This window comes from Thalia democratica, chromosome 2, assembly GCF_965202585.1.
Source record: "Thalia democratica chromosome 2, ktThaDemo2.hap1.1, whole genome shotgun sequence".
NCBI classification, from domain to species: Eukaryota; Metazoa; Chordata; class Thaliacea; order Salpida; family Salpidae; genus Thalia; species Thalia democratica.
In genome coordinates, this window is record NC_139166.1 from 48,421,259 (window position 1) to 48,486,698 (window position 65,440).

Below are 65,440 nucleotides of genomic sequence, written 5' to 3' on the forward strand. Positions count from 1 at the left end.
GCAAACAAAGTTATTGTAAAAATAAAAATCAATCAAAAAGTGTTTTTAAAGCAAACTTTTATATTAATTGTCGGTGCATGACTGCTCAAATTCTGACAATTCAAATTTTAATAAATTTTTGTTACTTTTAGTTTCGTCCAATAATTAAATTCTTCTTTTTTTTACTATCATAGTTTTATTAACTAAACTTACATCAGCATACTTTTTCTTTTTAAAATGAATTTAATTTTTTTGAGATAAAGCTTAATAAAATATGGTCACTCTTATATTATGTTTTTCCTATTTTTTAGTTATTTTTTTTATTTTATTTTACCATTATATTCTTATAAATTAGACCTACACATTTTTTTTTCAAATTTAATATATTTTTAAAAAGGTGTCTCCTTAAATATTAATAATTATTTCTGTTCTTAGGATTTTAATTTTCGTATAAATTTTTTATGTAAGTACTCCATTAGTTGTACAACTTCTATATAATTTATACTAAAATACAGTAAAACCAGTTTATATAATATTAACAGATTATTTAAAAAAAAACTTAAGTCAAATTTTTGATTATAAAATATCAAAACTTAAACTATTATTATTCTTTAACATAAATTTAGATATTTGTAAAAGTTATTTATTTCAAGATTTAAAGTAAAAAGCAACCATTTGTATACTTTAAATATTTACACTCATTTAAAATACAATACTTTTCCAATACCTATACAGTTCAAAAAAAATACTAATAAATTTTCAGTATGGCTATTTGAATATTTTATGTCAGTCTTTATATCAAGTAAAAAATTGATTTATTTATACTTAAAACTAACTAAGTCGTAGAGTAGAATAGTAATAATAATATCAACGACGACGTATTTTGTTTATTTAAGGTAGTACGGTTAAAACTATCATTATCGATTTATATTCTATACTAAGAAAACGATTTCTCAATACCTTTTAAATCATTAAGAAAGCAATAAGCTAGAAGACTAATTTTTTTATCAATGCCTAGAATGAAATAGTTAAAAAAGTTATAGACAAAAAAGTTTTAAATAAGAGCTTAAAAACCTTACTAGATAAAAAATGTAAAAAATAATTTCATTAAATTTAAATTCAGCACGGCCATTTAAATTAGCAGAATATTAGCCTTAACTATACTTTTTTTTAATCTCTAAAACTTTTTAATTTGAGGACTGCCGTAAAGTATGAAAGCTTAACCAGCAATATTTTACGCATACTACACACCTTTTAGTTAACAATAGTATACAGAGGTATACAAAGCTATATTAAAAGTTTATTCAATTCACATTGCTTTGGATTTTAAGTTTTTTTATTTACAACAGTAACGTGTACTATAATTTTCACACATGAAGTAAACTTCGGAAACTCTAAAATCAAGTTTAGATGCTATCAGGTATAGCAAAAAAAATCATAATATAAAATAATTTTATTTTTCAAAACAGATAAAAACCCTTTTTAATCAAAAAGTAAAGAAGTTTTTGAAAGAAAAATTATACGAAAGGACCATACAAACGAAAGGAAATACTAAAAGATTTTAAAAACACCTTTTGACAACACTTTAATTAACCTAAAAACTATACATATTCACTTAAGACCAAACTAAAATATCATTTTAAAATCCTTTTAAGATATTTAACAAACACATATTGTAGTTGAGTTGTAGGCATATTATAAATTGTGTATCACATCTATGAGAGCAAGAGTTTATTAAATGTTTAAAAATAGTTGAAAATTCACAAATAAAAGTTAAGAAATTAAAATGTATTTGTGTAACTTTAATGATACAGATTTAAAACAAAATCGAAAATAAAAAAATGGTTACAACACTTTCTAATATCAAATAAATAAACAATTTGAATGATAAGTTTTCACATGAAGTTTAGGCTAACAAATGTAGTTGCAAGACAAAAAAAGCTATACATACTTATAGTTTCGAACATTGTAAACTTTTTTTAGTAACTTTAGTATAATACACCTAATAAATAAAGTCTTAAATTAATTGCTGATTCTAAAATTTTTTAAGGTGCGAAGTTATACGGCAAATGAAGTTAGCGAGTAATGAAGTTATACGGCAGGTAACTTAAAAAACAAAAGAAGTATGCTTGCTTAGTACAAGGGTCGGCATACTGTGGCCTGTGGGCCATGTGCGGCCCTTAAAACCAATATGTGCGGCTTACGAAGTATGTTTTAATTAAAAACATAGCGTTAAAATGTTAAAAAGAGTAGTTTTTCGGTAAAAACTTACAAATAGGTTCTTAACTTAATGACTTTTTCACTAAAGCTCTTTCATTGCAATTTTTGAGTTTTAGGGTGTATATTTTAATATGTGAAAACATTGAAGCTAGAGTGTCTCAAGGTCAAGTCCTAGAAACGTTACTATTTGTAATACATATTAATGATTAGCGAATTGTTACTGCTTTAAAAGTTATTAATTTTTAGGTTGACCTAATTTTGTTTACAATTTTAACATAATTCACATATTTATAAAACAGTATAAAGTTTAATTCAGATCTTAAAATATTTTTAAGCGAGCTTACTGTAAACAAACTTAAAAGAATAATAACAAAACTAAGTGAAAAAATTTGTTTCATTCAGTAAAAGTAAAACTGGAAAATTAAGTTTTATAAAAAGATAAGAGAAAAGTTATAGAAAAAGTATATAGTTTTTTTTTTCATTGTAACAATACGTAGTAATCTTAGTTAGACAGAACTTGAAAAATATTTAAACTAAATAATTGATAAACATTGGTGTTTAAATAACACAATTTACCTTTTAATTGAGAAGTCTTTGTATTTAGTCTTTTTTGTTTCGTATTTATTTAATCGAGAATTAGTCAAATTAGATATTGTTTTTTGTTGAAGTAGAACGAACAAATTTAGTATCGAAAAGTTTTATATATATTTTAAGTCTTGTATATATAACTTTTAGATGTAAACGTTATAAAATTAAGATGAACTTGTGACAGATCTAAAAATGACAACAAGAATATTAAGCTATTTTTTACTTAATATGAACAAGGCATCAGTGTTTATAAGTAAATCAAAAAATGATTATTATAGTTATTGACAAAACCAGTTTATAATTATTTTTTTTAAGAATATTGTTAAAGATTGATTAAAGATTATTATTATAAGGTATAAAAATCATTTACCATATCTTATAAGGAGAAACAATTTTTATCAAGATTAATATTGAAAAAAATCTCCAACTTAACAATGTAGTAGAACGTGAACTAAAAATCATAACAACTCAAAAGAATTGGACCACCTTTGGAGGTTTCAGGCTGACCTGATAGATGTTTAACTGAAAAAACAATGAGATAGTATATAAGTAGATTGCATGAAGATATCATTTTCATGTGTTTTTGAAGTATTCTGACAGCTATTTAACGGGTATGTCGATTGGGTTCTCGTGACATTGGTTGAGTCGAAATTGTACAAATTACTTTTATATTTTTATTATATTAGACAACAGTTTACGTTTCATTTAACATTTATTTTTTACAACTAAGGTTACTAAACTTTTAATATAATGCTTTCAAAAAAGTTTAGTAGTTAAAAAGTAGTGAATAGTTATACCATTAGTTGAAATTACCAAAAAAGTACAAAATTGATAGTAACTTAACTGACTTTTGTGTTTAATTTCTTATAAATAAAGTAATAAAGTGTACAAGTAACTTTTTTTTTGAGTTTGTTTACATGGCTTATCTCGCTATAGTTTAAATTAAAAATGTAAGTATATGTTTACACTTGTAAAAACCTGAAGCTCAAAATTATTGAAAAAAGTAGTATTGATCTACAAAAAAATATTATTAACTAAACAAAAAATTCTATCGTTTGAATATCATACGTTTTTCTGAGTTAGACGATAAGTTATGTTTTACCTTTGTATTTACTTTTTTTAAGTTCAAGGTTTTAATGGTAGTAATAGTTTTTATACAGAACAAAAATTTTAGTAACTAAACGGTGCTTTACTCGATGACCAAAAGGGTTTTCTATACATCAGATCTATAAAGTTTAAGTTCTTACTATCATAAAATAATTACTCATAAGCTGAAAATTTTATAAATAGATAAGTTAAATGTAGCTAGATGACCGAGAGATCTTTTTAAACATCTGGTATTTAGAACATATTTTGAGCATCACTTTCTTTTAAGTTTTCAATAAACTATAAAAATTTTGTTTACCTACAAATTATTTTTTCTAAAAGTAGAGTTTTATTTTAATTTAAACATTTTTTGGTTTTTTCATGAAAATATTTTTTCTTAAAATTAAGAAGTTTCTATACTGTAGTTAGATGACTAAGCTTAACTTGTTTATTTTGAAAATAGAAAAAACAAAGAAATATTTTAAATCTGTTAAAGTAATTTAAAAAAATAACAAACTATAATATTGATTTTAAGTCGTAAAAATGAATATATAAAATAAAATGTATTTTATTTAAGCTACAGGTTTTTCACACGATGTTACAACATTGGTTGATAATATATGTAAAATAAACTTATTTTGAGTGATTTAAACTGAAATACATAAAAAATTGTTTACACATTTAGTATGAAAACTAAATACAAAGATTTGTTTTATATACACGCAAAATTAAATAACACCTTATCGGCGTTTTCTAAATTGTGTGCCCAAAGTATAATTTACTGTGCACAGTCAATTTAATGAATAGTGAAGTATCATTTAAACAAGTAACTATTTAGCCTATATTATTAGCATTTAAAAGTAGCATTTTATGATAAATCTTAACAGGTTGTTCTATTTTAATTTGTAATAATTATAAAGTAGAAGTTTTAGAACTTTAGCTGGTATGTAATAATAGTCGTGGTAGTCGATGTTTAACTTAAGATTAAACATATTTTCTATGTGATTATTTTTCTTGTATTTAACTTGTTATATGTGAAAAGTATTCCTTTAACACAAAAGGTATCGACAAAAAATTATTTCGGAGACAATACTAATATTAATTTTATTTACACAAAGGCAACGTAATTTCACCCAAACGGGATCTTCAGGCCTGCAAAGTAAAAAATAAGACACTGGATAACTTAATAAATAAATAGTTCAAAAAAATTCATATAATCACTTAATATAAGTTATTTAATAATATATAACTTGTTACTTAAATGGAAGAAAATTAAGACTAACGCTTTGTTTTTACTTTATATAATTCATCTTTTACGAAAATAAAAAAGTACAGAATAAGGAACTACTCAATAATACAAAAAAACTAATAAAAAGTAAGTAAATTTACATGCAATACACATAAAGATAATAATCACTAAACATAAACAGTGATTGTTCGTATCTTAGTAGTATAAAATATATAAAAAAAAGTTTTAAATCTGAATTGTTTATATTAGAATACCAACCTAGTCTTATAAAATGTCAAAGAAACCTAGTCTCTGATAAACTTGATGTCTGTTTAACTTATTTATATATTAGAAAAACTACTTTTGTTTTAATAAAAATTGATCTCTTTTTAATTAATAATTTGTTTTCAGAACGTTTATTAAACATAAAAATTCAGTTTTTTAGATTCACTTTCTGAGTACTAAAAAAATGATGGATTTTTTTACAGTTTTAGTATAAAAGTTTTGTTTAAAAAAACAATTTATATGCAGACAGAAACATTATATTAATCCAAAAACTGTGTTTAAAATAACTTTTGCGAGCTCTATTTTTTCACACCTTAAAAACAATCGTCTTTAAAAAATTTAAAATGTAATCAACTTTATTTGAAATATTGGTAGCAAGATCGTAAATAAAACTTACATTAGAAGGCAAATTAAAATTAATTTTAAACTTTCATGTTGAAAATTCTAGTGAATTTATTCTTTCAAGAATTTATTTTACAAACTATAGTTCTACTTTTAGAACTCTTTAAAATATTTTGATACACGTATGTTTGATCAATTCAGTCAAGTATATAAAACACTTGTAATTTATCAAAAAAAAATTAAGTGTTATTTCACTTCTTATATATGCTTTTCTAGACTTATTGTACTTTTTTTATTAGTCTGCAATATCTGTTGTTTTGATTTAAAGTAACGTAATTTATTATCTTTTGGTAATAACGCACATTTTCTAAAGCTTAGAACATGTTTCTAAACGACAGTAGTTATACAATTATGTTTTAAAAATATACAATCTTTAAACAGTTAAGCAACAAGTTTTTAGTATAAATTGATTTTTTGAAAATTTAGTTCATTTAAAAAAAAAGAAACCTTGAAGTCTCTACTTGAAATGCAAAAGAAAAAAAACTGCTTTGTTTGAGGATAAAACTCCATTTATCCTTTTAATCTAAAGAATTTGTAGACTTGGCACTTTAAAAAATCCCAAATTATCAAGCTTCTTCAATATATTTTGTACATATAGCGCTTATATGTAGGTATGAAAAAAATCAATATTTTTAACTAAAAAACAATAATCAGCTTACTGTTATCTGTATCAGCTTATTAGTTTGTTACTAAAATCAAGGTACCTTTAAACGTTTGATCTAGGGTTTCCCTAAGTGGGCCAAGTGGTCGCCTTGGGACCCATTACAAAAATTTAGGGGACCATGAGCAGCAAAGGGGCCACAGGGGGGGCCAAGAGGTCATAGTTTGAAACATGCACTAGAAAATCTGGAGTTGATGATGAAGAGCAAAAAAAGGCGCTTTTAATGGCAGTTTTGAAACTTATATTATGGAAAAATTTAAGATATTTTTGAGGCCACAAGCCGTAAAAGTGGGAGCTACAAGGCCATAATTTGAAACTTTCACTAAATATTCTAGAGTTGGTGATGAAAATTTAAAAAAAAAGGTCTAGGCGTCTTTAATTATAGTTTTTTGAGAAATCTTGTTGGAGGGGGTCATAGCTTTTTTAGTTCCTTTAAAGGGGGGCCTTTTGAAAAAAGTTTGGGAAACCCTGGTTTAATCAGTATTGTATTTAAGAAGACTTGTACTGTACGTTAAAATAACTACTATACAAAGAAAAGTCTCAAATATTTTGAGAAACAAGAATGATCCTTAAATTACCTAATTTTAACAAACAAGTGTAGTTCTATAAAAACAATTAAAAAGTCGTATGTAACACTGTACATAGTAACAGTTATAAACAATACATTCAATTAAACGAAAAAAATGCCCACATGTGAAAGACTACTTCAATTTATCATAACTACATTCTAAATAAAAAAAATTTAAAAGTATATTTTAAATTTTACATTAAGTATTATCAATTGAACTTTATTTCCCAAATAAAAAGTTAGTATTTTGTAACGTTTTAAAATCTTGGAGCTCTAACTTTTCATTATTTCAACGGACAAGTCTTTTGTAAATTCAGTCAAATTAAATAAAAACTACAAAAAGTTGATTAAATTGTGATTATTACTGGTGAAATAATAAACTAATGTTCAATTAGGCTATTGTATTGTCAGAGTATTTGTATGAAATTTTTATTACAAAAACTCGTAAAGTACTTATTTACTGCGGTAACAATAGGTATGTGCATCAGGTATGAAGTTACTATTGAATCATTCTTTAACTTACTTTAATCTTTGCTACTTGAGTTAAAATAATCAAAAAACAATAATGAATTTCTAGATAACAGCTATCACTTTGAGGTCTAGTTCAACAAAGTTTGATTTACATTTTCATAGAAAAATTCTCTATCTTGTTAATTATGAAGTAACCATCAATTAATATTTAAGGTACTGGGGTTTTTAACTACTTTAAAATGTCAGTTGTTCAACTCTTTAAAATTATAAAATTGCAGTATTTTGGTAAAAAATATATTTAACAATTATGGGACTTCTTACAACCTTTGTATTAAAGTTCTAGTATAGTTTTCTATCAAGTAACGTTGAAGGGTTAGTGTACACATGTAAATGAATTTTAACAATACAAAATTATCTTATTTTTATATTAGCTTTATAAAAATGGTAAGTTACTTAAAAAACCAATGTCGTTTTTTCTTCAAGTTTTAACATTTAATTATCTAAATAGCAATAAAACAACTAGTTAAAATAGATTTAAAAAATAAATTTATCTTGCAGTTTGGTCCAAAAAATCACGATAAATTTAACAAACCTTCATTAAGAATCAAGAAAGTACAGTGATTACTAATAAGCTTTTAGTTTTCATAGAACATAAAATTATTTTTATCAAAAATATACTAATTATACTAGCTTATAAAATCTTTTAATTCTAGTTAATAAATAATTTCCTCAGATTGTAGAAAAATGTGTAACATGATATAGGTAATTTAAAAGCAATAACAATCAATAGTTCACTAGACGTTTTAACTAAAAAATCATCTGTACTTTAAAAAGTTCAAAAAAAAAATGGCTCGGAACAGTGGTTTCAAACGCGCGAGAATTCAACAACCTGCATAAAATCAATTGAAAAATCGTCAGAAAAAATGGCGTTTTTGGACGAAGTTGCAAGTAAAAATTGTTTTAAAAACTCGAGTGCCTGCAGATGCCGCACCCCAACGCGAACTCCTCACCGGTGGGAGGGTGGTCCATCTTGAGCGGGCACTCCCCGCCCTCCAACTTCGTTCCCCCGGGTCCCACCGGGCACGTGGGGTGCTTCTTCTTGGAGTTGAGGGTGCCGTGCATGTCGTGGCAGACGCGGCAGAAGTGGGTGGTGCCGAAGCAGAAGAACACCGCCACCGAGCAGCAATACCGGCACTGTGAAACATTTGTTATTTTATAGACCATAGAATGAGTAAAAATTGTGTGTTGGATTTAATTTGACTTCCAGTAAAAATTAAATGCTAAATAATTAAAAAAAATAATTAAAAGCTAAAAAAATTTTTAGCTTTAAGTAAGCTTTATTAAAGTTTAGAAGCAGTACCTGGACTCTTCCAGTGATGTAAAACATTTGTTTTATTTTAAAGACTTAGTAAAGAATAAGTAAAAAAAAATGTAATTATTAATTTATCCTGGAGTAAAATATTTTAGCTTGAATTAAGCTATACTAATGTTGGTTGAGATTTTAAAACTAAAACTTGCTTGTTAATATTAGTAAATAAAAGGTAGACATTTTTACATGAATCTTATAAACACAATATCAAACCTTGTATTCCAGAAAGTCGGTGCCGTGTTTGGGGCAAATTTTAGCGGAAGTGACATTGGAGCAAGCGCCACAGACCAGCTGCTCCCTGTCGTATTCCATTTGCAGGTCGGCTTCCAACTCACATTGTATTGCACCTCCGTAGTATGACTGCATAGAAAATTTCGTTACAGAGGAAAAATTACAATAACGAATAGAATATAAAGTAAAATATTTTATTACTATTTTTAACATTTTTTCAATTTAAAAAGTATTTAACAATTTTTTTAATATTTATATATCCTATTTTTAAGCTATCCTAACACTAGTTTCATATGAAAACACTTTAAACGAACCTTATTGCACTTGTGACACTGGTAATACGCGTACTTGGACAGAGCAAACTGAAGCGGCTGATCGAAGTAAACTGACGACGGATCGGTTATCTGCTTGCACTTGACCAGCCCGTCGTAGTTGAGCCTCTGCAGCGCCTTGCTCTCGACATCTCCTTTCAACTCCTTCAGCGGTTTTATCAGATCATCGAGCAACGGATGCTCCATCTCTTTCTGTTGTGATTTATAGTTTGGACAAAAGAAAAAAAAAGTATTGTATGTGCAGCGTGGCCACTGGTTTTTTGCAACTTTTTTCCAGATTTTTAGAGTGCATTTAAATTCATAATTTAAAAGCAAGTCCTTGTCAAGGTTGATTTCAAGCAGCAGCACTGAATACCTATAACAGTCTTAATACCTAGTGACAATTTAAAGTTATCTTTATAGTGACAGTTTTTTGTTTAACAATTATTGGTTTTTTAATGCTTTAAAATTCAGTTCAAGTTATTTATAAAATTAAAAATTATATTTGAAAATTTATAACTATTAGAGTAAAGATTAATATAAACTATTATTAAATTAGAGTATATATACTTTTTTTCTGTTTATAGAAAGGTGTTTCTCCATCAAATTTTTTGAGTACTTAACTTAATATTTCTCAATTATAAATAACAATTATAAATCATTAAAAAAAAATCAAATATTTTAAAATTTTTAACGATTTTCCGTAAAAAAATTATCAAATTTTCAGGTTTTTCCGAGACTTTTGTTAAAAATTCAACTTTAATCAAACAAGTATTAAATATGATTATTTTCCAGGGGTTTAGGTTTAACGAGCACCCTGTGTTTTCTAGTTTGATGCAAGATCATTTAATGATAAAAAAGAAGTGCAACCAAGAGAATTACTTATTTATAAAAACAACATTGTTGGACATTAAAAAATATAAAAATTAACATAAATAACTATCAAACTAAAATAATTTTTATAATAAAATTTGTAGTTAAGACATAATAGGCTTTATGTAGAAAAAGTGTGATAGAAAAATCAATCAGTTTAGAAAAGTCTAAAAGTTTCCATTAAAAAATAGCTAGCCTGTAACATATAAAACTAGTCAGAGTTTATGACTTATGCTAAAAGATTCTTACTTTATCTTTTATTCCGGTTTAGTTCAACCTTATTAAGAAACTTGTATCAATTTTCAAATATTCAGGACAACTACAAAAGTTTTCCGACAGATAGAATTTTTTTATTCTTAAGTAGACCAAATTCAAAAAGTATATACTACTTTGAAACAGTCGAAACTGTAGGATGTGTAATTAAGCACTTTTGTGTTTAAAAGTTTACACAATGCATAAATACTTTAAACATGAAGTTGGTATAATTTTATATAAATTTTTGTTAGCTGAGTTTAATATCTTAGTTAGCATTTATAAAGTGAATTTCAATTCTCAAAAACAATGAAAAAATTATCTATAATACATAAATTGACACCACAAAGACTAAAAAATTACATTGACAACACTGATAGATTAAGTAAAAAAGTAAACCTTTATATTTTATTATGAGTATGAACAAAAAAATATTGTTAAAAGTTGTTAATAACGATCACTGGCTGCAGTTAATCGTAACTTATGACAATTATAAAATAATACTTTTTAGAATTTCAAGCTAGCTTTTTAGAGGTAGAAACAAGGGATCAATAGTGAAATGTCAACATGTAAGCTAATAAAATATTCAATTACGAAAATTAATAAATAAATAAAGTTCAAACTTTACAAATAGAACAGTTTAAGAAGTTGAACATTATTCTAGGTCCGTTCCAGCGATTTTCCAGTAGTTTCTTAACGCATTCGTAATGAAATACATGTCCACAACTTAGCTATAAAAAGAAGCTTTGAATACAAAACACCATTTAAGCAATTTTAGGTTAACACCTTATTTAAACTTAAACGTCTATTTGTTTCTTAAAACTTATAAGAGACAAATAACACCTGGTATTTCACAAACATTTAATAAAGTTCTCACTTGAACACTAGGTGCGAACTTGATGGAATCAGTGAAGCATATCATGCACATGTCGTTGTTGTCCTGGGTCGTTATGGCAGCCATCTGGTTGTCACGGTGACAGGTCGGTTGGAGACACGGCAAGCAGGTGGCTTCGTCGCGGACACCGCCGCATTTGTGACCACATTTATGAACTTTTGTGCAGCACTGTTTCAATGAACACAAATTACCAAGTAGTTCAAAGTAAGTGTTATATATGTATATAAAGGCTCACCAGTTCAGAGATCCTTCGGCACTCTTCGTCTTTGCAACACTGCATCATCGGAAGAACTGGGTTGCTTTCGCAAAATCTACAAGTGGGGCCTGTTTTTAATTTTGACTCAATAAGTTAAACATTAAAATGTTTTAGTCGAAGCATTAAATCACTAATGACCAACTAACCAGAAACATAATGACTGTTCTTGAAGTCCACGCAAGCTCTCAATCTTTTGTTGTCCACCATGACAACAAGCCATCCCAAGTTCAGCCTTGCGCTGCTTTCGTGAACATCCAGCTTCACTGTATGTTCTTTGTGGATAACCTGCGTTCATCTTTGTTAAAATTTCTCAACAAATTAATACAACCTTTTCAAACTTTTCAAAATACACAAATTCTTGAACCAGTAACAAAAATAAAATCAGCGTATTTTTCAAACTTAGCTTGCTGCACAAAAATCTTTATTATTACTACGTCATAATACTTATAAAATTTTAAATTTCTTTTTAACATTTCTAATAAACGTTAGCTTTACTGAGGAGTTTATGGGATAATATATCTCATATACGAAACTTTCGTATAAATCTATTGTTTGTTCTATAATTAAATATTAATATATTCATTCATTGATGCATTTATATAAAGTATAGAAAATAAGGTAGAAGTAAAAAAATATAAAAACAAATTTATTAGTTGTTTAAAAGATTAAGCTTTTTCTATAAAAATATCATTTAGTATGAAGATTGTAAACTTATAGTCTTCGAATTCAATATTCAAAATTACAAACAATATAAAGCAGTCTACTTAGTTATCAGCTATAAAAAGTATATAACTTACGCCATTCAAAATACACAACACTAATTGTCTAAAAAAAATAAAAGCTATAAAATTCAACCGTTCTTTTATGAGTCCTGTTCTTTTTGTTGAGATGGAGAAATTTGTCGCACTCTGCACACAGATTCATGTGGCACTCGTCACATTTGACAGTGGAAACTGTTTTATCATCGTCATGATTGTCACAAAGGTGCTGGTATTATTTTGCATTTATTTTTTCACGTTTATTAACTTAATTTGTAGAAACTTTATATTACGTAACTTTAAAAATTAGCTCAAAGTTATAAAAGTTTAAACTCAAAAAACTAACTAATATAAAAAGTTGTTGATTACTACAATGGAAATATAAAATAATGTAGGAGTTATAATTAAATATACTTATATTCAAAAAAGTAAACACGCATCTATATTTAAAAAAAAAGTACTTAAAAAGTAATCAAATGTTAAACGTCAATAAACATACTTGTTTTTACTTCTATTGAGTTTTTATTTAATATTTACGCGAAAACTTACTTTAACACTCGTATCCCTTTCATTATTGTTCTTTGTTTGATTGAAGACTTCTTCATGACTTTTATTTACTAAACACAAAGATGTGACTCCCATCCACAACAAAGGTTTTGTTACGTCACAATCCTTATGTATGAGATTGATGTTGCGTGTAATACAGTCAAGTACCTTATTCTTCCATTCAGCTCCAAAAGTCCCCTTTGAGTTTGTGTTAGTTTAAAGTTCTACCAATTTTAGGCAGACTTTTGTGCTCAATAATAATTATAATAAGCGTAGTTGTAGAGATGTGGTTTTAATCAAACACAATTTTTTAAAGAAACTGTAAAATTTTAATTTTAGACTGCTCAACTTAATATAGAAAGATAAACGACTTATATATTTTGTACAAACTCAACAATGGTTTGATGGAACCTATTTAGTTGTTTTAGTAAACTGCTTTATAAATAGTCTGTCTTAATTCCAAAACATAGTTGCCAGAGTTAGAGCATGGAGTAAGTTTTGTAAGTTCTACAGTTTCATAAAATTAGAACGTCGAACGCCTAGTTTTGACGAATTATGTTCAAAAATGTAGAAGTTTGAAACGGCTTGGACTACTTTTAATTGGTTCTGGTAAGTATTACGTAAATCTTTATTAACTAATAGAAAATAAAAATAAAAACAAACCGAGGACATCATTTTTATTACATCAACAATTTGATCTCGAACTTTTGAGTGAGACTTCAACCCACACATCCACCAGCTGTTGTTATCATTCAAGTACCTGACAAAATTAAGTTTTTTTGTTTATAAGGAAATCTTTTACATATTTACTCATTTTGTAGTAAATAAATTAAGCAATTTATATTTTATTAAAGCTTATTATAAACATATTTTAATTTAGATTTTTACTTTCACCTGAATTATACTTTATTTTCTGATGCTTTCTAAAACTTTAAAATGTTAGTAAATAACCTCCTTTTACTAATTTAAATATTTTGTAGCTATTTTCTATAAAATTTGTAAAATTATATTTTACTTTGATTTTTATTCCTAAAACAAAAGAAAAACTTGTGTCATAATTGTAAACAAATATAAAACTCAAAAACTCTTATAATAAATGAAAAATAAAACATTTATTGTTTTAAGTTTGCAGTCTAAATTTTACAGCTTTTTGTCAAAAACTTCTTTATTTTTAAAAACTTTAAAAAAATCATAGGGTCTAGGTAGATAATTTAAGATTATTCAAACCAACATTTTATCAATGGAGTCTGCAGAAGTAATGTTGCGTTGGGAAGATTTTTCGCCTTTGACTTCAATTGACATGAACTTGGCAACGACCGCAATCAACATGTTCAACAAATACATTATGCAGTTGTCATCTGCCTCCTATAAAGTTGATTAGCATGTTGGATTTTAATTAATAGCTCTAATTGGTGTTTGCTCAGGCATGTCAAAAAGAATGTTAATAAAAACCTTCTCATAAAAATTTTCCTCACAATTTTTTTTTTAAGTTTTAGCTTTATAAGTTTAAAAAATAAAAAGATGTTTAAATTATTTTGAATGAAACTATCAAAATATAAATGATTTAAGAGTATTTATAAAATATTATATAAATATATGTTTTTAAAATACAGTAATACCACGTTAGAATAAACCTTGTCTGTTGCGTCTCCTGATGCATCCATTTCACTTTTGCCAGCTAGAATTACTTGCTTCGGACCGAAAGTTCGAAAGACACGCTTCAAAAACTCAAATGTCTGTAATATATAACAATTAAGAAAAACTCAACAAAATATTTAATTAAATACTAACCTCGAGCTGCAGTTTGGGGCAGTCAAAAGCAATATGAAACAACGAAACGACGTTTTCCACGAAACTTTGGCTAATGACATGCCTCAGAACAGCCTTTTCACAGCTGACGTTCATAAAAGTTTGAAGCATGGTGAACATAAACATGTGCCTGCCATAACTTATATCTTCGTTTAAAATAACTGCTCTTGAATGAAATTGATTTTTAACTTCTATGCACCAAGTAGAGAACAGTGCATTGCATTCCGTTTGAAAAACGCTCACCAGTTCGTCAAAAACCTGCAACATTTTTTTTAACATTTAGATTTTCTTATTGTTCTGACATATAATTAAAATTCTATTTTGTTTGTCATTGTTTAAATATAATCGTTTATTCGTCTTTATCTGTTATATATAATATATTTATGTTAGACTTCATAAAATTAATTTAGTAACTCTAGTATACATCACAATGTATTTATTATACTAGTAGATAACTTTGTAGTATTCCAGCAGTAAAAATCTTTAAATTTACATTTTTTAGTTAAAAATTTACTGGAATCATCAAGCTTTACAACATATATTAACATTAGAAAAAGTACATACATCTTTTTGTATTTCATTGAGCACACTGATTTCATTCCATGAAATAACATGTCCAACTTTTTCAGTATGTAAAGAGCATATCTAGAAAATTAAGACAATGATTCATAAAAAAATCTATAAAAAACAAACCATTAACTTCTAAATAAAATAAAAATTACCATAACTTATATAACTTAAATAGAAACGAAGGTTCGTAAAAACTAAGTAATACTTAATTTAAAATAAATTCAAATAAGTTAAACTTTTTCCTACCTGATATACAAAACTTTTAACTACATCAAGCAGTTGCATTTGGTTTCTGTTCTGATCTACAACACTTTTGCTTATGTAATCAACTGGTCTTGCAGACTTAACTACTCCATTTAAGACTCTGATTTGTCTGACTCGAAGGTGCTCACTAGGCCCAATCAGCTCAATATGGATTTTCTGTAATTAACCAAAACATATTTTACGACATAAAGATTATAGATAAGTGTTATTATAGAACCTAATTAACTAATCATACTGTATTAAAAGTAGAAATATTTTCCGTTATAAAATATTAAAAACAACTTAAACATAAAAAAAAAAATCAAACTTGCAAAACATATGTTTAAAAAATATTTAAATTTAATATTACGAGTTCTCTTCAGTAAATAGTTTAGTGTTGTTTAAATGACAATAAGCGTCATGACATTACTTTTTGACAATACCAGCTTATGACTTATTGATTGAACTTTGGGACAAAAAGAACTTGTCAGATTTTTTTTTTGTTTAGTATTTTATTCTAAATAAATATGCTCTTCATTTATAAAATTAACTTATTAATACTTAGTTTGTAGGGAAAGCAATTAGTTTAACAAAAAAAAAATAGACGAACTTGCGGTGGTATTATAAACCGGCACTCGATCCAGCCGACTTTGGTTTCCTTGACTTTCAAACTCATCACGTTGAACCGGCTGTCTTTGTCGTGCTCACCGTAAAACGTCATTTTAGATATCCGCTTGGTGACGTCAGTCACGTTGTCAACGTAAACCCAAACCTCGTTCATTTTCGCGCCAACATTTTCTTTCAAACTGATGGCGATTTCCTTCGACTTGTTCTTGTCGCAATCTCCTGTTTATTTTAATTCAATTTTAAAACTTTAGTTTAAAATACTCTTATTAAAGTTTTAAAAAAGAGCGAGTCGTATACATAAAATATAATAAAACTTGTTAATATAGTTGGTCATTTTTAATTTTCCACACCATCTAACATAGTAGTCGTCAAAGTGTGCACCTGTGACGCTTGTTTTGTCTATTTCTATGGGAAAAATATAATTATAAAACATAATAACATTTTTCAAATTGTTATTTATAAACTAAGGCACAAAAAACATAAATAATTTTATTCTTTAATAACAGTTACATATTTTTTACAGTCTAGAATTTATTTCCAAGTAATTTAGTTTGCACAGATTTTGAAAAAATGAAGACCTTTGATCTAACAAATATACCACGCGTCGCCACTAATAACTAGAGCTTAATATTTTTTAAAGTTTTAAGCAGGCCACTAATTTTTAAAACATTAAAGATAAGATCAGTTATCTAAAAAGTGCTACAAAATGTGTTTGAAAAACTAAGAATGACAAACAGGCTGCAGAACCCGACAATATGTTAAACTCTTAGATTTTTATAATACAGTAGTTTTTAGTAGTAAATAAGTCACGGAGAACTGACCATTTTGCTCTGCTCTTGTAAAATAAAAAATTCTTATTAAAAAAGTTACAGTTAATATTACATGATGAATTTGAAATACCACTTTTAAAATAGCAGCGTTATTTATAAGTTTTAAAGATGAAATTTAATACTCATATTTACCAGATTGCCAGAATGTTTCAGTGCTTTCGTCTACTAAACTGGCGCTGATTTCTTGGTTGCTTGATAGAAGAAACTTGCAGTCTTTAGTCACATCTTCAGCACTTTTTGTAACCGATGAGTTCTGTGACAAAGAAATTAGAACTTATTTGTGGTATAAACTAGTTTAACAAAAAACGCACTTTTTTTTAAGTTTTGGGCTTATTTGCAACTATTTTGAAAATTAAGGCCATAGGGGGGGGGGGGTAAACCATGTTTTTTACGAGTTGATCTTATTTTATACAGTTTTTTTCTAAGCTTCAAGATGCTTTTTATCGTTTTAAAAAATTCGAATAATTTTTTGAGATATGACCAGTCAAAGTCGGGCCGCATAATAGGTTCCCTATAGGAAGGAAAAAATAAAACAGCGAAAAAAGACTATTTCATTTAAAATCTATCTCCTCCTACATTTTTCAAGCAATCTTCTTCAAACTTTTACAGTCTAATCTGTATACAATAAAAAAAAACGTTACTTTGGAATTTAAAAAAAAATTTGTAAAAATTTTTTTTTTGGAAAAATAAACACTTTTTTTTTTAATTTTTGTGATAAAATTTTTATTTTTTTAAATTATTAAAATTCTAAAGTAATGTTTTTTTCTTTTATTATAAGGAATGTTTGCTGAAAATTTGAAGAAGATTGCTTGAAAAATGAAGGAGGAGATAGATTTTTAGTGAATTTTAAAATTTCCGAGAAAATTGACCCCGAAAAATTTGCGGTCCATATGTTTATATTGGAAAGTTTTAACAAAAAATTAAATATCTCAAAAGTTAAATGATATTTTTGAATTCTATAAAAACTGGCTTGTAGTTTGTACTTAAAGCTTTTATATAAAATCCAAAGTTAATTTTTGTAAAAAAAAATGTTGGACCCCCCCCCCCCCCCTATGGCCTTAAAACAGTGGTTCCCAACCTTTTTGATGCCCCGCACCCCTAAAATCTCTTAATTTGATCTCGCACCCCTAACACTATATGCTTAACTATTTATTAATAACTTTATTATAAAATCATTGATTTCATGAATTAATAATTTGTACTTTAATTTTTATGATAGTGTACTATATTAACAAAAATAAAATACTTGGAAATAAAAAACATAACAAACTATATTCGAACAAGTTCTATCTATTTTTATAAGGTAGAAAACATCAGAACTCACTCTTCCCTTCGCAACGATAAAGGTTTTATGAAGGTCAAGCAAGTGAGTTTGGAGCTCATCACTTTTAATTCTACATGCTCATTTTTAAACAAACTAAAAAAAATAATTACTTTTTAATTAAACAAAAATAAATAATCTATCTTTATAAAAAACTTTTTTTTTCAATTAACAAAAAACTAAACAAATCTTATATATTTAATAAAAAATCCTAAATGACACCTCGTTATACTCACAAGGTATTTAACAAATTATTAAAATACTATTCATGCAATATTATTTTGAAAATATTAAGAACTTTATTTTAAATCTACTCTAGAAATAATGACTTTTTTGTTTCTGTTTATTGTACAAAACTTTTTCAATCTTCTGTCATTTGTAACACACATGGCTTTATCAACTCTTCAGCATGTGTATGAGGCTTTTTGAATTTAGCTACGTTATACGCCACATGGTAAGAAGCCAATAAAAGAAGTTTGCCAGCAGATACAAAACCGAACTTTGGAAGTGTTCCTCGTGATTCATAGCGGATCCTTTTAGATTTCAATGACTCAAAATCATGACCTGAAATATCTGCTACACCACGTCGTTTATTAAAATGTTCTTGCAAATTAGATGGCTTCAAATTTGAGTTCGAAAATACAATGTTACATAACATGCATTGCGAGTTTTGCAGGCCTTCAACTGTTTCAGTGCAAGTAAAACCAAACTGAACATAACTTTCATTCCACTTCCTTATCTTTGACATGATTGAGTACTAATTAAATAAACTGTATTATAAAAAAATAAAAAAGTCAATTACTATGACATTTTTTTTTCATAAAATTTATACTAAAACAATGCTTCAGCCTATGACTTCGTCTAGAAAAGTAATAAATATTAGGCTTAAACTTAAAACTAAACTTTTTTTACATTTTGTTATGAATATATGTACTTCTTAAAATATAAAAGTAAGCTGTTCTAAGTTTTGCTTATGTAATGTAATGTTTTATTTTTAAAACTATTAGCAGCTAGGAGGTTTCAAAATAAAAAAAGGTTTGAGTTAAGATTTTAAAAAATTAAAAGATATTTAGTCTTAAATTGTCAAAAGATATGTATTAAAAAATACAAAAAAAAGTTTGTATGCTTACAACATAAATAGAAAAAAGTAGATCGAAAAAGGTAAACGGTTTAAGTTCAAAAAAAGTTTGAATAGAAATAAAGTTGATGCTTTGAATACTTTTGCTGATCTATAAAAATTGGTTCCAGTAAAGCTAATAAAAAGTTTTTTTAAATGGTATAACATACAGTAGTTGCTGTGAACTTTACAATTTATTGATGTTAAATCTTTGAGCACCACTTTCTGCACAACTAAGCTTTATAAAAGATTACATTATAAATGTAATAGACTTAAAATAACATGTTCTTAACAGCTAATAAAAAACCTGCTGAAGATACTAATTTTTATCTAAGTATTTCAATTAAAATAGATGCTAGCTCATTAACTGTTTTAAACAATTAATTGCCAGTTAGGAAAATAAAATATTTAAAGAATAGATGATTAAATTCAAAGGTGTAATACTCTAAGAAAAATTTACTGAAATGTTAATTCTAAACTAACAGCTTACAAATAAAATTAGTTAAAATAATCTACTTCTAGAAATTCGCTCTTACTTTATGACGTATTAATAAAATTAATTTATTGAGAAAATTAGCGACAACTTTTTTTTATAACAAAATGTACTTTTTAACTTTATCAGAGAGTGAAAATCTCCTTATTTGTCATACAAAAAATAAAAGCCGTCTCGCACCCCCTGGAATGCTGCCTCGCACCCCCAAGGGGTGCGAGCACCCCTGGTTGGGAACCCCTGCCTTAAAAGGTTCTTATCTAAAAACAACTTAAACTTGTGTAATAAAGTATATCTTAACCTTAAAACTTTTTTTCCATAGTTTGTTCATACATTTTTCAAGTAAAAATTTAATTAATACGCAAAGATGAATAGTCAAACCAAATTAAATCTTTATTAACCTGACTGCTTGATTTTTGGGAAAACTTCGAAGAAATGATTTGTAGCAGCTTGTTAAAAACACCACAATCTCTGATAACAGTTGCACCTCCATCAGTTAAGCGTTCGACATTCAAGCAACTGTACATAAACTTTTACATTAACTTTTAGTAAACATATTTATAATATTTTGTAACACTAATTCTGACATCTTTAACTTTATAATCAATATTAAAAATAGAACAAAAACAATGGAATACAAAAATAGTTTTAATAAAATGAAAACAAATAAACTAGCAAATACTTTATAAATTAAAGTAATTTCGCATTTTAAGTTATTCAAACAAAAATAACCTGACAGCAGTAATTTGGGCAGGGCTGTCCAATGAAACTGTGTTAAGTTTGCCACTTAAGTTAGTAATGAGACGATGGTAATTGTTGTATATCGCATCAACAGAAGATTTGCTACTGCTTTTAAATGCAGAAACTGGGTGACAATACTTTTGTTGAGGCATCTGATAATTTCCAACGTTGTTATATCAATATACTTTTTAGACAGTTTTTAAATGTTTGTACAAACTGTAGAATGTCAAAGTCAGATTTTTTTAAAGATTTACAAATGAATCAAAAAAAGTTATAGAACTACAATCGTTAATAACTAAACGTTTATAAAACAAGTTTTTAAAAATTATTACATATGACAAAATTATCAATTTTATTCATTTTACTACTTATCTAAACTATTAAATATACACGAACCATAATAAGATGAGGTAAATGAACTTTTTCAAGATCCGAACTGTTCTGTGCCTCTGACACGCTTTCCAGTAGATTACTAATTTCCCACGTGACTTGATGAGTATGTACTTCGTTGTCAGATTGCTCTAATAACCACGAAAATGTCTGGATAGAGAATTGTTTGAAATAATCACTCAGAGTAAAACGTACTAACAATAATATGCTGAGAATCTTAATGTTTAAAAAATAAATGTTAATTACAACTCTTTTTTATTGCTTAAGTTGCTTACATTACTTTAAATTCTATTAGCTTTAAAAAAATTTTTATTATTTAATTCTCTATCCACGTTTAAATGTAAAAAAAAAATAACTTTCAAATACTCGTAAATTATTAATATTTAATACTGAAAATTATTATAAAAACTTGTTAAACTAAATACTAATTACGTAAATAAAATATTAAAATGTAAAACAAGTTTTACAAACTAAATATTCTTAGAAAAAAGTATCTATGTATCAATTAATTAGGAAATAACTTGTAATATATACGACATGACCACAGCCTTCCGTTGTACAGTTGTGATGTAGGTAGACAGCAAACTCAATTGAGAATTTCTTTCTTTTACAAATTCCAACAAATTTATCTTAAAATTGACTTTCATGTACGAAACAATTTCTTCCAAGCACCCCGTTTCTGAGTTTTCACCTTTAACAAATAACTTATTTGAAAAACAAAAAAGTTTAAAATATTGTTTTAACAATTTTTAAAACCTAAACACGTTCCAAACAAGGAAGCTTTTAACGGGATTACTTAACAAAAATCTTACGAATACTGAACAATTTAAAACACATAAACTATAAATAAATTTTAGACAAACGAAACAAAAAAATTAAACTAACCATACTTAAGAGACTCGTTTTGTTTCGGTCGAAATTTCATCAAAAACTTTGAGTTTTCAATAATTATCTGTTCAAGTTTTAAATTTTAGCCAAACACAATATATTTAATAATAATCTATTTAAATTTACACTAAATATTTTTATTTATTTATTTTACACTAGTCTTATTAAGAGTAACCATTATTTATAACGACAAAAACCAGATTTAAGTCAACTAACATTTAATAAATCAGAAGCTTCTAATGGTTTTTCTTGTACTTGTTTTTCTACTTTTTTGGGTCCTTTTTTCAAAGCTTGGTACCTATTTAAGTACACAAACAAAATTATATTTTTAATCATATGATGACATCTTAAAATTAGAACAAATTGCACTGTATGCAATTTATTATCTAAAAGTTATCTTATTATTTATACACTCAAGACTTTAAGATTCAAAGATGTTTCTAAGATTTTAAAATGTTTATATTTAAATTTGTTAAAAAATCAAGGATATTAACTTAAATCATACTATAAAACTTAAATCCGATAAATGCTAACGCGTACTCTTATAAACATTTTATTCTAGTGGCGATCATGGGTGATTATCCACTTAAAAATTGTTTTTAAAAAACAAACTGACTTGTCCACGCACTCCTGGCACAACGCGTAAGCCAAGTTTCTGCTGCTTTGTGAGACGCACAGCTGCCCACACCTCTGCTTGTGCGGCGAGACGTTTTCCTGCCACTTACCATGCTGGATGTCCAGCAACCTGCTTACATTTTTCATCTTGCCGCACCCCTTGTGCTTCTGTGATAAATTGAATTAAAAATATCAAACAGCAACCGTTCAAAGTTACAACATACTAACTTCAGAATACAAGAGATCATCTAAGGTATAAAGTATTAGAAAATAATATCTATTCAAATAGAATCTTATCTTTAATATCTTTTCTCTTAGATGATCTCTCATACCTTAATATAAGAGTGAAACATTGTTTTGCTTATAATAAACTGTAAAATTAAAATGTGATTTAAATAAAGAATGCAGTAGACTAGCTTACACTAAACTTAAATATGTGTATTTTTAATCTTAAATATATTTTATCAAGATAACCATTCAATTAGAACTTAATCAATACTTTTTACAGAACGTATTAAAACAAAAAATAGTTATGAGGAAATTTTATGCCCGCAATTCGGCTGCTTATAAGAAAAAAGACTTAGCGACTTTTATTTCCGCAGATTATAAAAACTAATGAAAGTCTCTTACCAAAATTACTTACAATCTGTAAAAAATAGAGACTGATGTATCAAACTTATCTACTTATTTATTATATCATACATGCAAATAGTTACATTAAACAACAAACTCTTGTAAAATGATCAGCAATATCCACGATATTATCCTTTTTACACAGCATGCACTTTGCTTTTGCTTTCTTCGCATCCGGACCGAGGCCAGGGGCGATATTTCTCAGTCTCGGCAGAGGATACGGCTGCATCAGTCCAAAGTCATCCAAAGGCAGTTCCTCGGCATCCGCATTTCTCGGTAGCTAATAAAAAAAAACATACAATGAACAAAGATGGAAAATTTGATAAAGGTAGGTAAAGATCATTTTTGATCTAAATACGGCTAATAAAGATTTCAAGCCAGTTATTAAACACAAAATTTTATATAAACAGGGTGGCCAAATGGTTTTAGAAAATTTTCTGCAGCTTTTCAAAATTTCTTTCAGGTTTTCAAAACTTCTTCAAGGTTTTTCAGAAATAATTCCAGGTTTTTGAAAGTACATCTTTTTTTTTGGACCATTTTCAGTAGTAAACTAATCTTAAGATAAAATAAATATCTTTTGATAGATTTAAACTACTTAAACGATACAGTAATACTATTATTTAACCTATGATTTATTGTGTATTTTATATTATGTACTGGCATCTCCAGCTATTACTGATATCCTCTCTAAAATATTTATTACTTTAAACTAAAATAACTTTTGTTAAATATGAAAATTATTTTTAGCTTTATCTTTGATAAACCTAATAGATATGATGTATATTTAGTTAATTTACAGTGTTTATTTAAATAATAGAATTTACGAAAAATAAAACAACAAAGCCTTAAATATATAGAAGACATATAGCTGAAAAATTTAAGTAACCAACCAAAGGTAACAAAAACTTTTAAACAAAAACCTTATAATTAAACAAAGATATAAGAATAATTAACGTTAATAAAAATTGTATGGTTATATCATAGTCTAAATCCGAAGTAAGCATAAATAAATAAAAACATTAAACTGAAATAAATGATACTTATTACAGCTACTTAAAGTAAAATACGAACAACTAATGACTTATAACTTAAATTATAAAGTTGAGATTTATTATTGCTGCTATAAATACAATGGGAATAAAAAATTGCATCATATATTATTTTTTGCTCTGCTCTTTTTTTTCTATGTCTCTTATTTTTCTCTTGCTAATAAATTTCTCTTAATCTAAAATCTATTAAGTTTCATCACTCAGATATAGGTTCTTGTTGACTGAATTTAATGACATTCAAAACAATGGAAATTTACGTATAAAGGATTTTTATTAATTAAATAAATAATTTAATTAATAATTTATCAACTATTAATAAAAACTTGTATACACCTTTATTAGTCTAAAATTGATAACATTTATAACTTTTATTACATTAAAAATGTTGAAAAAAAAAATCCAGAATTTTTCACAATTTCCTACACTCCGGTTTTTTTTTTTTTGCTTAACTGTCAAATTCCTGGTTTTTCCAGATTTCCAGGTTAGGTTTTTTGGCCACTACTGTATAAATATACTCTGATTTAAACTTCCAGTAGTAGAAAATATATTCATGTAATGGTATAAATAAATACATAAGCAATATTTTTGCATGAGGGCAGCTATCGCAGGTTATCATTTATGCGTACTTTCATGCTTTTACAACAACTTCATGCATGATAATTTCTCAAAGGTGCTTACCATATAATTCCAATTAATAGTTACTATATACAACATCATCTAAAAATTTTAAAATGCTTTTAGATGTTTTGGATATTTACGAATTACCATTTTGTTGTAATAGCACAAAAAAACTCAAATAAAAAGGCTAACTCTGTAATACTTATAATTTAACCTTTTTCTAATAATTTTTCAACTTATTTCTGTAAAACTAAGAAAATATTTTCAGGAACAAATACTAAAGCGAGAAATAATAACAAGTATGATACAATTTTAAAGTTAGCATAGAGTTTTTTCAGATTTATTGTTATGCGAATAATAATAAAAAAAAGTTAAAACTGATGATTACTTTAAATTTTTCAGAAAACTTACATAAGGAACAGCGTAAGGAAAATCTAAACCAGCCAACAGCAGATCATTCAACGCCCCATCTGCAGGCATGCCTACATTTTGAGGAGGAGCCATAAGAAAATCGTTAAAATCGTGATTTCGTCTTTGTTGTATTACTTTCTTCGCCACTTTTTTCATTTTATAGTCTATTTTATTAAGCTTAAGTGCTTTGCTATCAAGCTTAATGGTTTTCGATACATGAGGATCTAGGTGTGCCAAAGGTCGTTTTTTCTTTTTTTCACTATTCAATATTTTCTGCAACATCATACTTTTAAATTAACATCATTTTTAGGTGCTTAAAACAATTACTAAACAAATAATAACCATCATTAGGCATTATACGTGTCTAACAAATTTAAACAAAACTATACTTTTAAAACAAAAAACTTATCTTTGAACTATTTTCGAAACCACAATCAAATACAAACAAACTTCCTATTTTATGCAATACATTTTGAAAGTTGTAATTCAACTGCACCGTACATGGTAGTATTCTAAGTAACATTTACAAAAACAATAGTATTCCTTAATCTTATATGAAACTTACTATAATATAACACCACTTTTACTTGGCCAACAAAACACAAACAATGGCTACACATAAATGAACATAAAGAGTTACACCCAGCATATTATCATTATAACTTACGCTTTTTGATTTTTCCAAGTCCTTAACGCACTCCTCCAAATAACTACCGAGAAACGTCCAAATTTCTCTGACCGCACCCATCTTGTTGTCTTGGTAATTTTTTCGAACCGCCGAAACTGCTCCCAAGTGCCACATAACGGCGGCAAAAACCACCCGCTGGCATTTGGCCTCGGCAGGTGCGAGCGACACCGCGTGACCATTTTTAAACTTTCTGTTTCAATATTACTTATTTGAGTTTATGCTTGCAGATGATTAAAAAAGCTTTTAAATTAACTAAAATAAATATGTATTATTTATAAGGTATTCATATATACATCACATACATTATGGAAAGTGAACAATGTAAACTGACGTTAAAAAAATATGCAAAAACAGGCATATAGTTATCAATTAAAAACATTGACTAAAAATTGATTGGCTACTTAGTAGACCTAATTTATAACCTAATTAATCACACGTGTAAATATATAAAGTAAACTAATAGCTGCTAAAAAAATAGACAAACCACTAAAATTTACTTAAAATTATCTTAACAATGCTTACATGGTGTCGCTGGTAACAAGACCGTTCGAAGTACAAGGTAGGTCACTATCGATAAATGGAATGTCAGCTTCATCTATCTTTCTTGTAACTTCCTTCTTTCTTTCCCTGAATCTTTTACTATCCTGCATCATAAATATATTGGGTTTTAGTTTAAGTTATTTTGAAATTTTCTCTGAATTTATTTTTGATAAAATGATATAGTATTTTAAGTTATAAGTAATTTCATATTTTTTGAAGTTGGATATTATTTTCAATAAAAAAAACTCTTTATTTTATTATAGTTATTTACGAAATAATAAATCTGTATTAGTAAATAATTATACATCAAAACAATTATATAAAACTTTGGTTAAAGAATTATGTTAAATTCAAATAATTTTCAGTTTTATATTTTCAAATATAGTAAATATGTTCATAGATGTGCAATGTTAATAAAGGGTTGCCAAATGTTTTTTGAATATTCTTTTTAGATTTTCTGTTTTTTTTTCTTTTTAAAGATTAAATTTTTTGGTTCATTTTAAGTATACAATTAAATTTAGGGTAAACAGCTGTCTTAAATAGTATAACAGCACAGATATGATATAGTAAAGCTACTTTAAACGTGTTTTTTGATAAAAAAATATAGTATAAAAAAATTATGTACGATAGATTTTCCGTATCTAATCGAAAATTCAGTACTTTACATGTAAAAATAGTCTAAAATTCCTTGATTTTTTTTTTTTAATTTCAGGATTCCAGGTTTTTTGGCAACCCTGTTGATAGTCAAAATAATCATTCTCATCTTTAAAAATAACGTTTTAATTTTTTTTTGAGTAAATATATTTTGCTTAGAGCTTTTTCTTATATATGCAAATAAAATATAAAACAAACTTTTTAGCTACTTTAACATATACTATTTTAAAGCTAAATTTGTAAATGGATTTCGAAAATTAATAATATTAATACTAGTCATAAATTATTGAATGTAGAAACTTGGGTTGTTGCCAGAACTTTTTTTATTAATAATTACAATGACTTATAAAAAATACAATTTTTAAATTTAAATTTTGGAATTTACTGTAAGTTTAAGAAAAAGGTAGGATTTAAAAATTTAAAATCATATACAAGATATTTTAGTGCTTACTTAAATGCTTTCTTTAAATATAAAGTTTTTAAGCTAAGTAATTAAAGCCAGTCAAAGAAATGGTTTTGACCTCATCACCCTGTAAGTGTGTAAAGATGTGACACGGGATTTTGACTAATAGATTACCAACGTGTAAAATACATTAATATATAGTGAATATACAAGTAACTTCAATATATACTATGAAAAAATCGTATATTAGATACTATAAATTTCCTCACGTTTACTGATTTTTTAAAAACTTAATGCGGGTATCAAAATACACCGAAGGTTTAGGTTCTAGTGACTTGTGTGAGGTGTTAAAAGTTTCTGTAATGATTATTATCAAATTTATTTCCGTTATATAAACGTCAAGTTTCTCAGCTAGTAAAATGTTTAATTTTAAAATATTACTACTATGTCTCAACAACCGTAGTCAATGTGTAACTTCGGGTAGGTATCAAATTTGCACGAGCGGACTAAATTGCACGAAGACGCTGTTACACGAGCGAACAATTTTGCAAGGGTTGAATTTTTTTTCTATTAATGTTTTTTTTTTTAATTTTTAATATCACTGCTACCCCTAACCCTTACCCTCGGTTGTTCTTTTTTTCCTTGTAATTTATTTATTTTTATTTTTTTATCGTTTTTTTTTTTATTAACAATTTCCATTAGTTTTTTGTTACTTTGACTGTTACCCCTAACCCTTAATATTTTATTAAAGGGTCAGCAACTTTATTTTTCTTTTTTTTTTACTCTCGTGCAAAAATGACCTTTTTTGCAAAATTTTAACTCGTGCAAAATTGACCCTTGGTTCAAAATTGTCTTCGTGCAAATTTTTCTTCGTGCAAAATTGACCCTTCGAGCAATTTTGTCTTAGTGCAATTTAGTCCGCTCGTGCAATTTTGTCTTCTTGAAATTTTGACCGTAATTTCAGTCTCTAAGTAAGTAATACTAATGTATAATTATCACAGTTAGGTGTATATAAAATTAGCTGATACTAGTTAGATCTTAAATGAATGATTTTATGATATAAGTAAGACTTAGATGAAAATAAGGTTAAGCAAACAAGATGGCATTTTAATAAACTAATCTGTACTGTAAGTTTCCACTAGCAATATGATAAAATTTATGCATATTTGCATATAAAACTGATTTACACTAAGTAATGATACCATAATAAAACTAAAAAATTTCATAGGTATATCAAAACTATTACTTTTTTTTAACAAAAACTGATAGTTTTAATAAAAATATGTGAATTATTTGACAGCATAAAAAAACTAATTGATTTTTGCATTTTTTACACCCTTTAATTCATATTTAATGGTTTAAAATACTTAAACTTATTAATAAATTGCAATTATTTTTTGACATCAAATATAACAGTATAACTAAGAGTCTTTTCACTTTTTTTACAAACATTTGTTAAGTAAAAATATGGTTGTTAACTACTCGTATAAATTCTATAACATAAATATGATTTTCTCAAGTTTTAGGGTTAGAAGATATTCTAGTTTTATCATTATTTACAGCATTTCATTACCCAAATTTTATTGATACGTTCTTCATTATCTATTTTCTTTATTGATCCTTTTTTGCTTCCTCTAAGCTTGGCCCTCTGTTTTAAAATATGTATAAAATCATTCGAGTAAAGAAAGTGGTATAAATTTAAATTGGTTGACAAACAAAACTTACACAAATTTTGTTGATTTGACTCTGTAAACTTTGAGGACTTTGAAGCGTTAATGCCTATAATAAATTTATAGATATATTGAATTGAGAACAAAAACTAAGAAATAAACGTCATTAAAAATCAGTAAATAGCCTAGCTTTATTTAAAACAAAATTAACTGATTTTTTTTTTAATATTTTATTTTTAAAAAACACCTAAGTATACCATCAATTTTATTTAAATCGATAGTTAATTATTCTTAGATTTAGTCAAATGTACTTAAAAAAAAGTCTGTAATTCTATAATAACAGCTATCAAAAAGATATATTTAAAGTAAAACTTTTATTACTGTGATAATTGCCTCATTTACTTTTCCAAAGAGTTGTTTTTTGGTTTGAGCCGAGTATTGTAAACAAAAACCTTGTGAATTACTCAACAAATTTTCAATTTTCACAAACTTTTTCAATGAAACCTAAAATATATACAACAAAATAAGGATATTTCAAATTAAATAAAGTGGGTATAAAATGAAAAGATTTTACAGTCAAATAAAATTATCATAAATAACTATCATGAGGTAACTAATAAAACATTTCAAATAAATACTCAAAACACACCTGGTCGAGCTTTAACCAAGTGCCATCAGAATTCGTAACTATTTTTTCATAGCTTACTTCCTGATCATTGCTCACGACACCAATCTGTACAAATAGCAGTGTTATATTAATTCTTTTGATAAACTGTGACTCCCTGATATATATATACATTTTTTGAATATTTAAGACAAAAATGACATTTTTAACATTTTCAAAACATTTATCGTTAAAACTGAACAATGATTTAAAGCCTTACTTTTAAACAAATTGATTAAAAGACAGAATAGGTTAGTGTGTAACTTTTTCTGAAAAAAAATACAACTTTTTTTACACTTTTTAGTTTTATTGAAGGTTAAATGTTATTCATATAAGCATAATATACAACTTATGCTGATATACAAAAACAATCAAAAAAGTATTTGAAGATTTTGTTTCTAAATATCATTTTATACTTCTCAAAGTATGACTTTAGAAATACTTATATAATGTAATTATACTAACACGTATATCATTGGTTGACAAACCTGTTCGCTCGCCAACGAAGGCTTGCTCCTGATTCGCACGCCGCCAGACTGCTTCAGTATGACCTTCATTGTGTTGCTGTCGACCACTCCACCGTCTACATTCGGCAGAACAGTGACTTTCGTGTGAGGTGAGGTTCGGTTGCCGTCTATAACGGTTTGGAGTTGGTATTCTCCCTTTAGAGCTGGTTTCCAAACACACTCGTACGATCCTGATTTAAAAAAAAACAACCTTTTAAAGTAGTCATCGAATATGATACTTTATAATAAAAGTAACAACTTTGTAAAATCATATCAAAAAGAGGTTGTTGAGAAAACACTGAAGACTTTTGCCATCTGCTTTAAAAAAAATCAGTATAACTGTGCTAATTATAGCACAGAGAAACGACACTAGTTTTCAATAAATTGATGATTTTTTAAATTTTGTTATTTATTTTAAAAATAGTCATCAGATCTTGTAACTTAAACTTAGTTTACCATCTAGTAACTAGTTCGAATACGAAGTATAAAAATATACTAGTTTTTCTTTAATAAAAAAGGCTTTAAGAAGTAATAAATTGATAAGTACTAACTATTTTAAACCTTTTAATTTCTATAATCTACATCCCTTATTGACTGAGTTCTCAAACAACGAGATAACAACCTATTGACACTTTCAAACCGAAAAAAACCAAGCTGAACTTGTTCAATTCGCTATCAATAAAAACAAACCTTTGTGGTTCTTAACACAATTTATTATTTGAGGTTCGGGCAAAGCCAGCCTGATTTCTTCAAACGAGTAGTCTTTAAAGCCATCCATCATGGAAATGGAATGATACGTACTGCCGTCTCGCTTCACCTCGTTGTACTGATTCAGCTTTATGTTGGGATTGACTACAAAAAAAACAATATTCAGATTGATAAAAGAAATATTCATACTTTCTATTTATACTAACAGGAGTTGGAGTAAGAATTTTCAGGAATCGGGGTCACGTGAAGCTTGACCGTCAGGTTTGGAGAATTGACAAAGACTTGGTTCTGATCGCGGGGAAGCACCGAAACGTAGCAGTCTTTTCTCTCAATCAGCTTGCTTTTGTCCAGTTGCAGCAAGCAAAACTTCGGGTCTACGTAAGATTGAGGTTGCAGAGCCCTGAAAATTAAATAAATATTTAGGTTCAAAATAAATAAATATATTGAAGATAACCAAGTACAAACCTGAAAATATTTTTTATCAATTAAAAGTTTAAGTTAATAATGAATAAATATTTATATTAAGTTTATCTAAGTACAAACCTGAAAATATTTTTTATGAAACTAGAATCTAAATTAGAAATAATAAATATTTATTCAAAATGTACATAAGTACGAACCTGGCAACGGATCCTCCTTCAGTGTTTTCTTCGGCGTTTATAAAATCATCCAAAAATTTTCTCTCGGACGTTTGATTTTTCATCGGAAGGACATCGGAAAGAACAACTTCTATTGTGAGATCGTCTTCATAGTTGAAGTTCTCTTCGAAAAGCTGCGAATATCTTTCGAATACTGTACCGCACTTGGCGTACAATGATTTCAATCCTTTGCCAGAAAAAATGCTGTTTTCTTTTCCTTCATCTTTGCCGAAATTTTCTTAGAACGAAAAATTAAATAAAAATGTTAACTCAAATTTTGCTTAGCTTTGAAAAACTTCATGAAAATTGTGTAAAAACTGATTATTGTGTGTCTTGTATATCTTATTATATAAAAACTTATTATTTTCACTTTATTTAATTGAACTCTAACTTTAATAAACCCTTTTTTTTTGTCATTATGCAATATGTAGAAAAAAAAAAACATTTACTATTAAAACTAACCAATATTCATTAGTTCAACTTCCATTGAAGACAGTTTACAAAGGGATCGACCGATAATGTTTACAATTCGTTCCCTTATAAGTTCAGCTGAATTTATGCTTTCCTGACTTGTGTGACCTGGAATTATAAAATTTTCATAAAATTAAGTCTGTACTGTATGTACAAACTAAGCTCATAACAAAACAAAAATTTTATGAATCATCATAATAAATAAAGAAGAATATAGTGTTGTAAAATAATAAACTTTTGTAATATATTTTTAAAGCAGCTTCTTGTTAGTTTTAAATAAAACTACATACCTGTTACAAGACATCTAAACCCATAAAATTTATCTGGTATTTTCAAAAACGCCTTGTCGTAGTCTGAAACTGTAGAAAAAACAAAATCCAGCTGGTTTCCTGAAAACAATAATGATAATAATATTACGTCCGCTGTCAGCCGAATTCGGCTGCGCGTATAGTGTATAGAAGAACAAAACTATGTAATAATAATATCAATAGTAATAATTTGTTGACAAAATTAATGTTCTTAAAATAGTATGTTAATTGTTGTTAAAAATAGAATTTAACTTTTAATTGTACAAACCTGGTACTACCATACATTTGCTAGGCCAATTTTCCTTCAAGCTCATGTCCTTGAAAACCTTGATTCTTTCCTTAAAAAATTCAGTTGCATATTAAATTATGAGTGTATAAAACTCATCAGTAATATCTATTTTTAGTTAAAAAACAATATCTAAAAGTTAGAAATATCTTGAACTTGAAACTCTATTTATAAATACTAAAAGACTACTTACATGTTTGTTCTTAGTGACAAAAACTTGCAACAAATCATGGCTTTGTGCGGTTTGACAGCGCATATCAAAGCTCAAGGTCATGTACTTTACATCTTTAGGAAACTCTGCCTGAAATAAAAAAATAACAGCTTAACAAAAAAAAAAGTCAAGCTACATAAATTCAAAGGTAAAGAAAACACAATAAAATAAAATATTTAGACTAGTTATTGCCAACCATTAAAAACGGGTAGCTGTCAAAATTGCACGAGCGTACAAAATTGCACGAGCAGACAATTTTGCACGGGTTTTAGTTTTGTTTTATAATTAATTTAACTTTTTTTTTACTATCACTGTTACCCCTAACCCTTACCCTCGGTCGGAAACTTTTTTTTCTTTTTGTTTTTTTATTAATTAATCTTTTAGATTTTTTTTAGTTTTTTACTCTCGTACAAAAACTTAAGTTGTGCAAAATTGTCCCTCGTGCAAAAGTATTTTCGTGCAATTTTGTTCTCGTGCAATTTAGTAACCTCGTGCAATTTTGACCCTTTCCCATTAAAAACATATTGAAAAAAACATGAAGACTGACTTTGAACTGGTTGATTTTAGCCAAAGGCTGGTAAGGATGCGAGCTCTCAACGACCATTGAAACATTATCGTTCTCGTTCACCGGTTTGTTGTGATGTAAAAGCTCGATAGATTTAGTCATCAGAGGAAGGAGTTGTTGTAATTTGCAAATTATATCATGAGCTATAATTCCATCGTTTTCGGTCAAGTCAACTACAAAAATGTTTGCTATGTTTAACATTTAAAAGTTATTTATTTTTTACAAACAAATAAGTTAGTTTATTTATCACCTACAGGCTTAAAGTAAACAAAAATTTCTAAAATGCGTAAACTCTCTTTATAATCAATCATATGATAAAAAGTAGTTCTAACTTATAAAAAAACATTTTAAATATAACAAAAAATCATTATAAAATATAGAGCTTTACAACATAATAAAAAGAACATCTAAAAAAATGTTTAAAAATATAGTCTCTTCGCTTAGTTTTAATTGTTTTTGAATGTACTCAAAAACTACCATAGGCTAGCGTTTATAAATAATGATACCTTAAAAGTTTAATTAAGATAAGTTTTATAGTTATTATAAAATTGTTTTAACTAAGTTATCAATCTAATGCAAAAATACTTAAAGAAAGATAGAAGTAATGCAAAAATTAATATCAATAAAATATAATTAAAAGTAAGTTTTTTTTAAATAACTTTCCGGCTCATTAAAATTCTATAATAACTATATTAAAACTTATTTTTTAACTCCTAGTTTTAAAGTTTTCACAGCGATCAAGGGCGTTCAAGAACGATTTTGTTCTGATAAGCTAACTACCATTATTTCTAAAAAGATGAAACTAGTATCCAATGTATAAATTATTATCCATCCTACTACAAACATAAGGGGTTAAAATATAAATTTTAACTGTTATTTTTTTACAAATTTACCTAAATTGTCAATGACATTGCAAAGCAAGTTTTTGAACAGTTGACTGTTTATTGTTGACCGCAGTAAATCAGTATCTACGATGCTACAATTCAGAATTGAACTCAACTTTAGACATGTTTCGTCTATTAGTCGAGTGAAAATGTCGATTGCATTTTGGTTGTACAACTTAACAGCGTCAGCTTTAGTAACGGCGTTTCCATGCCAATTTAGGTCTAACATGGTGCTTTCTGCTTTTGGAAGGAAGTAATCGCAGCATCTGTAACATTTTGAGCGTATAAAAATTAAAATATACATAGCTTTTTATCTAAAATTCTTAGTTTTACACTTCAATAGTAACATATTAAAAAGCATTCAAACTTTTAGTAAAATATAGCTCAAGCGTACTTGGAATATATCAAAACGGGGATTTGTCCTCCCTCAACGTTGGTGCCTTCTTGGCTGTTCTGAAAGTTCAAAGTGCACGGCTTGAAGGTGAACCGAGTGCCGTCCTCACCAACGCAAACTGACTTGCCCGATTCGCCGCTCAGCATTCCACCGCCACATCCTTCTAACTGTAGGCTCAGAACATAATCGTGGTTCGACTGTGTATAAGTATTTTTTTGATAGTTTTTTAAATAATAATAATAAAAGTGCGAATTAACTTTTTCTCACTAAAATTTATTACCAGGTTTTAGTGAGAAAAAAATCCGACCTTGCAAAATGTTATTTAAACAGTAAACTACACTATACAATGTTTATCAAGGATCACTATTTTTATAAACTATGAAATGTATAATGTTTTACAAACTTTCATCTTAAATGGATGAGATAGTTTACAACTGATCCACGTTTGTTTGTTAAAATGGCATTTCTCCATTACTCCGTTTGTTGTGCTCAAAGACTTTCCGTTTTCCTAATTTTATTTTTGAAAAATGTTATTAAAACTACATATCAGGTATTCTAACAAACAAGAGAGCCAATTATATTGACAACTACGAATGTACAAAATCTCTGCTTTATGTTTAAACACAGCTAAAAAATAACTTACATAAATACAAATGGTGTATTCAACATCGCAGCCCCAGCCATTGTACAGGCCAAGTGCACTCAGAAATACGTCATCACTGGCTGTTACATTGATGCGTTGCTGGACACCTGGCTTGTAAAATTGCTCCATCATCACAACCCGTTGGGCAGTAAACCTAGAAATTTTTTCAATTAAAATTAGGGTCATCATTTTAAATTTAAAACTACTGCAATCGTTTTATATTAACTTTTTTTATCCTCTTTTTGTGATGAAACTGGAACTTAAATTAATAATGCATTAAATCTTAGAACCTTAATTACAAATTACTTATTAATAGTACAAATTAATTTTTGAAACTCAACAAAATATTTCTAAATTATTCTACAATAACACTTTTAGGAAATTAAGTAAGCTAAACTTTTTTATAATTTTACTGTATTTGTTTTGTATTAAAACTTAAGGTAACTAATTTAAAACACGAGTTTACAAATAACCTTTCAATTTTATACGTATCAGCTTCGCAGTGTTTATAAGGATGTTGAGAAGCGAGGTCTCCAACCAACGTTGATAAGAAATTGCAAGAAGAATCTACCAAGCATGAATCCGGCTCTCCTATCAACTGTCAAATTGGTACAATTAAACTAGTATTTGCTTGTTTCAGGGTTGCCACTCGTTTTTTCTAAATTTTTTCCAGGTTTTTCAAATTTCTTCCAGGTTTTAAAAAGTAAACATTTTTGGGTCTATTTTTAGTTTTAAGTATCAAATTTCTATAAAAGAAACTATATTAATAGTAAAAAACATTTAAAAGATGCTGTAAAGTTACTTTAAATGTGTTTTTTAATAAAAATTTTTTTGATGATGACAAAAAAATCTTATTTATATGATAGATTTTATATGTCAAAATGAAATTTTAGTACTGAAAATGGTAAAAATATTAAAAATTCCAGGTTTTTCCAGGTTTTTTGATCAAAATTCCAGGTTTTTCCAGATTTTTTTCAAAATTTCTCAAATTCCAGGTTTTTCCAGGTTATTTTTGCCTAAATTGTCAAATTCCAGGTTTTTCAAGGTTTTCCCAGGTTTCCAGGTAAAGTGGCAACCCTGTTGTTTTAAAAATTTGCAATGAAAACTTGGTTACACGACTATTCACGTTACGAAAATTCAAATTTGTCAATTTATATAGAATTTCAAATGGTCAGATTTCAAAAAAAAAATATTTAAGTTTATTATTTAAGAAGATTATAATGGCAAACAAAAATATTTATTAAAAGAGAAATTTCTAAATTACTAAAAAAAAGTCATATTTTAAGTAAGTTTTAAAACTTCTGTTAAAACCATGTCTCAATAACTAATTTAAATAAAACAATTTGACGCTCATGTAGGTCTAATTAACAAAAAAACAAAGGTAAGAAAAGCTAAAAAAAAATCAAGACATAATTCACAACAACTAAGAATTATTAAAATTTAAATAGTCAAAATTTGTATAGTAGTGAACTCGAAAACTTACAGTCTCATGAAAGCTCAATGTTTCAGTAGTTGGTGAGGTATTTGATTGAATTACTATTTTGATAAAGTTTGATACCAGTCCTTCAAAACCATATGAACTTTCAGCTACAATGATATTTTATTTAACAAAACAATTTTAAACAACCATAACAACTTTAAGTCGACTTTAAAAATTTCCTCCTTATATGAACTATTAAGTTGTTAGTCAGTTTTAATTTTATAAATAATTGCTATTGTTTTAAAATTTTATTTTTCTTAAAAGTAAGAATTAGACTTTTCAAACAGATACAATTTTTTTTTAAATTGTTTATATATTCTAAATAGAAACTTACAACTAATAAAAAGGTTGTTATCTACACTGGACTGCTGTGTAACACTACTCAGGTTGGACAAGCTTCTAGGGAAAAGTGGTAAGCACGGTATGCGATTGACGTTGTTCTGAACAAAACAGTCCAACGCCAACACAAGCGCTCTTGATCTCGATTTTCCAGGTTGCTTTAAATTGTTACAAGGTGTTAAATAAGTGTTAATAGACAATTTTTATTAACTTATAAACTAGGTGTGTATTACGGATAGCAACTTTAAAGATTAAATTTGTTTTCGTTCTTATTATAAAACTTAGGCTAGTAAAAAGTAACAAAAAATTATATCAACACTAAAAATCGTAAACTTAAGCCCACACAGGTTAATTAGAAGACACCCTTAAATGAAATCCCTTTAAGCTTTGATATAACTTTATATAACTTCTTAACTTAAAATACTCATTAGAAGTATAAAATAATTTCACAACATTACTGCTGATATCTAGTAGATAAAAAAATATCATTTAATTTTTTTTATTCATGCTTGAAGTTAAAAATCTGAAAAATAAGGAGGCTGAAAATTTTAAAACTTAAGACAATAATTTATTTAATTCATTTTAATTTTGCATACCACCCATTGAACAATTGAACTAGTTGCAATCGTTGTTGTTAAATAAAAAAATAAATAAAATTAAAGTGTTTGTCCTACTTACAGCGATGTAATTTTCGAGTGAAGACTGCAGCAACTTCCACTTAGACTGATGGGTGGGCAGAAGCAAGTGAAAACATTCTTTCATGGTCACGTGACACTGATAGGCGCACTGCGCAGCAAACTCGTTGAAAAACTTCGAATCCTTCCAGCTCATTTGCTGACCTTAAAAAAAAAATTTCAACCTAAGATTTGATTTATTTTAATTTCGCGTAATCGCAGTAAAGTTTGTACTATAAATTTTCAGTTTATAAATAAATGTATTATGGATTCTTACTGTCTTCGAGTCCAACGTCTATTTGTCCGTCCGACAAGCAATTTTCCAGCATCAATCTGATCTCTTCCTTCCGTTTATCATCTAATTTCTTTGATTCTATAAATTTAAAGTATTGTTAAATATCGAGTGTTTTGGGAAACTTTTAAAGTTTATTGTGTAAAATTTTGCTGAAAATTAAGGTTTAAAAGTATATAAACTTATTTAATATAAACCATTTATAAAATAATAATATCTAGAAAGTTCAAATTCAACTTATATTTCATAGAAAAAGCATAAAAACTTTTGTGAAAAAAAAACGTTCAAAAACTGTCTTATTAAACTTATTTTGGATGCTTAATTATTCAGTGGTATCAAATAATTCTTTTACAAATAAACTTCGACAGAGCAAACAATTTGAATTTACGTCAATGAGCGGAGTTAAAAATTTTACAAATTTGTTAGAAACTCACAACAACACTTTAATAAATAAAACCAACTAACTGCTTTCTAGCAGGGCGAACCTCGTCAGGTTCAGGCTCATTTCAAACAGCTTCATCAGACATTTGATGCTCCACGAGGGAGGCGCGCACGTTGAAGCGGGCACAATGTTGTTGTTTTCAGCTGAATCGTGCTGCATGGGAGCCGACGACTCCACGTAGAAATCCTCAAAGAACGAGCTCCTGCTCCAGCTGACGAGATCTGGTAGGACTTCGAGCGCTTCCTGTTGTAAATTTTTTTTTAATGATTCAAATAAGGTAATTCTTAAATACTTCATAAATTTAGAATCGATAAACTGTAAATTAAGTATATCAACGAAAATACTAAATGTATAAAGTTGCAATCTATAGAAATAAAACTTTAAAATAAAAATCTGATTTCTTCATAACTTACATTAATGAAATATTTATAACAAAATAAAAACTGTTTTATTTGTTAAATTACATTTTAAACTAAGCCTAGATATCTAGTAAATTTTAAATATCATTGTATAAAAAATTTAGAAAATGTTCTACATAAACCTTAGAAAAATCTTGAAACAATCTTTTATGCAAAGGATGCACTTTGTAGTGCACATTGACTTGATGTGAATGGTTATTTTCGAATGATTGTTCTGATAGTAGGCAGTATAAAATTGATGGAATTTGACCAGATTCAGTGTCTGTACCGTTGTTTGATTTTTGGCAGTCTTTAAACTTGAATGTGACTCTGAATTTTTTTCAACATTTAAATTATTTTGACTAACATGGCTTTAAGTATTTTTCGATAAACAATTGAAACTAACCCATCTTCAGTAGTGACAGTTTCCAGACCTTCTTTACCACAGTCGCTAACGGAACCAAATATTTTGCATTTGACTGTATACCAAGTGTTGGCTTCAAGGTGAACGACTTCTCCAAACATTACTTGATAATTTTCACTGAAAAGTTAATTATATAACATTAAGTTCATTAAAAAAAAAAAAAGTGTCTATAAAAGGGCATCACCGAAATGAAAAATTTGTGCTTATAACCAACTTAAGTACACCAGCAATTTTATTACCTATAATTTCATAAAGTATTTTATTATATGTAGAAGATCAATAACAGAATTAATGTTTAGTCAACAAAATATTGAATATAATACTTTTTAGCGCAGGTGTACTTTTTCTTATTAACTCTAGCAATGACATCTTCGTCTTTGGGTGAAGTTGCTATGGTGACGCACGCTTCGTACTCTCCCCTGCCCCCGTACAACCCGATTCCGCCCACGAGGATCTCTTTGTCAACCATGAACGAGATGGATTCAACCGACACGTTGTCCTTGTAACCCCACCCGGCACCGGCAGCTGCAATATAATAACACGACTGGATAAAAAGCGCACTTAAAAAATGTCAACAGTAAAACTATGTATAAAAAATTACATAAATATTTTTTATGTTTTACAGTGAAAAAGAGTGTAAGTTTGAAAATCTAACCTTTAAAACGCTGGACTTCCTTGAATATGCACTTGCTCGCATTCATCATTAAATCGTCCAAAATATCATCATTTGTTGATTCCGTGTTATTTGAGCTTTACGTATAAATATTTTAATTTAAATCAAAAAATTCTATAAAATTCTTAGTTGTTATAAAAAATTCATTAGCTTTAAACTTGACTATATAAAACTATAATAAATTGTAAGAGATTATCAAAAATTATACTTATTTTAAAAATAAGCTTTATTTTTGAATAATGATCAAATTATAACTTGTTAAACCGTTCAAAACTAACCTCAAAGTTGATTGATTTTTTTTCGAAGCAACAATGCAATCGAGGCAGGTCATCAAATTCAAACCTGCCAATGTTCGAGAAACTAGACCTTCGCTTACCAGCGGAACCGCCACCTGGAATGAACAAAACTATTTAATACAATTTTTAATAACTTTTTGTTATATATTAGATATATAAAAAAGTCTATATTTTTAAAGAATCAATAAACATCACTATTAAAACTTAAAACCATTTTGTATGGGTGATCGAAAAACTTTGAAGAAAAAAAAATGTTAATTGAATTTTACTACAGTCATACTTATTTTTTATGCTTAAACAGTCTTTACAAGTAAAATGAACTACTTACCAGAGGATCAAAAGGCGTTTTAGTTACTTTTGAATGATTTTTTATCTTTAAAATGTTCAGAATCAAATGATGGATTTTCACCTGCTTTTTTTCAGAGTCCATCCTGTATAGAATTTTTAACTTGAATATATTTTATTGATCAAAAAACACATGTCATATGTTAACTTTCTTTTATTGAATTTATTAAAAGTAGATTGGTAAAAGGAAAAACTAAATGATTAAAAAATGCAGGCACAATACACTATAAACCTTAAATATCTATAGATTACTATATAGACAAATTGTTAAAAACAATCTAATATGTTTTAAGTGTTTTCGAACTTTTCAAACGATGATTACAAAGGTTAATTTTAACTTACTTCAAAAATACTTTATGTGTTTTATCATAACAGAGCAGACTAGTGCTTGAAAAATCATCCAAAAAGCTGTTTTTGATGGAAGAAGTAAACTTTGTTTGCTTATCTACGAGCAGCAAGCTATACTTTTTCTGAAAAAAAAAGATATATAAATTAACTCTAGTAATTTTTTTTTCAATTACTTTGCATTAAGTTGTGAAATATCAAACCATTTGATTTTGATGATTGTTGTTTAAATGATTGAAAGTTGAAGCTAATGGTTTGTACAAGATTGCAACTACTCCTTCGCATTCAAAAGCCACTATTTCCTCCAAACTTGATTCATCAAACATCGTCTGTAAAGAAAATAAATATAAACGTATAAAAGTTAAACAAACTTTTAATTGTAAAGATCTTCTTAATTAAAAAAAAAACTAAGATTATATTGTTTAATCTAAAAAACATTTACTCTACTTCTAAGTGTTATGATATTTTAAACATTTTTATTATCATACTTACAAATAAAATAGTTTTTCAAGCTACTCTTAATTTATTGATATTGCGACCAAAAAATTTAGTAAATTTCACAAACTTGCTCGTAAGTGTACCACGTGAGGTTCGAACTTGCGTTGATGGATTTCACGCGAATCAGCTTTACTGTATCAGTGTCTTGCATGTGGCAGTTCATTATCGGAACCGGCATCACGACTTTTTCTTCGCACAACTTGTCAAGAACTTGGTCGTTCTACAATGAGAAAGTTTTATTTAAAGATGTTTTTTTCAATATTTTAAAGATATAGTTTGTAGTAATCTAGTTTATAAGTATGAGGAATATCTAACCTCGTTATTTCCGCAACCGAAACAAACGCCTCGGTCATCCAGCATCAAACTGTGGTAGCTTCCACACGCTATATCTGTTATTTTAATTTCACCATGCAGTTCAACTTCGCGTGGCTCAAACCTGTAAAAGTATGTAAATATCTTTACCGCATAAAAGTATACTTATAGCTTATAAAAAACAGGTTTCAAAAATACATAGTATAGAAATATAAACCAATGGTAGTTGTAACATCGTTTAAGCAAAAGTACTTACACAGCAACTTCGTCTGAATGCACCCCGAGTTGCCCGAAAGAATTTCTTCCAAAAGCGAAAACTTTTCCGTCGCTCATAAGCACTAAAGTGTGGTGAAATCCGCACGCGACCTGTATGTAAACCAATTTATAAAAACTAGCAATTGGGACTTCATAACAATCTTATATGTGGAGATAAAATCTTCTTTTGACTTGAACATTATTTAAATAAATTATGTTGTAAAATGTTTTTAATTTATACTCAAGTATATTTACAACACTAAGAAAAACCTTATATAATTCAACCCAAATTTAAAGTAATCATAACAATAAGTTTAAATACATAATAGGATAATATATAGTAATATTAATCTCCTTGAATACAAATTGGGAACTCTAAATGTTGCTCTTAAAATAAACCTTTTTTTTTTAATTAAGAAAGTGTAAGGTAAAAAGTCTTGTTTACTTTAACAGCATATTTGGAACCGTTCAACCGAACACAGCCGAACGGCTTCATGTCGATCATAGTTTGAGCTGCTTCGTTTTTCTCATCTTCTCCCTTCTTCTGAGGAGGATTTATTTCATCTTGCAGACGGTTGTGCATGTCGTTCAAGCGACCGTTGATGATCTCCAGCGCTCCGAGTGCCCCTCCCGCTAAATCGTCCCAACCGTCGTTGTAAGGAATGTTGTTGATCCCCGCGTTCACTATTCAAGTTACATTTAAAAGTTTGTAGCATGAACAAATATATGTTTACTTTTTAAAAGTAATTCACGGCAATGAAGCGAGAAAAGTAAATCGCTTATGTGTGTATGTTCAAAACTAAACGAAAACTGTCAATATTACAAAGTATCTATGAGTTAATTATGATCACTTATACTACAACTTTTTTGCGTTAAGTAAAAAAAACAATAAAAAAAAAAGGAAAGACATGTCTAGTATGCTTGTTTATGATTTTTATAAGCGGCACTATCAACTACATTCATTTGTAGCGAGGTATACTGTTTCTGAAAAAATAAGTATAGATGATTCCAGATAAAAAATCTTGTTTTTTCTTAGACTTTATTTATAATAGAGATTTAGCTTGTAAATTCTTAATGTCTTTTATCTAAATTTACACATCTTTTGTTTTGTATTTGAATATTTTATCGTGTACTACACCAAATGTATGTTAAGAAAAATTCTTATAATTATTTACTTTACTGCTATCTAGTATGAACCAAAGTATGAAACTGGCCTAGGGTTTAAGTAAAAGTTTCTGCTATAAATAAAAAAACAAACGATCATGAAACTATATTTTACTTTAATATTTATCTACCTATTCTGTTCATTCTCCTGTTGTTGCGGTCACCGCGGTTGTTTCTGACCAGCTCTCTCATGTAGTTGTAGTTTTCACCTGGCCTCACCTGCTGGTGGTTGCGAGGTCGGTTGTTCATGTCGCGGTGCGGTCCTTGCATGAAGTTCCTCAACACTCGCCTCCTCTCATCTCCTGATTGAAAAAAGTTTTTAAAATGTTAATGTAAGTTAGTGCATTAAATACACTTAAGTAATAACAATAATAAAAATATAATAATAATAACTTAGTTGTTGGCGCAGGTTAGCTCTGTTTTGCTGTTGCATTCCACCGGCTGCATTCTGACCGTCTCTGTTGTTCCTATCACGACCTTTTAAAGTGATAAAATTACTTTATTAGTGTGCAAACAACTTATCTAAGCTTAGCTTCATTAATTTTTTACAAAACATAGTGAATAGAAATTAAGAACAACAAAAAGTTTAAGCTAGTTTTCTAATGAAATTTTGAGTAGAATCAAGAAATCAAGTTTATGTTTTACTGCTATAACCACAAAAGTTAATTTTAACTAACAAAATAAAGCAAATAAAAATAAACAAAAATTTATCATAAAAATGCTGAGAATTTTAAACACAATTTAAAAACAATTTAAGCAAGTAAAATGTAATGTTATTTAGACATTATGCAACATAATAATCTAATCTTTTTTAATCTTTAGAAAAATTAACAGTATATATATTTTTTTTTAAATTAAAAAATTTATACAAAATTCTATAATGTAAAATTAAAAATATAAGAAAGTAGTTTAAAAAACTCTTTATAGCTTAAAATAAAATAAAAAGACAATTTTTTTTTGTCGTTTCTTAAGGTTTTCAGATAGTACATTTCTCCTTAATGAGCGATTTGCTACAGTTTAAGGTTTATAAAATATTATTTATTAAATAGAAATAAAAGACAGTCTAATACACAGTATTATCAGTAAAAATGTTTAAAACTCACATAAAACGTTACATTTTAAGCAAACAGTTAGAAATAACAAAAGACGTTTTGCAGAAAATAAAAAGTAATTATTAACATGACTTTTAGTAAATTTGCAACTTGTAATTACAATACAAATTACCAACCATTTCGTTTTTGTACAACTATTGGAGATGGTAGAGAATCTTGAACCATTAGGTCAACTCCATTTTTTGTATTTAAATGTGTTGGCTTACTACTTGAAACTAACCCGTTAGTTGAACAAGCTAAAATTATATTAAAACGTTATTCGCATATTTTTCAAGTCTATAACTTTCAATACTGATATATCAAACTAATTGATGAAAAAAATCAACTAGAAAAACAAAAAAACAAAAATTATTTGAAACATTATCTAATTGTACATTCTTCTAAAGAATAACCATTGCGCTATTTGAATTATTAACTTTTTCTTGAAGTAAATCAAAACTTAAACCAAAATTCAAGGTGGTTGAAAATAAAAAATAAAAACTGTAAAACTAACGTTGAAACTGATGCGTATCACGACCAAGTTGTCCTTTGAAATTACTTCCCGCGGTCCAAACCTGACCACATTTGGTAAGGACCACTATGTGCGCTCTGCCAAGACTCAGGGATGTGCAAAACTTATCTGCCATCGATTCTACTTCACCTATTGCACGCGAAACAGAATTTAATAATTCAAGAAAAAATCATTTAGCTTTCATTTAAAAATTACTAAACTTTTAGCTTTAATATGATTTTTTTTCAAATTTTCGTTTTAATTTCATTTGTATTTTACTCGATTGTTTTACACTCATCTAAATCTATTTATCACTTTGCAACGGCAATCTAAAACAGTAGCTGAACATAAAAATCACAAACCGTTGTTGGAAGTTTTCAAATGCATGGACAGTCTGCCGAACAAATGGAGCTTGCCGGTGGAAGAGACGAACGCGGATGTTCCGAAATTGCACGCGCAATCGACAACCCGAACTCCTTTTAACTGATCCATCGCATTCACGCTGCTAATCTCAGTTTTGCAAGATTTTCCGTTAACTTTCCACGCTGACAAAAAGTTTACTCTCGTTTTTTTATTAAATGTATCATTTTTCTTTATTCAATATTTATGCACTAAATATTTTTTCATATTCAAAAAAAAATAAATTTTAATTGAAAAATAAAAAATAAAAACTATAATCAAAATGTTAAATTTGAGTGCCAATCGGCAGACTTATAAGGTTTACTACAAAATTGAAGACAATATTTAAACAAACAGATAAGATAATTCAAAACGCCTATATTTAAGTAACCTAGGTAGAACACTTTGACATGCGCAGTCTAGATTATAACTAAATTATCAAAAAACAGATATAAACTGATGTGTTAGCCATACATACTTGGATTTCCGTTTTCACCGTTGGTCGAGGTGCCGACAAAGTACGCTTGCCCCGAACGGCTTATGAGCAGGGCGAAATCTGCTTCCATCGAGGCATGGATGTTTGTGATGAAGGGGGAGGTTGGGATGTTGAGCAGTTGCGGTTCTCGTTCTACTTTTTCGCCTTTAACCTACAAAGAATGATAACAAACTCAAAAAATAATGTTTTCAAATGGTCCTGCACTAGGTTAACTAAAAATATTGTTGTTGTTTATTTTTACAATATAGCAGAAATACAAAACGTTAAATTTAAAGAACATTTAGAACTAAAATTATTGTCTACTTTGAAAACTTTAATTTTTATCTCAAATATATCTCGTTTAACATAAGTTAGCCTTAGATATCAAGTTTTTTTTTTACTTTATTTCTATCAAACATTATTATAAAAATAAAGTATAAACAGCATGCTTACTAATTCATTAAAACTATTGATTTTCACAAAAAATTATGAAGTTAATACTGATGCTAAAATTTTTTAAACAATGCGCTTACCTTGATCAACCCTAGTTTGTCAGCACGGCCTGTGTACCGAACGTTTCCTTCTGAATCTAACGACAAGGCAAAACTGCTGGCCCAAACCATTTTAACCAACGATAAATTTGATGACTTTTCTGAAACAGCCAAAAATTTACAAATGTAAAACAGTTTTTTTAATTATGTAACTAACCATTTTCTAGTTCGTGCATAGGAAGATCCGACTTTCCGATGACTTTAAAATACTTTTCAGACATATTTACTTCTATACTTTTCGTTTTTTGCAGACTTTTGTCATTGTAAAAACCAATTGTTGCAACTTTATGCTAAAATTATATAGAAAACGTTTCAGTATATTATTTGGTGATCTTATATAAAAAAGCGATTATTTTTATTACTAAAAACATTTTCAATTCTAAACTAAATAATATTAAGCTTTATCTACATTGTTTTGCTGAAAGGACAGGTTGAATAGTCCTTCGTGACCGGAATACCACGCACAGGGGCTTGCGACCAAGGGTAATTCGGAGGTGTGTGAGTCGACCAAGGTGCTCTTGTCGACTTCGTACAAATTATTTGAACTCGTCATGTACAAGCAGTTCTGTTAAAATATGTATATTTTATAAATTAAAAAGTAAAAGTACACTTAAAACAGTATTCTTTGGGATGAGTTGTCAAAAACTTGTTAGAGTTCTGTATAAGGTTTAAATTGTTTTTGAAAACTAGCTCATTCTACACAGTAAACGTTTTAACTAAAGTAAAAACTAATAAAAATTAGTTTTTTTAAACAAACTTTATACAAATACATATATATTTAGTTCACCTAGTTTTACAAAACTTAGGAACTTTAAAAACAAAATAATAATAACTCAACAACTTGACTATTGGTTAACGTTTTTTAGGAACAAAATTTAAAAATATTTCTCAACTTTATATTTTTTTAAAAAGAAACATCTAAGTTGACATATATAAAATTGGAAAATTTTAATAAGACTTTGTTTTGTACATAATTTCCTATTTAAAAACAGAAAAGTTATTTTCATATGTGTTTTATAAAATGAATCATTATTTATTAACCATTAACTAAAAAGAATATTCTGCGAAAACTATCTAGCTTTCGGGTCATGGAAACACATTATTAGCTTGTAACTATATTTCTAATTGCAACTTTTACAGCGAAATACAAACATTTGACATGTGGAGCTTTGCTGAAGGTGTAAAATGCTGCAGATTGTTGCTCGATATAAGGTCACCGGCCGTGATTCCGTTGTAACCAGTGGCAAATTTGTACAAGCGACCTCCATCGCCCAACAAGTACATATGAGACTCGTCACATTGCACACTCGTGGCTTTGAACTCTGTTAATCATTTTGTTTCTTTATAAATATTATCTTAACTGAAAAACAAACAAAAAAAGGACTATAAAAATAAAGGCTAAACTATTTCTAAAAGTTTTTATTTAAAAAGTTGTGAATATAAGAGTACTTATAGTTTAAACAATTCTACAACAACTTAAAAACTATCTGAATGGTTATAGCATACTAGAAATTAAATATTAGTTATATAAGTATAGTTTGGTATAGCTAGACATTATACGTAGTTTAGAAACTACAAATTTTCAAATTAATTACTAAATGTAAGAAGAATTTTAAAACATACTATTTTTTAATTTTTTTATCAAAAATGCACTGTTAGTATACTTAAAAGTTTTAAACTAAATGTTTTTATACTTATTTAACTTTGTGCAAAAGCAGTTATTACCTAATTTGTTAAGATGTTTAACGTATTTCAAATAAAATATTTAATTTGTGTTCGGAAAAAAATTTAATATCTTTTTGTTTGTAACACTGTGTTTGTTTAACACTTAATTAAGCTATTGAATTAGTTTGTATTAACTTTAATCCCTTTTAGTTATTTTCTTTATTTATTTTTTAATATACAAATTCCAGTGTAAGAAAAAAGTTATTCTTTCTTGAACTGACTTTTAAAAAATTTTATTTAAAACTGTCTCGTTATTTATACTTAATCACAATTATAATGAAGAAAATTTATATAAACAAACGGACAAAAAAATCTATATTGATAAAAATACAATATTTTTAACTAAAATTTAATTAAAAAATATAATAAAACCATAATTTTCTTCCTAAATTTTATTCTCAAACGTATCAAATTTTATGTATCTACAATGTACATACTTATTTAATAAAATAAGTTTCTAACATTTTAGAAAAACAACACAGTTCAACTAAACTATAATTATATTTGATCCAAATTGCAATTATTAAAGTTCTATAAATTGTAAAACTTTAACTATAAGTATTTTTGTGAGTTTAGGTAGCTCGAACCATTAAATTTACCTTGCAAGGTATGAGAACTTATATCAAACTTGTTCAACGTATAGCTAAAGTCTAATCCTTTGCTAAAAAAGCTTGGCAAATTCATCTGATTGCTCATGTAGCCAATAACATCTTGCTGCATGTTGATCATTGACTGTGGCATCTTGAGGATTTAACAAGCAATTAGTTTATAAGAAAATTATTATTTATTTCTAGACAACTTCTATTGAATTATATAAAATTTGTTTGAAATTTACTAACAGGATATTAACTATTTCTTAATCAAAGAAACATGATACATTAAAACCAATTCTGCATAATACTAAATGATTTCAAACTCAATTTAAAAAACCTTAAAAAACACAGGAAGTTTGTGATTTGAACAGTCTGTGACAAATAGATTGGCGACTTGCAGAATCTTGGAAGCTTTTCCCCACGCAAGCACGAGTGACAGCAAGCATGAACAAGCGATTGAAGTCACGTTGTTGTGTACTGAAATAAATTTGGAACATTTTGTTTAATTGTTTTTAAAACGTTTCAAGTATATGTATAAACATTATCAATACGCAACCAATGGGTGGGTTTTAAAAAATTTATTGAAGTTTATACACTTAACAACAAAATTATTTTAATTGTGAATAAAAACTAATGAAAATTTTTGTCGTTTATAAGGCTTTTGTATGCATCAATGGCTTAAAAATAATAACAAGAAAACATTTTTTGAGTTTTAATTGCATGTGAATTATTATTTTATGTATATAAAATAGTAAACTACTTCTATAGGGAATAAAAGTATAATGTTAATAAAAATATATTAGTCAGTATGTATATTTACACAACCAAGTATTTTACACTCAAAATTAAAGTTTACAAGCTACTTGGAATTAACACAAACTGTTAGTAATTAAACAACTAAGAAAATAAGCATTTATTTGATTTTTTGAAACAAATATTAATAATCTATTTTTTAAGAAAATCTAATATAATTTTATGAAAATTCAAAAGAAAATATTTCGTGAATAGTTTAGAATAAAACGATAAATTTTGTATATATTCAAATGCTTAATAATTTTAAAACCTCGTTTAGAATATTCTCCTAATATATTAACTTAAAAACAAAACCGAAATTGTCAATAAAATTAAATGCAAATACTACAGCACTAAAGCATACGAGGAATGCGCTTGCATTATTTAACAGGCAAGACAAAATATATTATCATTTGTCTTTATTTGAATTGTTTTATATCTCAATGAAAAAAAAAACTTGATAAAAGTTTATTATAGCTTTTATGGCAACTCATTTATAAAACTGAAAATTTAGATTAATAGCTGCTTAAAAGCTGCTTAACTACTAAACTATATTAACAAAAAACGTCAAATAAAAAAAAAACTTGATAAAAAAACTAAAATAAAAAATTATAAACCTCCCTCATGGCAGCTTTCAGGCAAAGGACCAGGAAAAGGCAGGCAGTTGTTGCAAACTTTGTGAGAAATATACGGTGTTCTGTCTGCTTGCCCGCTTGATAGTTTGATCAAAGTATTGAAAAGAGATTCTAAAAATTGACGAAAATTAAAAATGTTGATACAACATATTTAAAATATCAGCTTTTAAATTCTTTAAGCACTTATATGAAAATAAAACATCAAACATTTGAACTAAACCCTACGATTATAAAAAAAAATAAATTAAACTTTGCTGTCATATATACAGTTGCATTAGCACTGAGAAGTAATTAATAATTTATAACGCGCACCGAGCATTTCAGCATCGGAATCGTGGAAGAGTGCTCCGATGTTATTTCCATGCAAAATCTGCAGAAGAGCTTCGAGCGCCTTGCAGCACAAGTCCTCATGATGTTCTGATGTTCTTTTTATCAGTTCAAAAGTGCCAGCAAGACCTAACTTGACAATCTGTTTTCGATTGATAAACAATTAAACTGTGTTTCTTTCAAAATAACTTTGTTTTTTTACAATGATTAATTTTTTATAGTTCTAGTTTAAATTTATTAAAAACTTACTCAATTGTTATAAAGCAACAATTATTCATCTAAAATGATTGTTCTTTGAAATCTTTTTTGTTATTTCATAATATCTTATTATTAGATTATACTACAATAATGACTAGTCAAAGCATTTAGTTAATTTTATAATAAAAAGCGATAATCAATCTAAATATATCAATGAAAGTTAATTGCCACAGAAAACAAACAACTTAGATTATTTTCAAGAAGAAATAAAAACTAAATTTATTGTTTAAAGTTTTTTTTTATTCCTCAATTGATTTTTTTTAATTCTTAAATACATACTATTAAGTCAATAATTTTAGTGTTAAATTTAAATAGATTTATGCAAATTGTATATTTTATTTGCGACCGGTTTCGGTGGCAAGAGATTGCGACCTTTTCAAGCAAATATAAAATATGAAACTGCATATAACAATGTTAGTTAATTATACTGTTGTTTAAAAACTTATTCATGCGTGAAGAATATAAACAAAAACAAAAATGTTGCATATTCGAAAATTCAAGCATATCAGGCTATATTTAGGTAAAATTGGTACTAGTTTTTTAAAAAAAGGATTGAATTGATATTAATATAATGAGTCAAATAAAAAAACTGAATCCAGAGCTTTTCTTTAAAAAAAAAATAATAATAAAATATTTATACCTTGAAATTTATCTAAATAAAATTAAGAATTATCTAAAATTGTGGTTTTAAGCCAAGAGACAGCAAAACATTAATAAAACTCAAAGTCGCTGAAGATTTCAAAATCTAATTTGTGTTAAGTTAACATAACAGTCAAAATTTAAACGGATTTAATAACTATCTAAAAAAAAAATTCTAAAAATTTATCTAAGTTGAATTAAGAACTGTCTAAAAAAACTTTTTTCAATTTAAGCCAAATGTCAACAAAAACTCAATGAAAAAATCAAGAAAAATAACCTATTTTTTACTTTAATTATGATTTGGTTTAAGTTTTGTCTGCTTTCCAGTTTATTAGTAAAAATCTGTTTCTGTGCCTGCATGAGTTCATTAATTCCGTTCTTTTGTTGATGCATTTAAGTTTAGTTTTAAATTTAGTAAAAAACACTTTATGCTCTTTTTTAAGTATTAGTAGTTTATAAGCTTTCATTATGTTAAATTATAACAATGCTGTAAAGAAAAAATTCAACATTGACATCAATATACAGTAATTACCCTTTTTTACAAAAATATAAAACTAGTTATGAACTATTTTTAAAATTTTACAAACTAAGTAACATCTGAGAATTTATTCAAATATGGGCTGAAAACATAATAAGTTTTAAAAATACTTATTAGTCTAAACTTAATACTAAAATTTTGAACTAAAATGCTATATTCAAAAACTAATAAAACAACTTAAAAACAACTTACAGTTTGCAAAACTACTTTGTTGCCTCTAGAATCTTCTTCTTCTGAGTTAGATAAGTTTTCAACATCATATAGCGCATCAGACTTTTTGTCTTGCTCTACAGAACAAATCTAAGGGAAAAAATGTATTAAGGTTACAACATTTTATTTAGGATATTTATAACGAAATTAATTTACCTTATGAATCACTTCTAGTTTCAAGGTAGAAGAGGGAAAATTTGGATTCAAACTTGTTGTCAATGGACGAGCTATTGAAGTTTTCTAGAATAACAATATCAATTTATGTTGCTTTTGTAGATGATTTTGTAATAGTTTTAGTTGTATCATTGAGAGTTGGGAATTACTTACAACACTGAATAATTTTTTATGTTAAATTAAAATTTACAAACTAATGACAAAAAGTACTTCAAGTCGTAGTTTTAATTTTTACAAAGCTACTTTTTATTTAATGACGTTTAATCTATCGGCAAAAAAAAACCATTTATCTACTACTTTTTTACCAATTAACACAAAACTTTAACTGCTTAGAATATTACTAGATTTTTTATTTCTTTCTTAATTAAACACCTAAGGTGTTTTTAAAAAATAAATAAACATGTACAACTTAAATAAAAACTATGTAACACTAAGCACAGTCTATAGCCAATGGTAGCAAGCTAATGTGTAGAGTGTAGACTGTGACTAAAAAATACCACTGTTGTTTATATTATAAATTACAAAAATTGTCTTACCGTAAAAAAATAGTTCATGCCTACTTGTAGATGCATTAAAAAAAACAATTACAGTTCTTATTCACTTATCCGGACAGTTTCGCTCAGAAGAAAATCCAAAAAATTTTCAATATTAAACACTAACATTTTTGTATGATAAAAATATTTAAGCTTTCATGCTGTAAGAAAATTTTAAGTAATTTTATTAATTCTACAATTTTGTTCATTATTATGACGTAACAATACTACAAAAGATTACATTATATCTTTATTCAAAACAAGTTTAGTTATCAAAAACCTTTGTATGTAAAGTAAGTCAATTTATAAATTTTTAAAACAATGTTATTTAAAACATAACTTATAGTTTTTATTTAAACTTTCAAAGTTTTTATTATAGGCAATTAAGTTATTATTGGTGTCAGCCAGAAGCCCCGCCAGAAAAAGTTTCACAACTTATTTAATTCAATGAGTTTTCTGCTAAAAAAAGCAAAAAAACTATAAAACAAACGTCTATTTTTTATTTTAAGTAAATCTTCAATAAAAACTAGTTTGTTAGGAGTGATACGTTTCCGTTTAATTGACTTTAAACTTAGTCAAAGTTTTTTGTTTTTCTTTATGTATGTTTTTTTTTTGTTTAAAAAGTTTTTTTTAGAGAGATAGTTTTACATTATTTTCTGTTTTTAAAGATAAATTTAATTCATAAATTCTCTTAAATTAGCAGTTATATTATTATATGAAAAATTAGATTTTTTGTACTTATCTGAAATTTTGGTTATCCGGACATGTTTACAGAAAAATTCTGCCCAACGTGTCCGGATATGTGAATAAGCACTGCACTTAAGTTTAATTAGTTAAAAGTTTATAACTTTTTTATAATCGTTTGTGGAAACTTTGTAGTTGTAGTTTTTTTGTTTAAATAAGCGCTTATACTCTTGTTCAAAATAACATGTTTTGCATCATAATTTATTTTTTACTTCTTGTATATGTCATTAAGCATTGTTGTGCATTTTAAGTAAATTACTAAGTAAGCCAACAACCAAAATTAGATCTTTTCTTAATTTTTGTTTTGTAAATAAACTTTATTAAAGCCACACAGAGTAGATTCACACAATAATTCACTAGCTTATATAAATTTAAAGAATTTGTATGTGTTAACCTACATAAATAACAGTGTATTTTCAGAGTTTTTCTAGGTGTAAATATATAGTTCAAAAATACTTCTATTTTCATATAACATATGTTTTACTAGCTTTTTTAAGTAAGAAAGAAGTTTAGTCACATTACTTAACAAAACAAAACATTAAACAAAACAAATTTTCGAACTGCTTTTTGAAATAGTTTAGAAAATTCAACTTATTTTAATATTTACACTAAAAATGATATAACTTGTTGACATAACAATACTTATTAGTTTTTAATTTTAAATCCTTATTTTTATTTTGCTTTGTTTAATATTAAACTTAAATCTTGTTTACTTGTTTTAAAATATTTTAGTTTGGAGTTAATTTAAATAACGATACTTGAAAAAAAAAGTAATTGTATTATTGAATTTTTTATTTTAAGTTTCTTTTTTATTGTTTTAATTAAAGCTGCTTAAAAATAGTTATAAAATAAATGGTGTGAGGCTCGATGACCGAAAGGTCTTTCTCCACACCAATCCATTGACCATAGTTGTGAGCGTTCACATTGTTCTTTCTTTCTTACTTTAGTATTCCAATGAAACAATTTTTACACCAATATAGAAGTTTTATTTAATTCATTATTATTATTTTACTAAGTCCAAAACTTAATCTATGGGGTAAAAATGTTAAACATAACCTATTTTAAATTGGTATGATTAAACTATCTATAAATTACTTTTTTTTAAGTAACTTTAATATATTATTTAGGACAAAAGTACAGCAGCAAATTTTTGACTCACCTTCACAAAGTTCCCATCTATTTTTTCATCAACATTTTTTGAATCAACTACAACAATTTCAGCATCAAAAAAGGAAATTGATTTGTCATTCATAGCATCATCTTTCAAAGACATATTTACAATTTTAGTACAGTTTTAACTGAAATTAGAATTTAAATCTTTAAAATTGTGAAAGCCAAACTGCATATGTTTTTTACAAAGCCTAATTAAAATAATAATCATTTAAAAAACGTACAACTTTTTTTGTAGTATATAATTTAATCATGTTTTATAGTTCTAAGAATATTATGTATTTGTACTCTAAAAAATCTTAAAGACTAGATATGTTTGGTAACAACTACCAGACGGTTTAAGCCTTTATATACACTTAAATTTTAATTCATTAAATCAAAAAAAAATTATTAAATTTACTGTTGGAGCTTAAACTACTTTTTACTTAAGTAGCAGCTTGATTTTCAAGAAATGTTTGTATTCTTTTATTTATAATTTTGATTCTAAGTCAGGAAACTACAGTTATTCTCTAAAAATTTAAGAAGGTTAATGTCTTAAATTTATTATATTAGAATAATACTGTTATACAATGTTTCACACAAGAAGTTTGTCAGTTGCTAAACAATTACTTTAAAAAATAATTTAAAGCAAATGATATAGTTTACAGATCAAAATATATTATTATCCTATAAAATAAAACAAAACATGGCAAGTTAAATTTATATTTAATATTTAAACTAAAAAAGTTATCATATTAAAAGCTTTATAATATTAACAGTAAAAACAAACATACAACTAAAAAATAACTTTTAACTTTACAAACTACACATGATGAACTATAAAAGCTAAAATATCATTTTAAGCTTATACAATAGTTAGTAAAAACAATAACTCTTAAACAAAACTTTGGCTTCACAGGGAACTTTAATAAATTATAAAAATATTATAACTTTCATAGTTATTAAAAATATAAGCAAAAAATAATGTTTCCAAAGTCTATTGTTAAACAAGTAATTTGTATCCAGGAAATGAACTTTAGCTTCAAAACAAAGCTTAATGGACTAGAAAAACTGTTTGTAAAAGCTGAAACAATTATAATTATAAGTAAGAGAAGCTTGATAAAACAAATCAAATTTCAATCAAACTATTCAGAAGTTAAATTATAGTTTTGCATACAATTTTTAAAGTCTAAAAAAAAGTTTACTATATCAAAACTACAAAATAAACTTACATTAAAAAAATACAAGTTTGGTTTGAAGGAAAAGTAGCAGCATACAAACAGCTTACTTTTTATATTAAACTATAAAGTTTGAAGCTATTAAACTTGAACTAGCTTATAAACTATGATAAAATTACTTGGTTAAAAATATTAAAATAACTGAAATTAACTGAATCTAATAAGTTGAACCTGTTGTTTTGAGTTACAGTATTTGAATCGGTTTTAAGTTATTGCCAACTGACTAGACTTTTAAATTTAAATATGAAAAAAACACTTAGAGAAATATAATTATAAATCTGTAGTTACAAATATATTTAAGCATTAATATCTTTAAATCTATACCAAAAAAAATATAAGTATACTTTAAGCAACCTCACTCAAAAATTTACATTTATTTACTTCTTACCTTTAACCTTATAATAAGTTTAAAATTTAACTTGAAAGTTAGTAGAAGCTAAAAATTTTTATCATCATCAAATAGTTAACTTTTTAATATTGTTGAAAAACTATCACTTTGATTGAAGTATACTAAAATATTGTTTAGTCTCTTAGTTGAAAAAAAAACTGTTACTACTCAAAAATAATTCCAAAAACTTTACAATATTACCAATGTTTATGTTATAAACTGTTAGCTTTTCTAGTCATTCACTAGACACAAATCTAAATTTATCATTTAATATCTACCTAATAATTACACTGTTAAAAGTCTTTAAAAATAAAATTCAACTTTTTTAAACAACTCTAAATATTGGTCAGCTTTAGACTAGTTATTTCATTCAGTGTACTTAACAATATTTTGACTGTAGTTAAAAAACTTCAAAAACTATTTAATTAAATTTCAAAAACGTTGATTGTGCATTGATCAGCTTTTTTTTACTATTTTTTATTAGTTTTGTTTTATGTAATTTTATTAGTTTTGTTGTTTTTCACACTATTTAGGACAGAGTTTCCCAAACTTTTTTTCAAAAGACTTCTAAACAGATATTAAAAACACTATGGACCCTTAAACAAAATTACTCAAAAAACTATTATTAAAAACACTTAAGACCTTTTGTTTTTTTTTTTTGCTCTTTATCATCAACTCCAGAATATCTAGTGTAAGTTTCAAATTATGACCTCATGGCCCCCAAGGAGGCCACTTGGACCACTTTGGGAAACCCTGATTTAGGACAACATATAAAAAATATATGAAATCTCAATTGCAACATATATATGCTTAATGATCTATCTAGGATGCACAGAATTTTTTAGCAACTGTATTACTAAAAAGGCAATTTAAAACCTTTTTTTACAAATTGCAAAGCCTGAGTAAATAATTTTAAATAAGAGAAGAAAATAATTATGGTTTTCTGTTAATCAATATTTAGTAAAATTGACATACAACAAAATGTATGATGTTTTGGTAAGAAGTACTCAAACAATTTTTTACTTTGATAACTTCTATAAAAACTTTACAACATTGTTTTTGTAATTAAGTTATTGTTAGGTCAAAACTTATTGCAAACTTTTGTTATTTTGAAGAATATGACAACAACTCTTTTTTCTCATTGAATAAAATGTTCAAATTTATTGAAATTTACTCAGCACATTATAACAGTTTTTAAGAGATTTTTTGCATTAGCATAAGCCAAAAAATCTTAGCTGCTGAAGTTTGGGGTTTATAACATTGTTTTTTGATACACTTATTCCAAACCAATCTTAAGTTGTTCAAAACTAATCTGCCAAAAATTTTAAATATTGCACTTATAACTATATCAACAAAAATTAAACAGTTGTAACAAAGTTCTAACCCAAGATATTTTTAATTGGATGTGGTTTGTTAGATAGAAGTAAGCAAAAAATAACAGTAAAATTATAGAAAAATTGTGACAAATACCAAAAGTACTGAAAGAATAGTAATAAATAGTTAGTATGAAAGCATGTAATGAGTGGTTACTTTTCAGTAAACATTTCAATACTGGCCTGATTGTGTTAAAACTATTTTAAAAACATATACTATAAGTTATTGTACCCTAAAAATTATATACAGATAAGAAAATATAAAAAAATTTCACTTATATGTTTTATACGCTTAGAGTATAAAAACATAAGTTAAATGGTAATAAATAATGTAAGTAGTATTTACATGAAAAAATAGCAAGTATAATCTGCCAAACATAAAATTTAGAAAAAGAGAAAGTAGCTGTAGAAGATAAAGAGCTACTTCTAAATAAAAGGCAGGATTTTTCGAATATCTACCCACAAAACAGGGAATTCTTCTTCAAATAACACCCTAACTATACCAATACATTTATTTACTTTTATCACAAAGTTTGATAAATAATCACAAACAATAAACACTGTCACGTAAAATACTTTATATTCTTTCAAACCCAGCATGGTATCAATTTTCAAATATCCTTGAAAACTTGTACTTAATAAACAAACAAACCATGGTTACCATCAAGATTAAATAAAAATACCATATTCATTTATAATTAATATAAATTATTTTATTTAAGTATAACTTATGTGTTTTATATTTTATTTAATATGTCTTTATTAATTCTTACTGTATTTTATTTTATTTTATAGTGATTGTCCCATAACATTTTTTTAGTTGTTTACTTATTAAAGATATAAATAAATGTGTAATTTTAAACTACTTTATACATGTTAAAACAGAAAACTATTTTCTATAGTAAAAAGACGTTTAATTTTTAGTGATGTAAGTTAAATAAAAACTCTATACATAACTAATATTTTGCTAAAATAATTTTCATACTTTTGGACATTTTGTTTCTTATTGTTTATATAACAAATAATGCAATATAAACAGAACTAAACATATACAAAAAAAATTATATAACATTAAGAGGAGAACTTAGAAAAATCACTTGCAGAAAAAAAAATAGATAAAATTTAATACTAATGTTCTAAAACAAAATAAAAGTACTCAATCTAGACTAGAATAATTGGATTTGAACCTAATCAACATAACTGATGTTAAATAGCCTGAGAGATAAAGTGATATAAAATATTAAGAAAAAAAATTAAAAAATAATATTATTTTACCAACAGTTTGATTGCTAAATGTCATCATGATTGCTACTCATTTCGCAAAAAAAAACTATCTGATTGACTAAAAACTAGCTTGAGTCAGCCTGAGTTTATTTAAAAATCCAAAAAAAATCAAAGCTTTGGAACAATATCTTTCTGATAGTGTGTATTGTGCATAGTAGTGTGCATGAGAAAATCTTTAAGGTATAAAAAGTACCTAGGTTTATGCATAATCAGGCCGGATTATAACTCTTGGTAAGATGATTAGATTTATTGATCAAATCTTTTGTATAGATAGAACTATACTACATTAAATGGGTTCAAGATCTTTTAATAACTAATATATTTATCAAGTTTTAGACAGTACTATACAAAACCTTTTACAAATATCAAAAAAGATTAAGATATATATTTATAATAATTTAAAACTAAAATATTTTGTAGTATTGTTTAGAACTTTGTGAAAACATTAATAAATAATAGAAATGAATAATGAATAAATAGACTAAAATATATAAAGTTTTAGACAGTACTGTACAAAACTTTTTACAAATATCAAAAAAGATTAAGATATATATTTATAACTGTTCAAAAATATAGGTTTAATTGTTTGCTAACAAAAGATCCTAGTGAAGTGACTTCACTGGAACATAAATAAAAACAAATTGTACAGTAATCTTCCTTTATTGTACCAACATATGTTTCTGTGTGTTAACGAATCAACACACTTCAACTGGGTTCTGTAAAAAAAATAATTACTGTAATGAAAGAATAGAAGCATAGAGTAAAGTAGGTATATACATGTTTTCATTAAAATAAAATATTTTCTACAGATAATAGTAAATAATTATTAGATGTAATGAATGTATTTTGTTTGTTTATTAACAACAGTAAAATTTAAATCAGTTTTCTTTCCATTAACGTGAGTTGTTTGTTTGTATTATTATTTGTTGTTATGTTGTGTATTTTAGTTTACTTTACTTATTTTAGACTTAATAATCACAAATATTATATAGTTTTATAACAGTCGGATTTAATAATAAGTATTTTACCTATTATTAACTATTATCTGTAGAAAATATTTTATTTTAATGAAAACATGTATACACCTACTTTACTCTATGCTTCTATTCTTTTATTACAGTAATCATTTTTTACAGAACCCAGTTGAAGTGTGTTGATTTGTTAACACACAGAAACATATGATGGTACAATAAAGGAAGATTACTGTACAATTTGTTGATATACATTTATAATAATTTAAAACTAAAATATTTTGTAGTATTGTTTAGAACTTTGTGAAAACATTAATAAATAATATAAGTAAATAATGAATAAATAGACTTATTTATTCATTTACAGTTGCTTAGTTAACTTATTATTTATATATAAAATAATGATGATTAAAATTAATTATACTACAGGGAGTTGGAAACTGCCCAGCATATTGTTCAATTTTACATAGTTATAAATAAGCTTAACTATGTCATGTAACTATAAAGACAACTAATCCAAAATTAAATGTTATTATCAAAACTATTGAAAACAAATTATCTACTCTGAATAACAGTTTTATCTGTGATTTAATGGCACTTATTTTTCATTTATTCATTCTGTAGTTTTTCTGCACTATAAAACATGCTTACACTCTATTTTAATTCTCAAAGAGCAGACTTTTTAGTTTTAATGTACTTATATTTGATTAGAGAATGATACATCAGTTCATTGTGACTATGCCTGCCTGCCTATCAAAAACAAAACCAGGTTGCAGAATATCATGTCGACTGTTGTTGATAGTTTTGCAGTGCAATATAGTGCTTATTTTAAAGCACTTAAAATTAACTGTTGAATTTTTTTTTATAATTTATATATAAAAAGACTTTATCAAAACTAATTAAATTTTCAACATTTAAATATTTTTGTTTCTATGCTGGTTACACTTTTTTAGTGAATGAACCTTAGTGCTATAATAAGTATACTGACTTGATAAATTATCATTTGTTTTACCCAGAACAACAACCAATGTAACTGACAAGTGGATTAAAGACTAAAAACTAACATTTCCCATTGAATAGTAGACTTAAGTAGTGCAAAGTTATGAGAGTGATAAGTTACAGTTCAGGTTGAGCCTGGTAAAAGGTATTGCTTTATTTACTCAAGCGTGAAATTACTAACTTATAAAGTTATAACAAGCCAAAGTTTATATGGTTCAGTGCTCAATTAGCATTTTACAAACACTGGTGCAGGTTATTGTATCTAAATAATGTGTATTTTTTTTAATTGGTTAAATGATAATTTTATTAGCATATACTCTGAACTGTTTTTTTTTTAAGTTTATTTTTATATTAGAGTTGAATAACAAACTTTTTATCATATAAAGGTTAACATCTTAAATTTCCATTTGGCTTTATTGCCACCAAGTTTTTATAAGTTTATTATTTACTTATTGAGTTGGCTCTGTTCAAAATTTACTTAGATTTAACAGCAATAGTAAGATGTCTACACGTTTCTATAGTTAGCTTAATATTTGCATCCTTATATTCATATTTATATCCTAGGTCACCAAACCTTAAATTAAGGTTGTATAGTTTTAATACTTTATATATGTGTTCTTGTGAGTCGTCTGAACCTTAACTTGAAATTAAAAATAATAAAAAAACATTTCTGACGTCATAATCGACACTTAAAGACAAAAAACCCGTATTAACCGTCTAGTTACGTATACCCTAGGTCACCAAACCTTAAATTAAGGTTGTATAGTTTTAATACTTTATATATGTGTTCTTGTGAGTCGTCTGAACCTTAACTTGAAATTAAAAATAATAAAAATACATTTCTGACGTCATAATCGACACTTAAAGACAAAAAACCCGTAAAAACCGTCTAGTTACGTATACCCTAGGGCACCAAACCTTAAATTAAGGTTGTATAGTTTTAATACTTTATATATGTGTTCTTGTGAGTCGTCTGAACCTTAACTTGAAATTAAAAATAATAAAAAAACATTTCACATGAGTTATCTTTTTATAATTTGATATAAACTAATCTTAAAACATAAAATGTTGGTAGTTACCTAGCATGATGTTGCACCAATATCAAATTGAATTTATATGTTATTATAGGTCTACTTTAACCATAATTTTAGGCTAAAAATGACATTTTATAAATTCACAAATAATATAATCAAACTTATTCATCACAAAGCAACAAAAGTGGAAAATTTAATTGCTTCAATTTTACAATATAAAACGATGATATCAATACAATATTTTATATTGACTACACACCTATAATATAAAAACAATTAAATATTCAAGTTTTATTAGTTTATAATAAATAAATTCAAATCTATTAATATATTTATAAAGCTTGTTTAAAACAAATTGTCTTTTTAGGATAAGCTTATTGGGCTTTAAACATAAATTTTTAGCCTAAAATTATGGTTAAAATAGACATCAAAAATAATGTAAATTCAGTTCTATATTGGTGCAACATCATGCTAGGTAATTACCAAAATTTTAGTTAAAAATGACATGCAAGCATTTAATTCCAAGTTTCCAGTAAAATGGCTACTTACCCTGACTATTTATTGTTTGTAAACAACCACAATCTAAAAACAGATGTAGTACTACAGAAGATTCTACTACATTTATAATTTTTAATATTAATTGTTAAGTTTACTTGCATGGTTTAGCATTTTATTTAACTCAATCTTAAATTTTTAAAACTAAACACTTGTAGTAGTATACTAGTAAAAATGTTTAATTTACTAACATTGATTTATTATGTATTCTTATATTAATATTAGGGTTAATTCTTTATAAATAATACAATTATTACTTTCTTCGAAATATATAAAAAACTAGATAAATTTAACTTTTAGAACAAATCTTTAAATATGTTAAAGAAAAAGGTATTTATTTAGTCTTTTTTTTTTCAATTAACTTATAAAGTAAAGGAATAAAATTATAACAACGAAAACTTATTTATAAAATTTATTCAAAATAAAAAGATAAAGAAAAAAACCCATTAATAGCTAGAAAACGGTCTTGAAAATAATATAAAATGTTAAAGTAAAAAAACGTGTAATAAAGTTTTTTTAATCTTTTTCTTTTTTAAGTATAAAAGTTTAACTTAAAAGTATTAGTATACCAAATCAAAAAATTAAACTCTGTTAGAAACAGGATTTAAGTTTTTTTTATCAAGATCTAAGCAGATCCTGATATAAATAACTTTAAGTTTTCAAAATATTTTTTTTCTTCGTTAAATTAAATAAGTTCCAACTTATAACATTACACTAAACAAGACAAACAGTTTCTGGATCACTAACTTTTAATTTAATGTAAGATAGCAAAAAAAAGTAAAAAACAACATGCACATTACCGACTATTGGTTAGATGAGCTTGCAACTAATTAAAGTATAAATAAAAACTTGTGATGGACAAAAAAATTGTACACAAAAATTTTATGAATAAACCTTAAGTAAACTTAGATTATAATCTTAGATCTAGTTAATTTAATTTAATTGGAAAACAAGTTTATGTTTATTTTTAAACTTACAAATAATTACAGGCGTCCACTAAAATCTATGTCATGTCGAACAAATCCAACCATTTTGCTATTTACAAGAAAATGCTACAACTTTTCTTACTAATTAAATAAATTTTCAAGCCCTACTGGACAAGACATTAAAAGGTATCAGTAGTGTGCGATTCGATAACCGAAAGTTTTTTCGTGCACCAGGTCATAGGACCAAATATTTGAGAGTTTTTTATGTCGTTCAATAAGTTATAAAGTATATAAACTAAAAAAAGTAAAAAAGTAAAAAAAACAAATTATTTATAAAAAATGTAATTTTTTTTGGAAAAGTTTAAAGTTAAAATACTGATGTGTCATGAAAAAAAGAAAAAAAAGGTTTTTATTGATTAAACTTATAAAAACACGTAACTATAAAGTTATATTTAAATAAGATAAACTTCAGATATTTTAATATGACTATAAAGTATTTATAAAACTTTGTAAACCTACAAAACATATCAATTATAGGTGGAAAAAGTACCTTTGGTTGTTTTTATGTTTAATAATACTGCCTACTTTTGTCTTTTTTGGAAGCTTTTTACTTTAAAATTTGTGTGATAAATAGTTTAAAAATAGACTTCTGGTTTCTACAAAAAAATATATTAATTTTTTGCAAACAATTTGATCCGGCCGAAACCAGTACAACACTTTTTTAAATAAAATTTTTACTCTTTAAAAAAATGTTAAAATTTTAATAAACTCTATCAAAATTTAAAAGTGTGTAAAAGTTTAATTAAAATTAATTGCTGTTTATAGAAAAAAACATTAAAAAATTCTCAAAAAAATTGTTCTGCAGATTAGACATGTACGAAAAGACCTTTCATCTCAGTCATCAAGTCATTTACAACATCAAACATGTTTAAATAAAAAAGTTTAATGTGATAGAAAAGCCTATAGTCAAAACATAAACTTAGAGAAAAAAAAAAGATTAAACAAAGAAAGCTAACTAATAGCGACATATCTACTTTACGTTAATATTTTTAAAAGTCAAATAGAACAAGAAAGGTATAAAAATTCTAAACCTTATCCGTTGCAAATTAATTTAAATTTAATTATAAAACAAACTAGAAACATACCATTTGCAATTTAAATTATCAAGTTAAATTTACAATTTAATTTTTATTTTACAAACGTTGTTGAAGTAATACTATGTTTCTTTATAATGTAATAAAATCAAACTAACAAAAATAGTTTAGTGAGATAACAGTTTAAAAAGTAAGTTTAAAATGTTATGAGGTACAGATATAAGATTTCATTAAAAAAAATACAAAAAATAGCATGTAGTAAACAAAACTTGAGTAAAGATGTGTGAATAAGTATACTGTTAATAACTTGCTTTAAGATTTAATGTAATTTGAGTGGTTAACGAAGTCTTTATTTTTTAATTAACATTGATTCTAGAAGGCTGTAAATTTTTTCTTTATCTTATCTTTTTTAAACTATTTAACAAATAAAAATTGGACCCATTACCAGACATGGTATAATCAAGATGGCAGTTAAATACAGCTGTTTTAATTGTAAACACGCGCTTTAAAGCTCTATAGTAAATTGAGAGAAATTTGGAGAAATAAAAGAAACTAAAGTGAAAAGTGAGTGGTACGCTGGAGCGCGCTCGAGTTATTCTCTTCATTTAAGAACTTTACAAATAGACGCAAAGTTTTAGCACAAAAGTGAGAGAGCTAGAAGAAAAAAGAAATTTATATGCCAAAATCGTACGCTTGAGTAATTCACTTAATTTTAAAACTTTAATAATGCATG

General features: G+C 26.6%; 1 protein-coding gene across 1 annotated transcript; it reads right to left on the bottom strand.

Moving 5' to 3' along the window:
- Positions 1–8,114: 8,114 nt before the first annotated feature.
- LOC145828637 (E3 ubiquitin-protein ligase MYCBP2-like) lies at positions 8,115–54,969 on the bottom strand. The gene is made up of 80 exons (XM_082936391.1): positions 54,856–54,969; positions 52,402–52,485; positions 52,228–52,335; positions 50,586–50,742; positions 50,256–50,384; positions 49,184–49,323; positions 48,853–48,994; positions 47,681–47,850; positions 46,938–47,093; positions 46,686–46,818; positions 46,511–46,629; positions 45,981–46,149; positions 45,466–45,648; positions 45,107–45,253; positions 44,730–44,849; positions 43,895–43,978; positions 43,633–43,803; positions 42,783–43,021; positions 42,339–42,448; positions 42,086–42,206; positions 41,838–41,990; positions 41,476–41,601; positions 41,270–41,397; positions 40,911–41,013; positions 40,565–40,677; positions 40,269–40,363; positions 39,937–40,138; positions 39,596–39,730; positions 39,333–39,519; positions 38,815–39,034; positions 38,335–38,430; positions 38,062–38,222; positions 37,379–37,541; positions 37,048–37,151; positions 36,038–36,162; positions 35,565–35,718; positions 35,325–35,429; positions 34,922–35,118; positions 34,537–34,793; positions 33,626–33,816; positions 33,061–33,168; positions 32,850–32,919; positions 32,564–32,662; positions 32,265–32,381; positions 31,785–32,040; positions 31,371–31,564; positions 31,147–31,308; positions 30,439–30,647; positions 29,936–30,019; positions 29,689–29,790; positions 29,342–29,395; positions 29,190–29,264; positions 26,542–26,663; positions 25,999–26,209; positions 25,332–25,604; positions 23,351–23,533; positions 22,622–22,788; positions 22,222–22,303; positions 22,003–22,069; positions 21,639–21,808; positions 21,124–21,267; positions 20,719–20,879; positions 20,388–20,505; positions 17,191–17,311; positions 16,212–16,447; positions 15,605–15,778; positions 15,353–15,433; positions 14,771–15,046; positions 14,614–14,715; positions 14,211–14,344; positions 13,643–13,739; positions 12,983–13,177; positions 12,531–12,662; positions 11,822–11,960; positions 11,655–11,743; positions 11,402–11,587; positions 11,148–11,255; positions 9,403–9,612; positions 9,071–9,217; positions 8,115–8,682 (listed from the first exon to the last, which is right to left on the bottom strand). Exons 1-80 carry the CDS (start codon positions 54,967–54,969, stop codon positions 8,449–8,451), a joined length of 11,700 nt encoding a protein of 3,899 aa, XP_082792517.1. The 3' UTR covers positions 8,115–8,448.
- Positions 54,970–65,440: the final 10,471 nt, after the last annotated feature.

Coding starts and splice junctions, on each gene's coding strand:
- LOC145828637 (XM_082936391.1), bottom strand. CDS start 54,969: ATGTCTTTGAAAGATGATGCTATGAATGACAAATCAATTTCCTTTTTT. Junction 46,630..46,685: donor TATGCACGAACTAGAAAATG/GTTAGTTACATA, acceptor TGGCTGTTTCAG/AAAAGTCATCAAATTTATCG. Junction 31,565..31,784: donor GAAGGAGGATCCGTTGCCAG/GTTCGTACTTAT, acceptor TTTAATTTTCAG/GGCTCTGCAACCTCAATCTT.